This window comes from Juglans microcarpa x Juglans regia, chromosome 1D (genome assembly GCF_004785595.1).
Source record: "Juglans microcarpa x Juglans regia isolate MS1-56 chromosome 1D, Jm3101_v1.0, whole genome shotgun sequence".
In the NCBI taxonomy this organism is placed as follows: Eukaryota; Viridiplantae; Streptophyta; class Magnoliopsida; order Fagales; family Juglandaceae; genus Juglans; species Juglans microcarpa x Juglans regia.
The window spans coordinates 3,982,735-4,038,922 of record NC_054594.1 but is presented as its reverse complement, the minus strand read 5'-3'; the positions used below and the strand labels follow the sequence as shown (position 1 = coordinate 4,038,922).

Below are 56,188 nucleotides of genomic sequence, written 5' to 3'. Positions count from 1 at the left end.
GGTTGAAGGAATTTTATGTAATACTGAAAACCTAACTAAAGAAAAAATGGATGAGGTATTGAAAGAGTTTCTAAAAGATTTTAAAGAAGGTTCTCTAATCCAAAGACTGGCCAACTTTTCTATCTGCCTATACAGTCTCAAAAGAAGCCATGAATGCTTACACAAGAATCCTGGCAAAAAAATATCCAAGTTTCTGCATCAACTGTGTCTACCCTGGCTTTGTCAAGATAGAAGGTGTAGCTATTTATGGACATAAATATTGACAGCTTGTGTAAATAAATATTGTAGATTGTATAGTTGTTTGTGTCCAGTTGTGTATACTGTGTTGTGGATTATGTCCAGATGTATGTGTGATTCAAGGTTTTGTCTCTAAATCGGGAATTGGGAGTACATTTTGTAAAGTTTACCATACAAAATTTGTATATGAAATCAATCATGCTTCAATGTCAGTTCAGCTAATTTGTTTTTGTGCATGCATGAGTTTAGGAAAAAAATCTATATAGCTTGTGCAGACTTTTTGTTCAGTTTTCATCTTGTGTATATAATAGATTAGGAAAAATCTATATAGTAGGTGTAGTTTTTGTTCCACTTATCATTCTGGGTATAATAGATTGGGAAAAAATGTTATCAAGAATGTTATAGATAAGCTCAAAAGTGATCAAAACAAAAGAAAAAACCTGTATAGCCCAGCATATTTAGTAAAGTGACAAAAAACAGTAGATTTTTCATAGCCTTCACGATACCTCTCCCCTATACAAAAAATGTATGGTTAAGTATCTAATCGGGCTTTGCCCAATTCAAGGAGAAGTACCATTTACAATTGATCCATAGAAGAAAAATAAATAAAATATCCACTTACTTACATGTGCCCTATAGTTTATCCGAACGAAGTAAAATCTATTATAATTGATACAACCTAGTGCAAATACAATAATATTCGTGCACTTTTATTCTCAACCCTTCGCAACTTTTGTTCAAGCTCAACCTTCTGAGCATTTCTCTCTCTCTCGCTCTCTTAGTTTATCCCTTTGTTGCAATGAACTTTGATGTCCATCTTATGTTGACCCTTATACACATGTCCATATCCGACTTTGCCTATTAAGTTCTCCTGTGAAAAAACATTTCTTGTAAGCTGTATTCAAGGATTGTTATTGGAAGACCTGTTCAGATTGTTTTTTGACAATTTGAGAAGCACTGGTATATCTATTTTTTTCTTTGATGTGTATTCCTAGAATTAAAAAATATATACATCATTGTAACAAGAAAACTGCTCCTAAAAGAATGAAGCTAACATCTCTTACTCTATGAGAATTAAAACCATGAAAAAATTAAAGCGCTCTAACACCAAGACTATAACCATACCATCTTTATTCGTGAGCAAGTGTTAACTAGAACGATTATAGCAGCTTCATACTCCAACAATTACCAAGGTTCTTAGCCTAAGATGGCAACAATAAAATTAAAAAATCTATGATTGAACAATCTATGATTAGCACGTGGCAACATATATGATTCGATTGGTTATTTGATTTCTTGAGTTGACAAGGCATAGAACCAAATGAAGAATCTACCTTTTTTGGTTTTTGAGTTAAAAGACATGAATTCCATTTGGTGAAGTAAGCATTCCGTCAATAAAGTCTACAACCATTTTTAAAAGCCTTAGTGGGGTTTATTGATATAAATTATAATGACTTCACAATACTTAAACACACACAAAAAAGTCCAATAAAGTTTATAACCATTTTTAGAAGCCTTAGTGGGGTTTATTGATAACAATTATAATGACTTCACAATATTTTTTTTTTTATAAGTAAATAATGACTTCACAATACTTAGGATCATCATCTTGAAAGTACTTTGAATGTTCTGTAAAACACTATATAGTTCCAAAACCCATTACTCTACTACTTCAATAAAACCAGATTATACATACATTATACAGAAAACCAGATACATGAAAATCCATTACTCTACTACTTGCTTTCAAATATACATACATTATACAGAAAACCAGATTCATGAAAACCAGATAAGAAAGGCACGAAACAACGTCATCCTAATCACAAGCTCTTATATATATAATCAGAATGAAGCAAAAAATCCATTGATCATTAAAAGAGTTGCAGAAGAATTAGCTCCTCTCAATTTACCAAACAAAAATTCAAATATGTCATTTCCTTTTTCCTAGACTGGCATCCAATAACTCCATTAGACTTTTCATTCATACTCTTAAATATATAAAACAGAGCCTAAAAGTTGTGGCATATGCTCATCTCTAAACAAATATCCTGAGTATAAATAAGCAAGGCTTTGGCTTTTCCCAACCCAACCCACAAAATCCACGAAAACATCAACCAAAATTTACGGAAATCAACAACCAAGACCCACAAAAATCAGCAACCAAACACACATCTAAAGATCAGGAAAATCAGCAACCAAAAATAAATCTTCAAAACAACAGAAACACAAAAACTTACAACAAACAAAAACAAAAAAGATATAAAAATAGCAAAAGGAATATATAGAATATATTCATAGAACTTAGCTCATAGAAGAAAAAAGGGGCTTCATCGATTCGTGGGTGTGGCTCTGTGGCTTCATGGATATGATGACAAGAAGAGACCCATCGTGGGTTCGGCCGTGTTTGTGGCTGTTTCGTGAAACAGAGCGATGAAAGTATCGTGTGTTCGTGGGTGGATCTGTGGCTTTCTCGAAGACGAAGGGAGAAGAAGAAGATGTCAAGAGTTCGTGGGTGTCACTGCGGCTTTCTCAAAGATGAAGATGGACTGCTTTGAGTTAGATTTACGACTTTCTCGAGGGTAATCGTGACAGAAGGGAGAAGAAGAAGATGGAAGAGAGAGAGAGAGAGAATGTGGGGCGAAATGGAGAGTGAAAGAACCTTCTGAACGGAGGGATGTAGTGTGTTAAAAATGACGTTGTTTTTAATTTTTGCCACGTCGGATGGGATGCCGCAACAGGGACGCAGGGCGGTTGTATATAGAATTTTTCTTCATTATATACACAAGATAAAAGTACATAAGCCAAACAAAAATTATAAATAAAGTCAAAAGATTAAAAAATAAGATTATATTATGAAAATATTCTTAATAGATTCTTGGATACATGATGAGAAACTAGTCTATGAAGTAAAAATATGAGAGAGCATAGGGAAATAAGAATACGAGGGAACATAGGGAAATAAGGATGGAAAGAGAAATTAAAAAAAAAAAATTAGATGATGAACTGTAACCGCTACATGTAGCAGATTTACTGTAGACAAATGGAAAATACATATAGGATACATAATCCATGTGGCATCAGTCTGGGACAAATATTTACACTTTTGGAAGAAAACGTGTATTTTACATAACCAATTAATGAAATAAGAACAAACGTCTCCTTAAGTTGTCAATAGTAAAAATCATATATTTTTTAATATCATTATGATCAACAACAGAAAATATATAGTATGCGACGTAATACTAGTCAAACATAATACTTAATAGTAATAGTTAGATCTTCTATCCAGGGTGTAAATTACAAAAATTTGGCAAACTGAAGGTTTTAAAATTGTGATGCAAAATTTTAATAATAAAAAAAAGAATTTAAGGAGCTATTTAGGCATGTTTGGATTGAGAGATGGGATAAGATGAGTTGAAATTCATGTTTGTGAATAGTAGTAAAATTTGTGGGTTGATATGAGTTGACATGATTTTAGAAAATTTTGTGTTTAGATTGGAAATGAGATAAGATAGTTTTAAGTTGTTGAAGATGAGATAGATGTGAGTTTCATAAATGATTGTATAGTATTTTTAATGATTTTGTTTTATTTATAAACATATTTATAAATAAGTGATAATAATTTTTTAAATTACATACCAAAATTTTTTTTATAATATAATTTATAACAATATTATAAGATGACAATATTTTTGTAAAATAAAATTCTATAAAAAAAAACATATCAAATAAAGATATATTTTATCTACAACATTCTTAAATAATTATGAAATATTTATAAAATCAATTTATTTTATATATTTTTTTATTATAAAAATTATGAACAGTTGCACGACGTTATGGGTGCCACGACATTGGGAAGTAGTAAAATAAATTGAGTAATACTATACATTACACTCTCATCTTATTTTGATCATACTAAGTAGTATGTGGCACATTTATCATGACCATTAGATGATAAAAAAGTATGCAATAAATGATCATTTAATGGTGATAAATATATCACATTATACTTAATGAAATGGTAATACAGTGTATATAATTTTCCAAATAAACTACTTATTTTACTAAATGACGTTATGGGTGCTACGGCGTTGGGAAGCCCCCTTGCCCATGCCGTTCAATTGGTTTTTTTCATATTTGAGAAGTAATAAAATTATCTCAATGCCTATTTGACGATCCGTTTGGATTAGAGATCTCTCAATCCAAACTGGGGCTTAGGCTTGTTTGGATAGAGAAAACGATCTAAGCTAATCTCATTTAATCATTACAATTTTTTTAAATTTTCACACAATATATAATAAATAATTTAACTTTTTCAAATTTCAAAATAATAATAATATTAAAAAATAATATTCTAATAATATTTTATCCAATTTATCTAAAATCATCTCATCTTATTTCACCATCCAAAGGAGCCCATTAGGATTAGATGATTTAGGATTTTTTCATGCATTGCAGTCACTTGCTAATGCTCTCTTTCACTAGTTGTCCGATATTATATTGAATAACTAAATTTATTCTTTTATATTAATTTAAAATTTTGAGATAATTACTAATTTTACTTGGTATCAAAAATAATATTCTTGTTTCAAACCCTAATGGATAACTTCACCTCTTTAAATTAAATATTTCATATGTTAAACTTATTTATTAAAAAATATTTTGGACAAAAAAAATATTAAAATATAAGTAAAATAATTAAATATATAATTTGGTTTTGTTTGGATGTTGAGATGAGATGAAAACTATGTGAATACTAGTGAAATGGTTTATGAATAGTGGTAAAATAGTTTGAATTAAAATATTTTATGAGATTTTGGGAAATGAGGGAGAAAAACTTGAAAAAAAAATGTTATAAAGTTAAAATATTTTTATAATATTATTTTTGTTTAGGAACTTGAAAAAATTGAATTTTTTTTTTTTTGCGTTTTATTTGAAAATTTAATAAAATTGTAATGATTATGTAATGATTAAATGAAAAAATTAAAAATTAAAAATTAAAAAGTGTTTGTGTTTGAATGATATTTGGATGTTAAGATGAGATGAAATGATAAACATCCAAACGGGGCCTAAAGCTACGTTTAGGTGCGTATGTGATTTCAGATGATCTGTGTTAATATGGGAATAGTAGTATTTTGTAGATTCTATTGAGAATTGTATAAATGTATGAAACAGGTTGATATATGTGTTTGAATGTATAAACTATGTTGAAATATGTTTAATTTTTATGAAAAGTTAAAAAAAATTATAGATCTCATCAATAATTGATTTGAAATAAGTTGAGATAGGTTTGAGATCCATATATAAATGAAAACTAACAGGCATACAAAATAATCTAACACAGAAGTTACACAAACTGAAGTGTACATCCATTTTTTTTCCCTTTTATTACTCCGAACCTTGAGTACCTCTCTCTCTCTCTCTCTCTCTCTCTCTCTCTCTCTCTCTTTTCGACCAGAAACAGCAAAGCCACAGAGAAATAGATCTATAACTTCCTTCTGTATACCGGCAAGCGAGGAGGGCTCCAACATCGGAGACTATAGCTTCCGATGACAACTACAAACCGTAAAGAAAAAAGAACAAAGAACAAATGCTAAGTCTAGGAAACGGGAAATGCAGGAGATGAAAGAGGAAAGGCAAAGAGAGAGAGAGAGAGAGTGAGAGAGTGAGTGATTTATTGGTGGTGTGCGGAAGCTCAAATGAACGGGGCAAGAAAGCAAAAGGAGATGACGAAGAGGTTGGGACAGTTTTGGAACGAGGGAGGGGAGAGGCACGGGGGAGAGGCAAGAAAATGAAAAAGAAAAAAAACTTAAGGGGCACACTATACTGTGCCACGTCAATTTGTAGGATCTCGTTATCAAATCCTTTTGTGTCTCTAGTAGCCTTCTTCCTCAAATTTGACAAACACACATAGACCAATGAAACAATTTCAAGGCCTCAAAGACTATACTTCTAGTTTGAGATAAGTTCGGTAAAAGAGCCAATAAATGCCTTAAAACTCATGTTTTTAAGTATCCAATGACTACGAAAAATACTATGTTGAGAAAACTTAATACTTTCATATTATAAATATAAAATAAGTTAAAGCATAAAACAAACATTTTGAAAGTAAAAAGTATAAATTAGATTTATAATAAGTACTAAAATTACGTTTATGAATGTGTGAAAATAAAAAATAAGTGTAAAGGGTTGAAAAACCAAGCTATTGGTACAGTTTTGGTCCAAAATCAACTGCGACCAACCGCTCATTTTGAGTAGTTCAAAGTTCAAACCGACTGAATGGAATGAGTAGTTCAAAGTTCAAACCGATTGAATGGAAGGTGGAGAACCAATCGATCCGACATTGTCCGAGCTATGGTCGCTCGTCAATTCATCAGTGATGGCTAATAGGGACAATTTGGGAGCTAAAAAATATTAAGCTTTAATACTCAAACTTATCGAGACGGCAACAGGGACGAGGAGACGTGAGGAGCAACTTGTGGGCCCGTCGGTTTGTGATTCTAGGCCACCAATGAAATGTTGATATGCATAAGAAGAGAAGAAAGCAAGGCGAGCTCGAAAAAGGGAGAATGAAGGAGGTTAGGGTTGAAGTTATAACCCAAATTACGCCGTTTGGGTAAGTTATAGGGGTTAGGGCTAAAGTCCTAACCGAGCTGACCGATATTGATTTCTACCTTGTTGGATCACTGACCAATTGATTCTCCATCTGTTACAGGATTTTATCAGTTTCTATCCACCCTAGGAGCATCAGTAGTGATCTAACTATTCTTTAATCAAAATTTGACTAGAAAATTCACTTTTTTTTTAATAATACCAAATAACAAAATCTTTAAATTTACCATTATTCTATTAAAATATTTATTTTAGCTTTTTCATTTATTTTAGTTATAGATAAAAAATTCATTATCAACTCCAAGCAAACTTTTGTCTTGCCAGTCTACACAAAGTTAAGCACCTTGAAGTTAAGAAGTAAAGAAAAGGTGAAATGCAATTCGTGTAAATGAGAATACAAATAAAAATCCAACATGGACCTGGTGGTTTAGTGGTTTCACATAACGTGAATGGTTGCTTCTTTTTTGCCAGAGCTCGTGTTCGTGGAGATGTGTATGAGGACCTCTTGTTCTTGGAGATGTGTACGAGAGAAATGTATCAGAAAGAATATATTATTATGAAAAAAATTATATGGAATTTTGGTCGAGTAAAAAATCTTAAAATTAGTGTTCATTTGGTGAGTTGGATGTATGTGTATTTTGAGCTAGCTAGCTAGCTAGACTTTAACTAAATTTTAACTATATCTAGTTCACTACAAGTGCTCTTAAGCGTATATATTCTCAAATATGATTACTATATCACATTTTAAATATTAATTAGTAAAAACTTAACAGTCGTGTATCTTAAATTTTAAGACAAAGAAATCAAACATAAGTATTCACTTAGTAATGATATGCTTACAATTATTTTATAATTCATTTCAAATCAACTATTATAGCACTTCATTATAAATAACTTCAATTTTACATAACTATCAACTATCATTCATTTTAAATAGATTGGTAAAATAGTTGCTCGGTTGCATTTAGATGTTGAACTAAACTGAATTGAGTTGATAAAATATTATTAGAATATTATTTTTTAATATTATTATTATTTTAAAATTTAAAAAGTTGAATTGTTTATTATATTTTATGTTAAAATTTAAAAAAATTATAATGATAAATTGAGATAAATTGAAAAGAGTTAAGGATACAAACGTATCCAAATGTTGGAATTTATCATTTTTCTGCTTCGACCTAATTCTATCAAAGCAAGAAAACGCTTTAGAAAATTAGATAATATCAACCAGGATTTAACTCATAGAAAGAGGAATTTATTATGAAAAAAAAAAAAAAAAAAACGAGAGAAAGAAAAAAGTGTTCCCATGGAACATTAATCAATACATAGAAGGTTTTCGGAAGAAACATAAGCTCTAACAGCTCCACTACATGAAACATAAAAGATTAAGAAAATACTTAATATTACAAGTAAATTACTAATTACGTAGATCTACGTTATATTATAAAGTTATTTTTATTATAAAATACATCTAATCAATCTCATAAATCCAAGAAAGTTTTAGCAGTTATCGAAAGAGTAATCATATTTTCCAATCTACGACTTTGCGCTCGTCTGGTGCCGTGCCTTTTCCTTCTCCTTCACTTCGCTCCCCTGCGTCTTGTCATAAGCTTCATCCACATATATATTCAAAATTATATGCCCAATGTTAATTCCATTATGATCACATGAGAATAAGCTGTGAAAAACTAAAATCGTATACGCATATTTATTTACGAACTAAGCTAAAGTTGATGCAAGTTACCAGGGTGATTTTCATGGATACTACTCTCTTTTTGCCCAGTCTTTGGAAGAGACTGGTTCTCTCCATATACCCCACCAAATCCTTCCTCATCCGATCTGGTGGCGTACCCTTCCCCGAACGAATCAGACATCGTGTCCCTTCCCAAACACAACCCACCAGATTTCAGTTAAACACGGTAAAACCTCAAAACATATTACTTAATTAAAACACAGCAGAACTTACCCATTTTTCTCATTTGGGTTCTTGCTGTCAGATTGGCTGCTAGCCATAGTTGTGACCTTCCTCAACACTCCGATTACAGAATTTCCAGTCGCTTTTCTGCTTGCGTTATAAGGCAGAGCAGCTCCAGCCGATCTGATTGCGTGATTCATCTTTTGCGTATTTTGGTCTTCTAATGGTATACCCGCTTAAATAATATACCCAACACTGAAAGAATTGCAGAAAACACAGAATCAGCAACGATGATGTCCGATTCTAAGGGACCTATCCGGGTCGTACCTTAATGTACCAGAAAACCTGATTTCTACGCAGTGACACGTGGAATGCGATAGATAGCACATGAGTCATGGTATTGAGAGTGTTGAGGGTTACGTGGGGCTTGCACATACGACCTGGTATTTTGTGGGTGTAAAGCCACCCAAATGTCACGTTTAGGCTACCTTTTGTCGGCAGATATCTGAATATTTAAGTTTATAAGCTTTATAGATGATGTTTTTGCTGCAGAAGCGATACAAGCTGATGCGCACTTGCGCAGCGTAGGTAGGCCATTGCGATTTTTGCATCTGTTACCGCCGCATCGGCTCGTGGTATTGACATCTTTCTCCGTTTTATAATCTTTAATTGGATCGTGGCCCAGAATATTAGATAGATATGAAGACAGATTTAGACCCGACAAGGGCCATACGGGGCCTAGGATTCATTGCATGTTCTGCCCAAAAGCTTTGACCGGGCTGGTAACTTATTCACATATAAAGTTCGAGTTTTTTGTCTGCAGTAAAATGCTGTCGGTTCAGCTCTTCCACCGTTAAATATCCTAATCCAGCGAAAATAACCGGTAAGCATTTAATCCGATGAGAAAAATGGAAAGTTAGCGAAGAGAGTAATCATACTCACTCGACATTTCAATTTTTATTATTTTTTTATAATTTTATAATGTGACATTAGATTATTATAGATTATTTATTATATTTTATTTATAAATTATTATCTAATATCACATCATGAGATGATGAAATGATGATAAGAAAAATGATGGTGAATATATCTTGAAGAAGCACTGCATCTCAAATAAAGAGTAATGATATCTACACAATATATTTCATATCATATTTTACAATACATATTTTAAAATGAGAATATTTTTATGAAGTAATGTTATTTTTATAGTATTTTATTAAATTATCCTTTATTTTAAAATATGATTATATAATATATTGTGACCTGTGATTATTTTTCTTATGACAAAATTTCAAATTTTAACGGCTACATTCTAAAGTACGTGAAAATGACGAGAAAAAAAAAAAAACAGACTAGTCTACAGCTGAGTCTACCGCTGTTTTGGTGTAGCAACTAACGAGTGGTGTAAAAGTAAAAACATCAGTGCAGGCCCCACTGTCTCTCCTAAAAAGGGGACCACCCGACCGTTGCTGCAATAATAGACGTAATCAAACACGTTCTAAAACGTCGTCGAGGGCACTGATAGAATCACCCCGTACAGATGTCGCATTCATTCGTCAATAGCCAGACTTCACTCTGTCTTAATTATGCACACGCATACCAATACAATCCCTTTAAGGTGACTCCATGATTACCCCTGCGGAGGCTACCTACCGGAGTGGTCAGAGTCCGAAGCTGTCGAGCTTCGACACACAAAAATCTGAAAAACTGATACCGCGCGCAGAGGCAGAGGGTGGTCGTACTGATCAGTTAAACTGCCCCTTTGATCTTACTTTAAATGACTATGCAGTTTTTGCGCAGAATCGCAGGCCGATGCTTTGAATTTGGTCACAGCTCTGCTTAAGGTGGCTGGCTCTGTCTGAATCCCAGTCTTTGAATGCGGAACACCTGGGCCCCTCCAAAAGTTGAACGCTTTCACTAGAAAATTTTTCTACTGGCTCGGCCAACACAATCAACATTATCATCATTCGACTGCATGCAATCAAAATCGGTGAAAACCTTTTTCTCTTTTCCTCTTCTTTTTTTTTTTTTTTTTTTTTTTTCCTCAGTTCAACTTCAACCCCGGTGGAAATTTTGGTGACGGTGGAATTCGTCTCTTCTGACGCATTTTGTAATTTGGATTTGACTTCCATTTCACAAAAACCGTTTTATGTTAATCCCTACTTGTAAACAAAAGGGCGCAACCTTGAGCATCTTTAAATCACGTTTTGGGAAATGAAATGAAATAAATTTATTTTAATGAATAATAGTGAAATAATTTATTAATAATAATAAAATTGTTTGATTTAAATATTTTTTATTAAATTTTTTATAAAATTAAAAAATTGTTTGAATATAATTTTTTTAATATAATTTTTATTTTAAAATTTAAAAAAATTATATTACTTTTTTTTTATTTAAAATTTAGAAAAGTTATAGTGATTAGCTAAAAATTAGATAAAAAAAAGCCAAATTTTGAAATTAAAAAATGTTTTATATTTGAGAATAAAATTCTGAGAACTTTTGTGATTGGATGATAATTTCTAATCCCATCTAACTTCTCAAATTCTACCCCCAACGCCCAAATTCGGGCTATCATAATTCATCCATTGAATCAAGAAAGCTATAGAAATTGAGGAAATTGTCCAGTTTGAAGAAGAAATTACATTACTAGCTAGCTAGGTTCACCAGCAAGGTATTCCCCATCTTGACACGTTTATATGAATAAAGAATAATGTACATCCTATGCTATCAATAGGTATCAGTTCATACCCTCATTGAAATCTGATTGCTGAGATTTTGTTGTATTACTAATTTTTGTTCGTCTTAGCTGATGGTATAATTTTACAAATATAGATAATTAAGGGTGTCCATTGAAAATTCTTTAAAGTATAGAACAAATAATGGCGGAATAGCATATATAGTTACCCATATTGCCCATATTCTTCCTACCAAATCCTCCAATTCCACACCTCACATCTCTTCTGATGGTGTTTTATCCCAATAATGTGCATCTTTATCTTTTAAAGAGTAATGCTATTTTTAATTCTAAGTTTTTTTTATTCCTAATCAAACAAACTGAAATTAATGGTGCATTTTAGGTTGTTTCCTACATTAAACATTAAATGGATATATAATATAATATAAAATATTTGATAAATGGATATATAATATAAAATATTTGATAAAATCTAAAAATATTTAAAAATAGTTGTGTTGCGAAACCAAAAACAAGCAGAGAGTTAAAGCCTACGTTCCCATATTTTATGACGTTTTTTTTTTTAAATTTCTTTGTTACTTTTATTTAAACGTTTTCTCCTGCTCTATCAAAACAAAGTTCTTCCATTGACGTGTCTTCGTTTGGTTGTCTTATTATTTTCGACACTTTTTACCTTTCCTTTTTTGCTATCTTAAACATTTACTATAACGACTTTTTGCAAGGGTTTACTTCTACTATTTTAAACGTTTTTAATAGGAGTGAAAATTGACGGCATCGGTTCAATTTTTGGAGAAAATAGGCGTCGACCAACGTTTGCAAAAATAGAGGAGTCATCGACCGTAATTGATCGATGAGGAGGAGAAAACCGATCGAGGTGGTTCTCGATCGGCGTCGATTCCCCTAACAACGATTATCTACTGAGAGAGTAATGTGAAAGAGAGAGAGAGAGAGTTGCAGAATAAATCAGATTTGAGAAAAAGAAGACGCATTTCAAAACGACGTCTTTTCATTTAAATTTAAGTGAAACGGCGTCGTTTCAGACTTATTTTTTTCTTACGTTTTTCAAATTGTCACCACACGCCAACCGATTCTGTGTATCAATTCCAGCTGGTCGGTTTTTGTCAATAGTGGCCTGTGGCGTCAATTTTTGTATAACCATAATTTTTAGCATGAGAAATTATATATAAAAATTTTAAATATTCAAGTATGTCACATGTTTTTATATAAAAATATATTCTACCATAAAAAGTGTGAAAATTTCATTTTTTCTTTTATAAAATTCACATTTTTACAAAAGACGATGTCCTAGTTTAGCTTCCTGAGAAAACTTTGGGCCTTCAGAAAGCAACCGCTTTATAAAATTGGAACAATAGTAGCCTTTAATCCCCACAGCCCACTTAAAAGTCTTAGGGCAGTTATGGTAGTATTATTTATTATTTTGTTATGAATTTTTATTATTATTTAATATTCTATTATTTTTATTTTTTTATTAATATTTATAGAATATATGAGATTATCTAACTACCCAAACACAACCTTAAACTAATAGTGGTAAGAGTTCATTCATGAAATCAAAAAAAGAGAGCACTGCAGGAGCAATTTCATTTCTCAAGCGGCAAAAATGATCGATGTTGGTGGTATCACCAGCTTTCTCCATAGCTTTTTCTTCCAGCAGTTTTGTCCTCATCAGTACTCTTTATACCCACAACCTAAAGAAAAATGATTTGTATAAATCTCAAATAGATAAACCTCATACAAGCCTTTATAAAAAAGTGGACCTCACTTTAAAAAAATATAAAAAAAACTATTATTTATTAGTGAGACCTATTATTTTATAAAAAACTTGTATAAGACTTATCTATTTGAAAATTGTATCTAACATTACTTCAACCTAAATGTAACTTTGACCGAGAGAACAAAAAACATAGAGAAGTGCTCATGTCTGATGGTCATTACACCACCACCTTAATTGTCCTGTCCACGCACAATGTCTTGTTTTAAAGCCAGGCAGGCAAAGCTAACGGTAGTAGGCAGCTCTTCTCTTTATTACAAAAAGGAATGGAAAGTTCGTTGAAAAGCAAAAAAGAAAACTCTTCATGTAGTGCTACGATGATAGGGAATTTGAGAGATCCTTGCTCTCCCATTTTGGAAGAATGCTTTTTTTTTATTTATGTTTAGATGTTAAAGTGAATTAAGTTGAGTTAAGATGATAAAATATTGTTAAAATATTATTTTTTAATATTATTATTGTTTTGAGATTTTAAAAAGTTGAATTATTTATTATATTTTATATTGAAATTTAAAAAAATTATAATAATGAATTGAGATGAGTTGATAATCCAAATGAAGTCTTAATGTCTTCAACAGCAAATATCTTGCTCCCTGTAAAGAGGCTATAAAATAGAGATAAAAAAACAAATAGGACTCATAAACATCAAACCATTGTGCCCTAAAGACGCTACTCAAACTTCCACAACCTCAATGCTAATCCGAAAATCGAAGATACACAATCGTAGATAAGTCTTTCGGGATACGATGGAGGCGGATGCATAGCTACAGGTGACAGCAATACCCCACGGACACCAAAGCAAATTAAGGCTGATTTTCAGAATATTGACCAACGCCGTCCTACTCATCGCCACTTAGATTGACTGGAACATCCCTGCCAAACTCGCAGAAATGATCGTGATTCTCTCTAGGTTCTGCTTTGGACAAGACAATGAACTTTGTTGAGGTAGGGGTGGGCTACAACTTGAGACTCCGATTGATGGAGAATCGGAACAATCAGGGGAAGAGCGACAAGGTTGAGAGGTAACGGAAACTGACCTTTTAGTCCTCAACATGTAATCCTAGTTGTTAATGTTTTTCTTTTCATGTCAGTAGCAACTTGAGAAAAGTTGTGGCAAAATAAAAGCCTACCGTTCAGGTACTCTGTACTTGGGGGTAGGTGGTCGCTGTGACCAAACACAACAGACATCCAAAACCACTACGAAGTTAATTGGACCTGCTCACTTTAAAGTCAAATAAATGCAAAATTTGTGATTTCACAGTGTTGGAGAAGAAATCAGGGTGGAATATTACAATGAATAATAAGAGTGTCGAAGCACCATTCGGCGTTAATTTAAATTATTGTCACGGGCTCTTATGCAATAACTTCATCGATTTTAAAGTCTAAAAGGGGTTCGACATCTGCAGAGTTTAGGGTAGGGGAAATAGGTTAAGCGTAGGTAGGATATCAGGGATGGGACTTGATGGGTTGAAACGTAATAATCTACAAGAGGTTGAAGTTTGAGGACTCGTACCAAACCTAAGAAAGTGCATTCTTTAATTATATGGGACCCTCTGCAAAATAAGATTTCAAAGTACTCAAAAAAAAAAATGTGAAGTTTTACAATGACCACGAGGTGTCACAATCACTAGGACCATACACGGCAAATGGACTGCCTTCCTTGTCATGCACTGGCCCATTGATTCATAGAGGCCTGAAAATAGCCTGGTTTCTGTCCCTAATTAGCTCTCACAGAGAGAGAGAGAGAGACAAGTACAGGCATTAAGGCCATAAAAATTGACCAATAGGCTGAGAAAAACAAATACGATTGGAAGGAAAGGCAGCAGGGCCCTCACAAAGGACGACAGAAAATAGTGGCAATGGGGGGTTGGAAAACAAGGACAGCCTAGAAGATTGAGAGAAACTACTACATAATAATACAGACTACTCAACCAAATTAATGTGTTCTTGGAGGCTTCAAAGTTTATTTATCTATCACACAGTAATTACATCCATGGAAAAACCTCTTTATATACGTCAGAATCAAACACCAATTCAAGAAACGAAAATGCTTTTGCCCTTTGTTCTTTCTTCCATGCACTTTTTGTCCGAGCACTAGCATGTAGCACGTTTCTTCAAGAAATCACACTCCTGCATTAGCTTATATTTAAGTTAAGTAAATACTGTGCACAGCCCTGAGAGATAATGACAGACGGCCATTAAACTACCTTCAGTAAAGGTTTATAGTGACAAATCTTATAAACGGCATTAACATTGACCCAAAATCTCGCAGAACCTCCCACGCCCTCAACTCCAGAACAGGTCGTCCAAAACATGAAAATCAAGAGCGCAAAAATAAAAAAAGCAGAGAGAGAGAGAGAGAGAGAGAGAGAGAGAGAGCCTCTCCCTTGATCACAAAATCTAGTATCACAGTCTATAGGGCCGTTGGAATCGAATTAAAATAACATGAAAGGTTTAAATTTACATACAGAAACACGGACACTGGGGAAAAGAAACATTTTTCCTTTTTTCCCCTTGATTTTCAATTCCCTTTTTTACAATTTGGCAGACTCAAGCCCCAAACATGTTACAAAAAGCCCAACCAGAAAAGCATAAAAGAACATTATGACGTTAACGAAGTCCCAAAAAAGAAAAGAAGACATTAAAACTAAGCAAGAAGTACAAGCTTCAATGGTTCTGGAAATGCAGTATTTTAATGCTATAGATTGTGATGAATACTACCTGTAATTTCACTAAGCATGACTAAGTTCCATAAATCTGTTCGTCAGTGGCGTATAGAAATTCTAAGATGTTCCACATCGGAGAAAAAAAGACCTGGTGGAAACTATTACCGAGCTGAGGCCAGTACCCATCATCAACGCCACGACGAAACAGTCAGAAGTGGGACTTCGTTCCATGCCAGAGTGAAAAACCCAGGTGAAGATTCAACTAGAGAATACTTGGAGCTGTAGTTGTAGTTCCATAGGAGGATCTTAGCCTGACTCACTGCATAATGGCTAAGGGCTACGGTCTCAAAACCAGCACTTTCCATCAAAACCCTCCAGTGCTCTTTGTCCTCCATGCGTTCCCTCTTAGTTCTCGATTCCTCAGGCCCGATCACTCCGGCAATTCGACGGCCCAGCAATAGTCTCTCCACTTTGAACCTCTCCGCTGAGTCTCGGCTCAAGTTTGGCTCGAGCGATTCGAACACGGCCGAGTAATACCTCAACGCGTTCTTGAACCGCTGCAAAAACCCGACCCGGTTTAAGCTAACTTCGTATTCCCCCAAAGTAAGAATCTTTGGATTCAGGGACTTGGCCAACCGGAGAGCCGCTTCGACGGCGACTGGGATCTCGTCTAATAGATTGTACAGCTGAAGCATGAAGTTCACGGCCAAGACCTCGTCCGGCTCAAATCGGAAACTCGACTCGTTTAGCTCCTCAATTGGAGTCAGGATAGGTTCGAAAACGAAGTTCATGTCAAGAATATCGGCAAACTCGCGCAGCCGATTTCCGGTTGCCAATAGAGATGCCGCCGGAGAATTCCCGAGCGCTGGGGCCGGTATGCCCGAGATTCGAATCATAGTGGGCTTTCCAGTGGACCGGGTCGCCAGAGCTTGTAGAAGCGCGGCCCATTGAACCCCTTGAACGATGCCGAAATCCACTATGTGAATCTTGGTTGCCCTCTCTGTAGCTTCTAGGATTGCTTGGTTCGCTGTTAAATGTGCAAACTTCGAATACGGGCACGCATCGTTCAGAGCTTTGTAAGTCAGTGTGAAATCCTCGGAAGCGCTCCCTTCTTCACTCACAATCAAGCTTTTGTCTGCTTGAACAGACAGTCTGCTGTAGAGTGCCTGAGAGAAGTGATAGGCAACCCTCTCAGTTGGATCACCGCGCTCCGACACGAATTTCCCGAGTGCAATCAGGGATTTCACGGCACGATCTGGTTCGGACTCCGTAAGTCGAGCACAGTCAAGGAGCTTTCTCAAAAGTGGCGGCGCAGACTCGACTTCCAGTGAGCAGCTAGATACGGAGACCCCAACGACGTCGTTCTTGTGCGGGCTCGGCAGTGATGTGTTCGTTGGCTTCGCGTCCTTAATTACCGCAGGTGATGGCTGTGGTTGTGGCTGAGGTGGGGTCCACGAGGGTACCTGCGGTTGAATAGATGGGCTTGGAGTCGGACTTTTCTGAGTATCCGAGAAGATAACGCGGTTGAGATCCGAGCACGGGACACTGAGTCGATTCGGGCAGGCGGTAAATGGATCTGTACCGTAGAGTCCGAAATCAGCATTGTTCGGCCAGGCGTCGTATCCCGTGGGCAGATTGGAACTATCCGTTGAATCTCCACCGCCCATTAAGCTATCCATCCACTCGTCAGAGTCGAACTCGCCACAAGGACCGCCACCAAACTCCGTAAATCTGAACCCGGTAGAGTGGTGCTCCAGGTTCGGAAACTGAAAGCCCGGTTCTCCGGCATCTGCCCCGCCGCCGACTTGAAAAGGGTCGGAGAACCCCGTACCCGTGAGCCCGAATCCCGAATTTGGAGACCCGGACAAAGTGTGGTGAGTATTGTTCCAGGGATTCAGGGAGAGAGGATTGATCCCCACGAGATGTTGTTGCTGGTGATGGTGTTGCTGCTGCTGTTCCTCTCGCTGTTGTTTCTGCTTGATGACCTGCTGAGCAATCGCCATGAGGTTGCCACTGTCCGCACACATATATGCCATTATCCGGCCAAATCCCGCCGGGAAAACTGCACTCACATTACCACCAAACAAAAAGATCAGCAAGAGAGCGAGTGTTGCGTGAGCATTTTTCACAAATTATATTTATAGCCAAGGAAGAAAGACACAGAAAAACAAGATTGAGAAAGAAAGAGGAGAGATTTGGGACGTACTGTAGTTTTACAGAACGAAAGCTCAACCCCAGAAGGAGGACGAGCGGTGATTAAAGTTGCTCAAAAAGAAAAGAGAGCTCCACACCTTTTACGCTCAGATTAGAAAAACAGTGAAGATAGAAAACTAGAAAAGAAATGATGAGAAGCTGAAAACCCCTAGCCCCCACAGCTCTTTCTCAGCTCCTACTCCCGGAGACCCCCTCACTATTTGTATGACGTGGCTCCAAACGACAGCGGGCCCCGAACTCCTCGATATGACAACACCAGGTCATCTATGCCACGTGTACCACCACTTTTCTCCCCTCCCGCTCTGTTCGGGGTCCTTGATGTATAGGTACCCGACCCCACTTCCCTACCTCAGTCATGACACGTCCATATACGGCGCGTCGTTGTCGCCGTCTCCATGACGTCATCTCTCGTGATCTTCTCGGGAAGCGCTAGATAATCCTCACCGCCCATTCTGACGATCTACCCAAATTCTCTGTCAAACGGACCACGCCGCTCCCGTTAACGGACTAAAATATATATTTTTGGGTACCGTAGGTACGCTATTATTACCAAATTTAATTAGTATAATTTAATATTTCTAGTAAATATTTAAATAAGGCATTACATTATTTTAGGTATTACATTATTTTAAATAAGGCATTACATTTAAAGAAGGCATTAAATATTTATAATTTAACATTATTTTAGGTAGCGGATATATTCCTGACAATTTTAGATTTAAAAAATTAAAATCTTAAAATTTAAGTTATAGATAGTTGATTATTCTAACTTATAAATAAAAGAGTTCTGATTTTATATATTTGGGGTTTTAAATTAGTTTATTATATATACTCAGGCCACGTTTGAATTTAAAAAGTGTTTCATTTCCTTTCGTTTCATTTTATCATTTTAATTTTATTAAATTTTTACATAAAATATAATAAACAATTTAATTTTTTTAAATCTAAATTTAATTTTTTTAAATTTCAAAATAATAATAATATATTTTTTTAACTTTTATTTTTTATTTAAAATTATCTCATCTCTAAATCTAAATTAGTCTTTATAGGTAAGCTTCGCTATTCATCTAAGAAGGATAAGTGGAAAATCAGTCTTATGAGATGAGACGTATATTAATTAGTAAAGATAAATAAAATATGATTATATTGAGGTGAAAGGTGGGGGATAAAAAAGGGAGAAGGGGGAAAAGGTGAAAAAAACGCCGTAGTGAGTGGTCTATATTTTTGAAGAAAGTGGATGGCTTTTGGCAATTGGGGGTGTCCCTTCTTTTTGGGCGGCGAGTCGGCCAGTCGGACCAGCTGGGGCCCATATGCTATGGGGACGAATGGGGGAAAGATGGGGATGGGGCCCGCATGGGTAGTGTTTTGGGCCAACGGGAATGCAACAGGTGAGAAAAGCAACGGTGGAGGAGATTTTGACGGGAATAGATTACAACCCCGCGAAAGCAACCGCGCACGAGTCACGGCTTCTTTGTGGTGGTCTCTACCATGGCCAAGACCCCCGAGTCAACTCGCAACCTCTAGATGATGAGACCCTACCATGATATTTTCTAGTTATTCTTTTCTTCTTTACTTATTTATATAATATACTATTGACTAATATTATATATAAATTTAAGATATGTAAATCAGTTAGATTGTTTGAATGAAAGTGGAATTCATCATGAAAAATTGAATTTTTTATGTGCACTATACTTTTTTTTTCAAATAGTTTTCACAGGATTTACATACTCTAAATTTATAAAAATTATTTTCTTAATGCCTTTTATAATATGTAAAATACTTACTCCATTATTTCCAATAAAGAATTACATATTAAATTGTACTTCATATCATTAACGCTATGTTTTGTGATCTCAATCTATCTTAAACTAATTATTGATAGTACCAATTATTTTTTTAACTTTCTATAAAAAAGTTCAACTTATCTCAACATATTTCATATATTTAAACACATATCTCATCCTATTTACATTTAAACACATTTCAATTAGACTAATAAACTACTATTATTTACAAATCAACTCAAATCATCTGAGATCACGCTCAACATTCAACACAATCTAAGGGTTTTTATTTTTTGGGTAGAAAATAATGTTGTAAAATATGAGTTCTTTTTGGTCTCTTAGCATTAGTATTGGCTTCATCAAAATTTTAGCCAAATGTAATATATGATGAATTTCATCAAAAGAGAGCTGCATTGAATTAGTCAAAGATAAAAGTGAGAAGCTTTGAACTACAGTAAATTGATGTATTTTTTCAACTTTGAAGGGCTACTATTCACCTATTAAATCTATTTTTTATTCACTTTTAATCTCTAACAGTATTTTTTATTCACGTTTAATCTCCAACCGTTTTGTAATAATAATATAAGAATCAAATTAAATTATTAATTAACATATTGTTAGTATAATTATAAAATATGAAAAAATAAAAATATTATTATTAAAAAAATAAAAATATTATTATTTTGATGAATTTAATTACTAATATAATATGAAGTTATGGATAAAGAAGTTTTAGATATATGAAAAATATATATTTTTCATCAAAATTTAAAGATAAATTTGATAAGTCCAATACTAGTACAAGACAGAAATGAACAGGTTCTATCTAGAAATCAGTGTATTAATATAATAAGCACACAATTTATTGTAAAATCAATTCAATAAAAAAATTATATTAATTAATTTGAAAAATCTTTACATCACTAATATGTTTAACATGCAAATAAATAATTTTTTTTCATTAAATTTGTCCAGAGAAAAAAATATATATAAAAAGATAATTGGAGGCTGAATTATGTTGAAAAAAAAAAAAAAAAAAAAAAAACCTTTGGCTAATAAGTAGTAGTAGTAGTACTGCATGCATTATTCCATTAAGAGCTAAGAGTTTTGCAAAAGCAGACGTCTTAATCCGCCGTCACTGGTTGGATGATAAGACACGAAATCAAAGCAATCCATTCGTAGCTTATCTTCTACATATTGAAAGCCCCACCACTGGACCAAATCCTTACCCCTTTTCTTTTTTTTTTTTTCCCCTTCCTCAATCTTCTTTCCACACTTCTTTAGCAAGCATGGTTCATATTTATTGGCATCCGAAAACCCCTCCATCTCTACTGCTAAACGAAAAGAAACCCTCCCTCATGCAATTCCCTTTTGTTCAAGGGCCACTGTTTCTTTAATCCCTGCCTCTTTTTGTTTAGTTCTTGAAGGTGATCATCAGCCATCAGCTATGAGTTCCGCGGGGCATCAACTAACTAAACTTGTTCAATTATAGGCCAAAAGGTAGGGTTTAAAGCGTATGCAGTACAAGAAAAGTGATTATTAGTAATTAATTATTTCTAACGAAAATGATTATTTCCTATCAAAATAAGTATGTTTCAATCATAAATAGTTGTTCTCGTCACAAATAATCTGTCAAAAATACTTATTTTTCTTATAGTGACACGCGCTATAGAATTCTCAAAACTACGATGAAACAAAACAATAGAAGTTCTAAAGTTTTGTAAAAAATAATGTTAAATACTATATTTTCATTTCAATTGGTAAAACGTGAAATTCTTATTACTATTCACTCATTTTTATTTAAAAAAATTAAAGGTAGATGAGTAATATTATGCAATCATAATAAGATGAGAACGTAGTGTATAAAATTCTCCTTATCTTGTACTTTAGTATAAAGGATATCAAAAATTAAATAACTGAAAAAACTACATTTTAAAAAGAGATTTTAGTCTTGATCAATTCACGAATCTTACCACTATTGGCCAGATATTTATGATTATCCAACACAGTTTTGTTAAAAATTATGAGCAGCTTGTATATTTACATCACCGATCTAATTTAGGGCCAAAACTAAAAAGTAAAAACCCACCTGGAGGAAAAGATGCACATATATTCATGCATGTATGGTATGGTATGGTATGGTATGCATGGAAGACATGGACGGTACCTGAGATCAGAGAAGTAATGAAATTCAGTTGAACATTAAAGCATTAATGACAATGACCATTAATATAATGTTACATAGTCGATCCTTTGAAATGGAGAGAGAAACATGTTTTCAATGTTTTCTTGAACATGGGAAAAAACTCGTTTTCTAATTAATATAGATCATATTACTATGCTAACATGTATTTTTTGTTCACCTATTAGGTTGGTTTGGGATTTGGATTAAATTGAGATCAACTCAATTCGGTCTAATTTTAAATTAAGTATAACATTTAAATATTCAATTATTAAATCACTAAACTCATTCCAACTTAAAAATTATTTACACACGAGACCTAAAACTTTTTTCAACTTCTCATAAATACATTTAAACTCATCTGAACATCTAAACATATCTAAACTCATCTTAGGTAGATTCTACAAAACCACTCCATCATCTCAACTTATTACTATTCATAAAAAACTCAACTCAGCTCAACATGCAAACGGGACCTATATTTCTTTTTGTGTCTTTCTTCCATTTGGATATGGGATTTTTATTTTTATTTTTGAGTATAAAATGATATATATTGCATACTAAAAAACACATGATAATTTAATATATTGAATTGGAAAAATCTTGAGCTTTAAAATTTGTGTGCATTCTAATATTTTTTCGATAAGTAATATTTGTTAAATACAGTTTTAAAATATATAAATTTTACATATTTAAAAAAAAAAAAAAATAGAATCCCTTTTAAAAGAAATACACGAGATTCACAATTTATATTTCTCGATGGATGTAATGAGGCAAGTAGATTTTAGAGGTGGGATAAAAGTTGGTTTGGGCCACCAAAAATAATAAGAAATTAATTGAATAAGGGGTCTGTATACACGTACGGAACCCTTAATGTGAACAGTATTTAATTTAGTGTTCAAATAAAGACTAATTTTATATTGTCGATGTGAGGGGTCCATCTACATGACTTGCATTGCCCAAAAACAATTCATCCTGGAACCCATAATTAGATTTGGAGTATAGAGTTTGAGATAAGGCATTGTTATGAACTAATTACACTCCCAACGTATCTTAACAAATCTATTGTCATATCTGTACAGCAGCTGCGTATCATTTTATAGGAGTAATATTCTTGATTTAACTTGCTGTGTCTTCTGGCTGTTGTCAATATTCTTGATTTTCATGTCTTATCCACTAATAATATATTCACACAAAATAAATAAATAAATAAATAATGCAACTTGTTTTGGATAACATAGAAATATGAAACCAGTCTTTGAATCAATAACCATTATTATTAAATTATCAATATTTTTACATGATTTTAAACTGCAAAATGTCAAAGTTGATAAATTTTAATTTATATAATCTATTAAAATTGTCCGACACCACTTTTTTTTTTTTTTTTTTTTTTATCCACCTAAATTACTAGAATTGGAGGAAAAGCTTTATTTGTTAATTTCTTATTGTTAGTTGGTATTAAATGTCCATTTTCATATTTTAGAGTGGAAAGTGTTAAAATGATGATACCCTTATTACCTCACTATCACTACTGCTTGTTTACTGCCTAAGCTTATGTGGTTTTATTTTTTCTTCTTATGTTCTGTCTTTTGCCCTTCTGCTTTGCCTTCTGTCATAAGTTTTATGTCTGACTATCAGAAATTCAAATTTCTTAGCTTTAAGAACATGCCTCTCAGTCCCTCCATCCCATCTGAGACTCAAATCTCTCTGTTAGTTTCGTTTTTCTTTTAAAATTTAAAACTACAATCTTAGACCCTATATTTTCACACCTCTCCTCTCCATCATAGAAGGACAGAAGGAAGAGCTGAAGAAAAAAAAAAAAATCACGTAGGTTTAGATAATAAATAGGTAGTAATAGAGTAGTAAGAGTATTATTACCCTAAAATCTTATACTTAGATGGCAAAGTAGATAACTATTTGATAATGGAAAGTAAATACTTTTCCAATAATTTTGAATTTTTTGGGAGTCCTGTATTGTATTTAGAGGAATAATTTACCTTTCAAACCTAATATTATTTATAAAATCTAGTTGCAACTGACATATAACATCAGAGAAAGACAAAGTAATTAGATTAATGATAATAAATTATTTGTCACAATTTGAGGAATTACTAAGTATATTTACCTAAGAAAAAATATTATATTTCATTTTGCATTTTATCATTTTTAATTATATTTGTTGGGCCTCGTTTGGATACAGAAACTATCTTACCTCATTTCATCTTATCTAATTATTATAACTTTCTCAAATTTTCACACAAAATATAATAAACAATTTAACTTTTTCAATCTCAAAATAATAATAATATTAAAAAATAATATTCTAATAATATTTTATTCAACTCATCTAAAACCATTTGATCTCATTTCATCTCACTATCCGAACTAGCGTTTAGTATAATATATTTTAAGTAACTTTCCAGAAACATATAAACTACTTAAAATCTCAAAAGATTAGGGATGAAAAACTTTAAAATGAAGAAAGAGAATAATCAATCCAAATATGATCAAAGCCATTATAATATTTTCAAGTTAAAACAAAAGAATTTTACTATGTATAAGTAAGTTTGTGTACCAATCTGTGTATTAATATTGTTGTCTTTATATTTTAAATTTAAATTAGTACTGTTTTTAATAAAATCTACTTTCTGACCAATCATATGAATGCGTGCGCGTATTTGTGCACAGAATTGCTTATAAATTAGATTTTTTCAAAACAAAATGTTAAGCAATTGAGTTTTGCGATGTACAAGTAAGTTTGTATACCAAACTGCGTACTAGTGTTATTTTATTTATATTTTAAATTCAAATTAATATTATTTTCAATAAAATCTACTTTCTGATTAATTATATTAAATAGATGCACGTATTAGTACACAAAATTATTTATAATTAAATTTTTCTTGAGCAATTATTTAAATCTTCTTTTGTAAAAATGATGACGCAATGGTTATCTTTTCTTTTTCTTTTTTTTTTTTCTTTTTTTTTTTTAATTCATTCAAACTTGCAATGAAGTGGTGGCTTGATTGATCGAAAGACTGCTTTTTTGAAAAAATAAAAAAAAATAAAAGAACAAAGGTAGCGTAGTATACAGAAGGGCAGAAGCAAGTAGGCGACACAAGTGGCTTTTAATTGGAGTGAGGATAGAGAAACACGTTGGGTACATGTTAGTGGAGGGCACTGTACCTTTGACAATCTGAATAAGCTACTCATGACTTCCTCTCTATAATTCTACCATTTCCATATATTTTACACCAAAGATTGTACTCACCAATTAGTCACTCATCCACGACCATAATTTGCACTTTAAATCATACAACATTAATTTTTTCAAACATACCTAGGCCCCACTTTGCCATTGGTGATTGGTATTTGTCTGCCCCATGATTGTGATGTTTGTAATTTTGTTAAGAGAATTACTTCATCCTCACCAATTCTATAAAAGTGATTTTACATATTCACGTGCCAATCAGTATAATTTTAAATTTAATTTTTGGGCAAGGTAATACTAGGGGTGTAAATCAATCTGGTCCGAACCGAACCGATCACTTCTAAATGATCGGATTGGACCGTTAGCTATCAGTCTAGGCCAATTTCAAATGGAGACCCAATCATACAAAAAAATCCATCATTCTTAAAGTATACAAAAAAAGTCTATAATGTGTATTTTTGGCCTATTAGTATATAAAAAAGTACACAATATTTATAATTTTAAATAATACAACTATTTAACTTTATTTGCACATTTTTTTACTTAAAAATAGCTTAAAAAAAGTTGTTCAAATTATCAAAATTGATAATTATATATTAGTTAATTGATATTAGTTAATTAATAATTATATATTTAACATTTTATATTGTCAATAGTCATAGGTTATATGAAAATTACATAATTCACTTATATAACTACTATATAAAAAAATATATATTTTATAAAAAAAATATTTAAAAATACATATTTGTAGTGATCGATTTGGAGTGAAAAAGCCCCATCCTGGGACCAGATTGAAACCCATTTGTCCCACAAATGGAGAACCGAAATTGACCAAACAAATTTTCGATCTGGTCCGGTCCGAACCGAACCATTCTAGATTTAATTCGATGAAATTTGCAAGCAATAAATTCTTGATTTAACTCTTTTTAACTTTTCTTGTTGTGGATAGTTTTTAGATTGATAAGTGACAACTTCTTCAAAAATGTGTTGCACTCTTATCGTCTTTTTTTCCTGGACGATTGATCTTCCATCCATCCCTTCTTTATGTTGCAAAAGGTTTTTCTATTTTCCGGTTGTTGGGTGTGCGTGGGGCCTAAAAAGCGGCCCATCTGTTTGCTAACGCCACATTGACTATACATCCATTACAAAGCACTACCCTGTTTGGTAACGATAAGGTACTTCTTCCACGTTATATTATGTTACATACGAATTAAAATTAAAATTGATTCTTATATTTATCGAAACAAACAAAAACTATGTAATAACTAAGTCTTGGGAGGGACCTACTATTGATCCCAGGGAGTGTACATACATAATTAGAACCCTGATTCATAATACAGATTATTGAGTCAAGGGATTGAATATATGATGTCCAACATCATTCACAAGTTGAACCATCTTAACCATACCTCCAAGACAAATCAGAGAGAGAGGATGACACGACATCGTTTCCTTCAAGATATTAGACAAATCATAGGTAGTAATAAGACATGAAGTAATGTTATATATTACGCTTACATCTCACTGTATAAAATGCAACACTTTGAACATTCTTGGATCATCTTTTATTTTTTATTTTTATTTTTTTAAATTGAAACGTTGATAGATAATACCACCTCATCATAGTGAGATGAAAGCATGATGAGAATATATTATATAAAAAGCAATACTACGTACAGTCTCCACAATAAGTCTAGATAATTTTATTTTTAAAATTTTTTAAAATTACAAAAATATCCCTCATAAAATAATGTTTTATCTCATTTAATAAAAGACATGCGCATATAGTCTTCAAGTGGGGACTGCAAATAGAATTTCTCTTCTATAAAATTATTCAAAGATGATATAAATAAAAACAAAATTATATATAGAATAATAGAAAGATTTATTTATCACTCGAAGCCCAAGACGGCTCTTAAAAGTCCAAATGGCGAAAACATGTTGTAGGCTCTCAGCAAAATAAACATCCCAAGTTATAAACCAGCTTGTCACATCTATGAATCCAGCGTTGCTCTTCAAAGCATTCAATTAATTATTCAACTTACAATAAATAAATACATAACCAACCATCATTCTCTGATGCAGATGCAAATCGGATTCTGCTTGAGATGGATCATATGCTGTTACCACCTACAACAATTTTATTCCTCCACTCTTATCTTGGGGGAGTTATGCATATGCTTGTAAAGAAAGACCATCCTTGCAGATTTTTAGAGCCAATGTATCAATATACACGAGCTTTAGGCGGGAATGACTCGATCTCATCATCTAATGTGTTAAGGTGAACTGGCCTGTACTCTAGCCGGACCTTCTCATTCTCCCAATACCTGCAAACCAAAATATATACAATTCAGATGACAGAAAAATTCGAAGCAGACTGAATAAATACAAGTTATTGTCGCCTAAATAGTAATGATAATTATATTCTCAATAAATAGTAATTTGATATTATTCTCAAATACATAATTCAAAAATATTTGATCATTGTTTCAGTTGTTTTTGTAAAAGGAAATAATGTGATGCATGACCAGTGAGAATATTGACGCGGAATGATTCGATGAATCCAAATCATTTGAGGCTTTCTTTGTTTGGCTTTGTCATTCCCGTAACAGAAGTTTGGAAGTTCACAGCGGGAAAGGGTATATAATATCTCTCCTCATGTTTAGATGTTTAAAAGGGAAGAGACGAGAGGCTAATTACAATCACTATTATTGATTGACCATCAGTTGAGGGCACTCTAGGTACTGCAAGAAGTTCAATTTAGGCATTCTCCCTTCCCGTCAAATCATCCCAATTTTGGGAGGATAAAGATGCCAAAAGGTGGGATATTATCCCTCCACTATAAGAATAAACCACCAAATCACGTTTCACACCAAGTATACATGTGTTCGTTATTCAACGGAACTCTGTCCAAGAGACTGAACTGTGACACCACACCACATGACAACACTCTTATGTCCAATTCTACTGCAACAATAACAACCAACATCCTCGATCTCAAATCAACAACATTCTTTCAGGATTGATAACTTACCCCATCGTGTGTTTCATCCAACTCTCGTCATCTCGTTTCTGCACAAGAAGAGGAACATAATTCATTATACATAAAATTAACACTAAATAAAAACAATTAAGTTGAGAAGAAAAGTGAAAAACCGGAAAATCTTCACGAGCGTGTGCTCCTCTGCTCTCTTTCCTGGCTTCAGCAGAATGCATTGTGATACAAGCATTTATCAAAAGGTTTTCCAACTCAATAGTCTCTATCAAGTCAGAGTTCCTGCCAAAATTTTAGAATAAGCTTACAAATAAATGATTAAATTTGCATGCAAAATGTTGATCATGAAGATCCTTATCCCCACAAATTACCATATCAAACTCCGATCCTTCAATTTAACATCATGAAAGCTCCCCCATGCCTTGTCAATCAATTGGCAGCCTACAGAGACAACAGAGACAGAGAAGGCAATGGTAAAGATACTCATTATTAGCCGATTCAAAGGTTTAATAGTATTATTGGTTTCCGAATCCGTGTAAATATCTGTGCAAGGAAAACTCACTTCCTGTTGGATTGGGTTCCAAGTCCAGACTTCCAGTTAAGAAGCATAAAAAAACTGAAACTGCAACTTGCAAAAAATACCTTCTTCTAATGTTTCCTGTGTGCGAAACACAGCTGCATTACTTTGCATTATCCGTTGCATATTCAACCGAATTTGTGAAGTTGGTATTGAGCCATTTGAATTCCTTATTTTGTCCAGCCATGCAATAGTCTTCTCACCAGCATCCTTCTCCAAAGGTTTTTGTTTCTCCCCTATAAGATTTTAAGTGGAGGCATCTTTAGTTTCTTGTGCTAATTTTACTTACTAAAAAAAGGTTCCTCATGCTTATGTCATAATTAACTCTACAAAGTAACATAAAAACAAACTAGCCTGGTCTCTGAATCTCCGCAACTCTATTTGCACATGCTCGTCCAAAAACAACAATGTCAAGAAGAGAATTTGCACCAAGTCGATTGGCACCATGAACTGATGCACACGCTGCCTCTCCAGCAGCCATCAATCCAGGAACTACTGCATCTGGGTCATCACCTTTAATAGTAACTACCTGAGAAAAGGCATACCAATAAGAAACAATAAGATATTCATAGAAGAACTAGGCTCTAGGACAATTTATAATTGAAGAGGAACCACAAATATCATCAAGCAATAGACACTGTGTATTAGTAACAGATTTTAAGCATTAAAATTAACCTCTTAAATAGCTAGATTTAAATTTCATATGATCCATTTTATTTATATATTTTTTACACTTAACAAAAAAAACCTATTTATTCTTTGTAAGCAAAGAAATGTAAAGGTGAAAGTGGAAAGGATTGGAGCCTTGAAATAATTTGTTACACCAGTGTTTGTTTTGTTTGTTATGGCTTGGGTTGTGCTTGGGATAGAGAAATACACAGCTTTTAAGGAGGGTAGGCTCCTTATTATAAGATCTTAAGATGGTGTTCTTGATCTAAATTATACCTCGCCATGGTGATTAGTGGGAACTCCTCCCATGTTATAGTGCACCGTAGGTAAAACAGGAATGGGTTCCTTTGTTACATCAACGCCAGCAAATATGGCAGCAGTTTCAGAGATACCAGGAAGTCTCTCCTTAAGTACTTCAGGGGGCAAGTGATTCAAATGGAGATAGATATGGTCCTTCAAAGGTCCTGTAGAAATTCAGAATAACAGTTACAAGGAAACACGAAACAACTTGTAGACATTTTAGAACTGAGCTGGTACTTATTCCTTATCAGAGTTAGGTTTCCTTCAAAACCTAAACCATTGCATAAAAATTGAATTTTGCTACTCATCATCCCCACACACATCACACACCACACTTATTTTTTTATTTTATTTTTTTTCAAAATTAGTTTTATTCTTCCTAAACTAATTGAGTTATTCTACTCATCATCCATACACCACATATTTGGTAAGAGAAAAGAATAAAAAAACTATGTATGGTGTGTGGTGGGAGGATGATTAGTAGAATTTTTCTAAAAATTATGACTGAGTGCACAGTGTATACACAGCACACATGCACACACACTTGGACATTATGTATATATCCTACATGGAGAAAAAATGGCACAAGGATAAAAAAACATAAATCTAGGAGCCTGTCATACCTACACCACGACCCTCCCGAATTTCCATAGTCATGGACCTGGAAACAACATCTCTTGATGCAAGATCTTTTGCTGTAGGGGCATAACGTTCCATAAAACGCTCGCCTTCACTGTTCCTAAGAATACCACCTTCACCACGAGATCCTACAATTTGCAAATAAAAATGCAAAAAATATTTTAAGAAAGATCATTTGATTACATTTAACCAAGAATACTGTAGTTAAAATCATAACTGACAAGAAAACTACACAGCATGCAACCAAAAGCAATCCTGGATCTCCAGAATAACTTGATAATTACCAACCTTCGGTGATAAGGCAACCGGCACCATATATACCCGTCGGGTGAAACTGTACAAACTCTAAATCCTGTAGGAGGAATATAATCAACAGAGGAAAAATGGATACATATAAGGAATAAGAAGACAAGTAAACAAAGAGGTTGAAGATTGAGGAGTAACAACAAACCTCAAGTGGAAGCCCAGCACGTGCAACCATGGCATTGCCATCTCCGGTACATGTATGAGCTGAGGTTGCAGAAAAGTATGTTCTACCATAACCCTGAGAAAAGCATGACGTATAAAAATATTTTTGCTTAACTGAAATAAACATTTCATTAACAAATACACAGGAAAGAAAATCTAACAATGATTATAGTACCCCTGTAGCCAGAATTGTAGAAGCAGCTTGGAATCGATGCAATGTTCCATCCTCCATATTTAAGGCGATTACTCCTTGGCAGCTACCTGGATATCCAACATCAACAATCAAGAATCAAACAAACCTCCCCATACAATGAACAAAGCTCCTCTATCATCTGAGTTCCTATGAGTGCATTGCCCTTCTTTTCCCTTTTCTTTTTTAAGAAGGGGGGGGGGGAGTAATTCCTGACAGTATATGCAGCTGAACATATCACCTCGAGGCAAAGACAGTGACAACATCTTAAGACCCATTGGCATGCAAAGATCAAACAAAGTACTGATGCAATGTCATCCTCAGGCAATATCAAATAATCTTGACTAACGAATCTTCCCTAAACTAGAGCATGGGTATGTTACAAGAAAACGTATGTATACTGTGACTATAGGAATGAGAACGGTTTGCAGTAGATGCAGCTACAAGGAATGGGACAGTGGCAACACTTTTGAAACCACAAGACATGAAGATATTAGAAGAAATGACATAAAAGCTAGCTAGATGATTATGCTGCATTATCAACCAGTCAACCACGAAGCAAAAAACCAAAATTATTATGCTGCAACTTACCATCACTGTTCATTAATAGATCCAAAGCAAAATATTCCACAAAAAATTGGGTATTATGTTTCATAGCCTGGCCATATAGAGTATGTAATAAAGCATGTCCAGTCCGGTCAGCAGCACATGCACAACGATATGCCTGTCCACCTATAATGATATAAAAACAAAAGAACCCAAATTTAGCCAATCTTAAACACACTCCATGAGAAAGACATTCAAAAAAAAAAGATGGCTGCATCAACATACCTTTTCCAAAATCAAGGCTTTGACCACCAAATGCTCGCTGATATATTTTTCCATCTTCAGTTCGAGAAAATGGTAATCCATAATTCTCCAGCTCAATTACCGCTTTCGGTGCCTCCCTACACATGTATTGAATTGCATCCTGATCACCTACATGATACACAACGCCTTTCATGTTAAAAATACAACAAACAAGGATGGACAAATAGTTGATATAAGTATTGCAATGGCCGTGTCAGTGCAAGAGACCATGTGTCACCATTAGCGGCTTCCTTACATAAAAAATTTTGGGTTCTTCAAGGTAAACACCCCATTACATAGAGCAAGCACCATAACACTAACAGGAAAATACAACCATGGCACTTGGAATTTATATTACTGAAAAGGGTACCTAGACGTGGAAAGACACTCCAAACAAAATATGAAAGAAATCAATACAAGCACAACAGGCTTCTGTTCGTCATTGTGATTCATAAAAAGACAGTAATTTGCTTGATCTAAGAACACTGCAAATAAAATGAATGACTGTCTGTACAACCAGAAACATACCAAGCCAATCGCTTCCCTTGACAGTGTCATACATGTGCCACCTCCAGTCATCTTCGGTCATGTTGCCCAATGCAGCATTTATACCGCCCTATACAGAATTGAACGATTATAGTTAAGCAAAGGATCCAAGCGATTCACTTACATTAAAAATAATAATAATAATAAAATAATAAAAAAGAAAAGATCCATTCACAGCCATAATTGGTGAAGAAGAATGAAGAATTCATAACCGTCAGACGTCAGTCTAGAGAGCCCCAAATATAGGAAAGGAAACCAAAGAATTGAATTATAGTGGCCCAAACCAATTACATGAACAAAAGTTATCAATTAGTTTATCCCAACAAGTGCATAAGATCAACTGCAAACTAACCCCAAGGGGTTGGCCCAAGTGGTGAAGGCCTTGGTCTTAGGGTATCACTCCCTTCAAGGTCTAAGGTTCAACACCTCATGGGTGCAAACAATTCTTTGGGGCCACACCTCCTGGTGAAAAGCCAGTGATTTAACTAGGGGTGAGTTCAGTCCAGTCCGGTCCCGGGAGGTTTTGTGGACTAGACCGGACCTATTCGGTCCAAGGTTTTCCCACCCTAAACCGGACTGAACAGCCTAAGGACCGGTCTGGTCTGGTCCAACCTCCTTTTTTTTTTTTTCAATTGATTAATAAAAAAAATTTATTTAAAATACTAAATTAGAATTAAGTGACTTATTAAATGAAAATTACATAATAAATTGTACAATTATTAATATATACTAGTATTATATATTATAGTTATACATTAAAGAATATAATAATACATTGATCTAAATAAATATAGTTATAGACTTAGTACCAATACTATAACTAATAACTATACTAGTAGTATTACTAATATACTATATGTTAGTGATAAATTGGTAATACAATACTAATACTATATTAAATAATACTCTATGTAATTATAGTGATTTAATACTAACATATTAAGTTAACTATACTAATACTATTATAAATTTATACATAAACTATAATTTATACTATAACTCCTATAATATGTTAATATATTAATATATACTAGTACTATATATTATAGTTATACATTAAAGAATATAATACTTATGTAATATTGTGATATATTAATAATTAATTATATACAATTATTTATATAAATAATAAAATATATTTATTTTTTTTTATTTTTTATTCGGTCCGGCTGGGGTGAAAAACCCTTGGACCAGGGACCGGACTGAATTCATTCGGTCTTATATAATTTGGACGGGACGGGACTGGACCAATTCGGTCCGGTCCAAAAATGGCCGGTCCGGACCGTCTGAATCTCACCCATAGATTTAACCAGTTTCGTGTAGGGAAACTTCTGAGGATGCGGTGCATGGGACCGGGGTTTACTGGATCCGAAGGGCCCTGCCTTGGAGAAATTCCCCGACATAAAAAAAAAAAAAAATCAACTGCAAACTAAGCACTCCATACTTCCAATAGGGATATAAAAATCAGTGTGAAAGCAGAATCATTGAAAAGGCTTTTGGTTGACCAGTACAGGCTACGACTTGGTTTACACATGACCTGAAGTAAGAATTTATAATCATCAGCGGGTCATTTAAAAATCACAGTCACGATCATATTGGCAAGAATGCGCTATTTATTATTTACAAGAACAATGCAAACAACCTCCCAGTGCATACATGCCAATGAAAATATTCCTACAACAGCTCTACTGAGAATGACAACCTCACGCTGAAAATCATATATAAAGCAAAGACAGAGCAAATATCATTATACCATGAATAAATTTAGAACATCAAAAGAACTGGAAGAAACTAGCAGCATAATACAGGATCACATACACAAATCTTAGTTCTAGTATCTCATACCTGCGCAGCAACAGTGTGCGAACGAGTAGGGAAGAGCTTTGTAATGCAGGCGGTATTGAATCCATGCTCCGAAAGCCCTATTGCTGCTCTAAGCCCAGCACCACCAGCTCCTACAACAATCGCGTCATATGTATGATCAACCACAGTGTATGCGGAGCGTCCCCCCGTCTGCCACAAGCAAAAGGGATGTGTTAAAACCACTTGCAACCGCATTATAGCCAAAAAAGCAAAAGTGAACCCCCGCATTGAAAAACATATAAAAAAAATGCACCAATAGAATGTTCAAACAACTAAAATAATTATAAAATAAATACACTAAATTATAAAAAAAGAAAAATCGCAGATGCGTCAGCTTAAAGCAGTGGAGAGGGATTAGATAACGATAACTCAAAAGAGAAAAATTCAACCGAGTCAGCTAGCTGTGTTGGACTCGTTTCAATAAATATTGATGCTGCTTGGAGCTCCTAACAGTGGAGCATCAGAGATGAATAAGCTTAGATTCTCTCATTTCCTACAAGTGCTCGGCAACCACTCGGAGAAAAAATTAGACAAAAACAAAAATCCATGCGTGAGCAAGAGACAGATGGGTAAATGCTTTTTGAAAAAAATAAAGTACAACGACGCCATCACGAAACTAATCACAAGTATCGATCAGAATCCAAACAAATTCCAAGTGTGTCCATGAGAAGGGAAAATCAATCAGGTAAAGAACGTAAAACATAGCTCAAGTATCGCAAAAGGCTATGAAAGGGGAATCGGAGATCGAGAAGAGCATTAACCCTAAGATTAATCATTCGACGTGCAAGAGGGGGAGAGATATCGCACCGATTCAGTGGAGAAAAAGCGTGAAATGTGAGATCTGAGAGAATCATTGGGGAGAGATCTCTTGGAAGAGGCCGAAGAAGGGAAGCGAAGCCCTCGAGAAACGCACCGCCACATCTCGTTTTAGCTAAAGCTATCTCCGGCTGTTTTCTTGGCTTTGGACGTGTTGATGCTTTGTACAGCTTTTATCGGTCTCTGTAGCTCTCTCCGTTGTGTGGGATGCGGTGCTGTGGAGGCGCAAGGAAATGGGAAGGAATAAAATTACTGGTTGAAGCCTTTTTTTTTTTTTTTTTAAGCTACTGGTTGAAGTCCTGAACATGCAGCAGCCCACCTTATTATTTTTCTTTAGTTATTCTATTTTTTAAGCCCATTCTAATATTTAAATTTTAAAAGAACAATTAAATTAAATTATGTCATATTAATAATTTATTAAATATATTATTTATCTCTCTCTCTCGTAAAGGCAAATTCTCTCTCTCTTAAAAAGCTTCCATTCCTAATTTTCGAGGCCTCCTTCTGCCCCCCTTTTCTCATCTATTTACTTTGTCTATCAAAATAATTTCTCTTTTCTTAATTTATTTTATTTTTTTAAAGTCAAAAAATGCATATTTACACTTTTTCGAAAACTTTCAAAATATACATACAATACAACACAAGAATACTCTCAAATCACAAATTATTTAAAAGATAGTAGTGATTTTACAAAAATCACAGACCACGCACTGTTCACAACTATACGTGGTCTTCAAGTGCCACCTTTTTTGACAACTTTTCTCACTACACGCGTCGAATTACTGGATTTGTCATCATCAGATCTTTCAGATATGACTTTTGTAGCTGAAAAGAGACAAACGTTTTGCCTTCAAGCGCCGTCACAAATTTTGAAATCTACTGGAATTGGTCTAAACTGTAATTCGTCATTTTTCACATCTATCTTACTGTTTTCCTTATAGTTTAGTAAAAAAAAAAAAAAATTCGTTTCTTAGACATTTGTTTATAGAGGTTGAGTCATTTCTTTTTATGAAGAGTGAGGTTGAGTCTCTACTTAGGCAGAGTGCTGTCTCTTAGACGCTTGTTTGTAGAAAATATCAACAGTTGTGAAAACCATACTAGTCGCAAAAGAAAATAGTCTACTAGTGGAGCTCTAAATGTACTAATTGGTTTATGAGGTAGTGGTTGATATGAGGATATCCATGCATGTATCTGGTCATGGATATAAATTTATCTGATAAATAAATGATGACACTTTACCTTATATATATATATATATATATTATTTATCGATTTGTAAATAAAATTTTTCTTTCTTTTATATAAACTTATTTTCTTAAAAGACTTTTCGATAACAATATAAAAAGTAACAGTTATTCTATTATCAAGCTGGTGTGTAAAACTCATTATCTATAGAGAAATATTCTAGCCATAAAATTATTACTCATAAGTAATCCAACAAATTGATATGGTTTAATTTGATTTATCAAATTGTAAAATTATTTTTATTGTAAAATAGAGCTGACGGATCATATGAAAATCACGTCAAGTCATGGATAAAATGAGTAATGCTATTTATAATTTTAGGATTAGAAGCCATGCGCACTCTTTGAAAAAAGATTAGGTCTACTATTAGAAAAATAATTTTTTCATGTAGATTCCATAATTTTTTTTTTTTAAAAAAAAGAAATATGTGATACTTGCATATCCTAACACTGCAAATATTATTTCTCATATGTTTTTCCCTCAAATAGATTTGGTTATTGCATTTGATGCCAATATAATTTAAACCCAATAAAATTATAACACGCAAATAATTAGATGCAATGAAATGTTATTCGTATACGTGGCATAAAAGATGACCAATTAGCATTATACCATATCATGATTAGGAAAAAAAAAAAGAAGAAGCATATACCATATCATAAAAGACGAATAATTATAATTACCAAGTCCTAAATAGACACACCCTTCACACCGATTCTTAAATAGACATGACCTAAAAAAATTTAATAGAATAAGTATTTTTCATTAATTGTTGATGCGTCCATATGTGGTTATTTTAGATGCCACATATACTGTCATCGTCACCTTTTATTTTTTTACTGCATCCATATTTTCTGCTACTTTATCCTTCGGGCTTCTTTTTGGATTTGATGACTAATATATTTTATTTATTTATTTTTATTATTTAAAAAATTATCACTAATGAATATGTGTATTTTTTTAAATGCTTAAAATATTTAAAAAATATTATTTTTTAAAAATTGACTAACGAGCAAGCCAAGCAGTAAAAATTAGATGGCACAATAGCACTGCACATTTCTAGAACTCATGCATGCCATCATGAAATATGCAAATTTGTAACGATCAAGTATATAACTTGGGATCGTTTGTATTGTGAAAACATTTCAACTCATCTCATACTATCTCATTTAATTATTATAATTCTTTTAAACTCATATATAAAATATAATAAGAATTTAATTTTTTTAAATATCAAAATAAAATTAATATTAAAAAATAATATTATAATAATATTTATTCAATTTTTAATTTTTATTTATTCTCATTTTATTTTAACTTAATATCCAAGAGAGTCGCTAATTGTTTATAATCTATTTTTTATTTTTCTCTCTTTAAGCTTTTGGGTAGATGTTTTCGTCCTCAATGACGCTACGTATCATGTTGGTCACCACGAATGAAAAAACTGCCTTCGTCAAGCCGTGGACTGATCATTGATACTACCAACTACCTAGGGCGAACGCGCTGGCGCATTTTTAGTCATCAAAGGGTGCGATGGAGAGGTAGCCACACGGCCATTGATCTCGCCACTAACCTCTAAAGAAAAGTCCTATTTAATTTCTTTGCGAAAGACGTGAGTATATTTATGTCATTTACTATACTCTTACTAAAATTTTATTTTTATTACTTTTCTGGTGCTATTTATTCAATATTATCTTTATAATGAAAATAAGGTTATCATCCGTAATCACATTTGCACACTTGCTAATGTGACATTTTAAATGGCCTTAAGGTGTTGTATTTAAAACAAAGAATGTCATTTCTCTTGTCTCATTAACCTTTATATATAGAGATAAATAATGTTTACAATCATATAATACGTAAGTCTTGCGCACTCATTTTGAAAAGAATTAGTCTACATATAATTCCCGAATAGGAACTGCTCATGCAAACTTAAACCTTTTGTCTTTAAAAACTTTTTAAAATTACAATAATATCCCTCAAAAATAGTAATTTTTCCCATTTAATGAAACATATCAATGGGTTTGCACATACAATCCTCACTTGAGAACTGCAAATAGAATTTCTCTTCTAAAAAATTGAGTAAATATGATATTGACATAAAAAATTAATTTTTTAATAGTAGATCCTACTTTTTTTTAAAAAAGATTGCGCAGCATTTACATAACTCATAATTATATTTAACATTACTCTTATATATATATATATATATATATATATATATATATATATATTAAACTTAAGACTTATAAACAATATCCTATAAACGCGACACAATGTAGTATATACCATTCTCCATTTTGAAATTCACAATGGTTTGGCAAACAAAATTTGGGATATAAAAATCCTACGCCTCCGTATATCAATGTTTTGAATACCGTACCGGACGCCGTACCGGTCAAGGCACTGGAACGAAATATTTCGGTACCGGTATCGTTTCGGGATAACGTTTCGGGATAGTCGATATATGAATAAATTATATATAAAAATATATATATAAATTATATTCCAAAATAATAGTCTATGTATAAATAAATTATATATAAATCCATATATATAAAAATTATAAATAGTCTAGTCTAAATTGGGGGTTAAAAAATAAGCTTGTGGTTTGAAAAAAAAAAAAAAAACACAATCCGAAATATCGGCCGGTACCGGCCGAAATATAGGCCGGTACAGGCCGAAATTCAGGCCGGTACGGAACAGGTATAGTACCTGTACTGGCCGGATGGCCGAAACGAAAAATTTCGGCCATACCAGCCGGTACGGTACGAAATTTAAAACACTACCGTATATAGCGGCATATTCTTTTAAAAACAAAATAAATGAGATTTTTTAAGGAAAATAGAATTGTTGATATATTTACAGTTTTTACTGCTATTTTTCAATTAACCAATATAATCACTACATTTCATTAAAAATAGATTTTAATTTTACAAGACTACCCTTTATTGCTATAAAGTTGTAAAAGAGTTGTAACTTAATCATTTTTCATTTTTTTAACTGTATATATGTTGTAAACTGTAATTGAGGATAATGATAGGCTTACTACCTTCTACCACCCATTAACTACTCCATAGTGTATTTGAAACTTTTATTTTTTTATTATTTTATTTTAAGTATTTTTTTAACATCCTTAATCATTAAGAAAAAAATTAAAAAAAATATACAACTTCACTAATAGTCACTTCCTTAACCATTAAGTAAAAATAATAATAAAAAAAATCTTAAAAAATGAAGTAGTAAGTAGATAGTAAAAGGTAGTAAGTCTATCATTATCCTACCATTTTTTTAATATTCTATTTAAATTTTAAGTAGAGTATAATTATATAAAAACATGAACTCTGTGAAACTTCACCCCAATTTCTGCAAATGAAGTTGATCACCAAGTTATACCTTTATTCTCTCTCCCTTAAAAAATCAAGGGTTCTAGATCTGATTTTCACCGGAGGAGGAGGAGGAGCTCATTCTCCCTCTCATTTCCCTCATTTCTCCATACACCCACCTTGACTATCAAGCTAGTTCTTTTTGGTTAGTTTTATTTTACTTCCTTTAAGGCTCAAAAAGACATATCTATAGCTTTCTAGCAACTTTCGAGAGACATGCGCAGCACAAGCAGACTCCTGACTGCAAATCGTTTGGAGGAAACTGATGATTTTGCAAAAATCGCTACTTGTGGTCCTAGCGCGCCTACGACATCTGCGCGTTGTCCTCACGCCCCTCTCACATCTACGCATGGCCTTCACATACCACCCATTACAGCAGCTCTTCTCGCCACACTCACCAAATTACTAGACTTTCCATCACCAGATCTTTCAGATTTGACATTTGTGGCTGAAAAAGGATAAGCGCGTTGCCTTCACGTGCCATCACAGTTTTTGAAGTCTACCAGAGTTGGTCCAAACTATAATCTATCATTTTTCGCATTTATCTTACTGTTTTCTTTTTTGATTTCCTTATTGTAAATTAAAATAAAAAAGAGCTCGTCTCTCGGACTTTTGTCTGTGAGGTTAAGTCTTCTCCTTCTATGAAATGTGAGATTGAGTCTTTGTTTAGGCAGAGAGTCCTGTCTCTTTGATGTTTGTTTGTAGAGAGCAGTAGTAAAGACCAAATTAATCACAAAAAGAAATAGTGTACTGGTGAAACTCCAAATGCATTATTTTGGTTTATGATGTTATGTTTGATATGGGGATATCCCATAATGTATCCAGTCATGAATGTAAGTTTTTTGATAAATAAATTATGACAATTTCCCTTCAAAAAATAGAAAAATATGAACTTTTACCTACATTTTTACTAAATATTTAGAATGCTCTTATCCATGATCTAACTCCGTAATAAGTACTCCTCCCTTCATCCTAAATTAGAAATAAATAAATGGCTCTTATTTTGGACTATGTGAGGCTCTCGCAATCACTTTGCTCCAAAGCCCATGTTTAAACGTCCAAAAGGTTCGTCAGTTTTAGTCCACAACAGGGTTCATTTGGTGGCTACTGGACTGGACTTATACGGAGCAGTTAGGGGAAAATGATAAAGATTTGACACTGTTATCCCATCATACAGCGAGAAATCTTATAAATTACATATCATATTTTCATCAAATCTTATAAAATGATTTTTACACTGCAGAAAAAAAAACAGTTGTTGGAATGATAAATAGATTTTTTTTTCTTATAAAATATGACATTTTTCAAAAATTAATGGATAATATCACCTCATCATAATGAAATAAAAGTAGGATAAAAGTACAACTTATAAAATTTTTCATAGTTAATGGTATGGTATGGAAAAGATTTTCTTCGTGCCTTGTTTATTAATATATCTAGAATAAAGATTAAGTGTAGATTATGTTGTTTACACTTATGCCCTTTAATACAACATTCTATTTTAGGATATTAAAAACAGATTCACATAAAATTAAATTCACAAAACTATAATTTGGTGGTTGTCTCAGTGTTTTAAATTTCATACCGTACCGGCCGGTACATCCGAAATTTTTCGTTTCGGCCGTCCGGCCGGTACAGGTACTATATCTGTTCCGTACCGGCCAAAATACCGGCCGGTACCGGTCGTACCGGCCTGAATTTCGGCCGGTACCGGCCGATATTTCGGCCTGCATTTTTTTTTTCATTTTTTCAAACTACAAGTTTATTTTTTAACTCCCAATTCAGATTAGACTATTTATAATTTATATATATATGTATTTATATATAATTTATTTATATATAGACTATTATTTTAGAATATAATTTTTATATATATTTATATATATAATTTATTCATATATTGACTATCCCGAAACGCTATCCCGAAACGGTACCGGTACCGAAATATTTCGTTCCAGTGCCTTGACCGGTACGGCGTCCGGTACGGTATTCAAAACATTGGGTTGTCTACCTTGAAAGGGTGATCCAACTACTCAAATTTGGGGTGGCGGGATACATCCCAAATGTAGTGTTTGGGGGCACCGCGGAGCCAAGGTGGCAAGATCCTTTCCAATCGTGGTGTTCTATTATCATGGACCACCCTTTGGATAATTCTAAAATTTTCATTTTCTTTAAAATTTTATTTACTTTTGGAAAAATGTTGTGGTATATTGTTTAAAAAAATTTGTAGTCTTTAGTTATCAATTTGTGATTAAAGGGTGTATAAGTACAAAACTAAGTTTTACACCACATTTTAACAATAGGGGGAGATTTGGATTCCATAAAGTTCATTAGGATAAAGTGAGAGAGAAAGAGATAGACGCGTTAAGTGTGTCATACAATATTTATTTAATATTTAATATTATTCAAGAAATTCATTGTGACAATTATAAATGATTTCAGGTCCATATTATGTGTATTTCTCTCGAACACTTACATCCTAAGAGTTCGAGTAAAAATTCTAGATTATTTGAAACTTAGGAGTGGCTCTCTTTATTCATTCCGGATAATTAAGTCAACTAAGTACCAGAATGGTTAATACAATTTAAACAATCAGTAAAAAAGTTTAAAAATTATACAGTCATCCAAAATAAATATTTTACAAGTCTCAAACCAAAACGAGTGATCCCAGATCACTCATCGGGTGGAGCCGAATCCTCAGGCTCACCCTCAGCCTCATCTGCATCGAAATCTGCGTTACCACAAAATGGTACTGCAGGTAAGTATAGACCAAACAACTACGAGATAAAAATACATTAATGCGACCAACATGCATGCATATGATGAAATGTGCATTAGATCCAAAAATACTATTTTTTCCAAAAATAGATATTTTCAACACATGCCAAAATCCCATTTTGGACAAAAAATAATACTCCATCATTTTCCCAGAAAATGACCCAAATCAATAAAACATCATTTTCTCAGAAAATGAATCACATAAAATCTTTTTAATCAACACATGCTATTTTCTTAGAAAACAGCCCATTATTCCATTAACCAATGCACCATGATCTCTCCTAGGGATCATCCGTACGTCCTGACTTCGTAGCGATGCTCAGTTCCGCGCTCAGCGCGTTCGTGGCCAAGCACCCATTACGCAACGAGCGATGCCCAGTTCCGCGCCCAGCGCGTTCATGGCCAAGCATCCTCTAGCCCCCGCCAACAGAGGGGCCACAGAGTCGGCACGAGACCATCTCATTCGATCCCATCGTCGCCCAGCGACAATCCAGGGGACGTCACTCAGTATATTCCGCTCCCGAGTGACCAGAGGAGCTCCACCGAGATAATGCCCCATCTCGGCTTGGGGTCGTGATACACACATACCCAAAATCCTTTAACACATGAAAATTCAGTTTTCATGAAACACATGAACATGAATGCATGTACACGAAAACTCAGTTTCCTTTACAAACATGATCATGCGTGCAATATGCCATGTACATGAACAACACCATACCAACAACCAACATTTCACAATACTAACCAAATACACAACTCCGTCCACAATCCATCCGACCCTCGAACTCCTCGGACTCAGTCCGGCATGTCCAACCAGTTCACAATAATATGGGTTAATGCAAAAATATATTTAAATCACGATAGTTATTTGGAAAAATACTTACATTGCTATAATATGATTTCCGAAGGATTACGGAGGTGCAAGAAGTGGCGGCTCAGCAACGAAACAGTGTAAAATACACTGTGGCCGTGGGTCTCAAATACCCACTTTTCAACGGAGACAATCCAAGACTCGAAATTGATAGGGTAGGGCTTAGAGAGGTCGGTGAAGCCAATCGTGGTGGTGGTTTGCCGTGGGTGGGGGCGCAAATGGTGGTTTTAGCGCAAAAATATCCAAATCAGAAATGGGGTTGGATGTGCTTCACCGGTGATGGATCGGAGCTGGGGTTGGGTCCATTAGGTTGCTATGAGGTCGATGATGAAGTGGTGAATAAATGGTGGCCGGTGGTGGCGCGACGACGGCGCTGGAATGAAGAGAGCGCCGTGGCTTGGTGTGGTGCGTGAGGGCTATCGGCAGCGATGGAGGAGCTGGAAACGGAGGGAGATGGTCGCCGGCCGATGGGGAAGCTGATGGGAGGGGCGGTGTCGCACACGGCGGCGCGACGGAGATGGGTTGGGTGAGGGAGACACGGACGCACGGGAAGAGAGGGAGAGAAGGGTGTCGCGCGGGGGGAAAGGGAATGCAGCAAAAAGAAAAGAAAAAAGGAAAGAAAAAGAGAAAAATAAAAGTGGGGAAAAGAAATGAGGTCCAATCCTCACATCTTGGGTCACAAAAAATAATCCAACGAAGATGATTTTAAAACAGCAAATAAATTAAAATAATTTAAACGTAATGATATAATAAAAATAAAATAATTAAATCCCACAATCAATTAATTTAAAAGAAAAATAATTTAAATGTACAACAATAAATAAATATTAAGAAAACATAACAATTTAATTTTCACAATTCAAATATCATAAAATAACCCATTTAAAATATCTGATAATTATAAAATAAGAGAATAAATTTTTGAATTATTAAAAATAATCTTTCAGTGAAAATACACTAAAATACGGGGTGTTACAGCATGTGTGATGTGTGTATTTTGGCTGTATGTATGCCGTATTTGATGCATCATTGATTTTTTTGACATGCTTCATTGATTTTTTTTCTTTGCAAGGTTATTATTATTGTTATTATTTTAATCTTTGTTTGTTATGTTATGTTTATGTAGGGATGAAATTAAATGTTGGAGCTAAGGATGTTGTTGAAGAGCCAAATGAGGAAATGACATTTTCTCGGTTGAGGAAGTAAGGGTGTACTATATGAGGTATGCAAAGCAAGTTGGAGTGACAAAGCGAAATTCTAAAATTGGAACCAATGGGAAAATAAGGTATGTCACCATTTCTTGTATCTGTCAAGGCATGTTTGTGATTGTGAGCACATTCTCGAATATTCTTAAACCAAGATTGATAGAACATAATGGATGCAAGGTAAAAATCAATATCATATTAGGTTCTAAAGGAGAGTTTCTCTTGACCCATGTTGTTCTTGAGCACACTCATTGCTCTATATCCTAGAAATGCAAGCTACATTAAATGTCATAAGAGGTTGGATGAGCCAAGCAAGAGAAGACTAGAATACAATGATATGACCTACATTTAATTAAGCAAGAATTCCAATTCTTACGTTGCTGAGGTAGGAGGGTATGAGAATCTCACATTTGGAGAGAGAGAACTTAATTACATACGTGAGGTTAGATTACTTTGGCTTGGGTTAGGAGGTGCTGAAGCATTACAAAACTACTTTACTCGTATATGAGTGCAAAATGATAGTTTTTATTATGTCATGTATGTTGATGATGAAACCAGATTACGAAATGTGTTTTGGGCGGATGCCCGTAGTAGAGATGCGTATGAATCATTTGGTGATGTTAAAATTTTTAACATGATGTACTTGACCAATGCATACAAAATCTCATTTGCTCCTTTTGTAGGAATTAATCATCATGGTCAATCGATTTTGTTTAGATGTGGCTTTATTTCTGGGAAGGATATGGATACGTTCTTATGGTTATTTGAGTCATGGCTTAAGTGCATGAATGGCCGCACACCATAAGCCATAATAATAGACCAAAATAAAACTATACAAAATGCAATTACAAATGTGTTTTCGAAATCTTGACATCGATTTTTCTTGTGGCATGTAATGAGAAAAGTTTCCGAGAAATTTAGTGTGTACACTCAATACGATAGCATCAAAAGTCAGCTGCATAAGTATTTGTTTTCCTTAATTATTTCTTGAATGCTGAGTTATCTTCTTATGGCATATTATGGATAATTCAACCACCGATTTTGGTGTGTTCAAACATGTGTCTTTATGACACATTTTGTCGTTATGAATTCGACAAGTTTTGGTTGCAACTTCTTGACAGTTTTAATCTGCGTGACCATTCATGGCTTGAATGGTTACATTCTAAGCGTTATTTATGGGTGCCAGTGTACGTTAAAAATGACTTTTGGGCATGAATATCAACTACTTAGAGAAGTAAGGGTAGGAGTGCGTTCTTTAATAATTACGTAAATTCAAAGAAAACATTAAAGCAGTTTGTAGATCAATATGATCATGCACTAAGGCGCAATATTGAGAATGAAATTGAAGCTGACTTTAGTTCATTCCACACACAAATTTCATGCATAACTTTTTATGACATTAAGAGACAGTTCCAAGCAGCTTATACAAATACTAAATTTAAAGAAATTCAAGAAGAGTTAAGAATGTTGATTTATTGTTGCGAATCGATAGTTTAGAGTGAATGAGGAATTTTTACATATCATATGGCTCATCAGGTCCAAGTTATGGATGGATTTGGAAAAATTGTAAATTATGTTGTTGACTTTAATGATGAAGAGTTTGAAGCAAGCTGCACATGCCAGTTGTTTTCTTTTAAAGACAATTTGTGTAGGCATATCATTAGTATGTTGACACTCCATGACAAGAAAAAGTTGCATTTCAAATACATTCTTGATAGGTGGAGGAAAGACTTGAAACGAGATTACATGCTTTGATTTGAGTTGTAGTCCAAACATACATCGAATGAATAAATTGAACATTTTCTAATTGTATGAATGTCAAATAAAGATTGCGTGAAGTTAATAACTCAATTGGGTAAGTTGAAGCTAGAGTGGGTTGAGGTGCAGTCAATTTGTGATAGCCGTTCTATTGAGTTATTAGAGGTGACAAAGGGGTCTAATAAATTAAGTCTTGTTGCTGCTTACAGTAAAGGTAGGCCAATTTCTAAGAGGAAACAATCATCGACTGAAAAGGCAATGAATCAGTTGAAAAAAAGAAAGACTCAAAGGGCTTAGGTAAGTCTAGTAGTTTTTGTATTTTGTGTTTATAATCATATTTTATAACCTATCGGCATTAACTATACGTCTTAAAATTTTAAACAGAAGAATAGGCCACGCCTAGATAGAACTGTTGTCGCAAATGTTGGCTCACCTAGATTGCTTAAGCGTGATTTTCATATAGCTTCTACTGCTCGATCAACTGTGGTATTATTCATTTGTATTGTTTATAAGATATGATTCTTTGAGGATATTAATTGTGGGTATCTTTTCTTCTCTTGATATGTACAACCGTCTTTCCAACTCTTGGACAAGCATAACTCTTGTGCTACTCCTACATATTAAGATGTAGATGTCGATATCTGTATGTATATTAGATTAACACTTATGCTGAAATTGTATTTTACTCAAAATAGTACAATCATTGGTATAACAATATAATGCAAGTTTGGAATTTTAAATCTATTCTTAGCGCTATTTTGCAAGGAAGCTGTTAAGTTAAAGTAGCCAACCTATTGGCATTGTTTAAGATGTAAGGTATATATATTAAGATGTTTGATATCTTAATTAAGATGAGCAATCCTTAAAGTTTACTGTATTGCTGAGTGTGTTGATGTCTACGTGCAGGCTTATGTTATTTATGCTCATTTGGCTGATTTTGGTGTAAAGGTTGGTGGTACTATTTGTGCTATGGCAGTTTTGTGCTCACCCTAGAAGACAGTTTTTGTGCTCTGCCTTGTGTTCATTTTCAACAACTGATTTTTGTGCTCATATTCATGCTGCTGTTGGAACAATATTTTATTGCTTACGCTGTGAAAGTTTGGGTTTTACTTTGTGCCACCAAATTAAAGTAACCACATTCTGCAAAAGGTTGAGTTATACCTTGTGAGTTATATTATACTGTAACTAGCTTTGGAAGAGCATTTCTTGCTAGAAAATATAATGATATTTTGACGGTTCTTTGATATATGCACAAATGAGAGAGTCAGGTGGCTCAAATGCTATAGAGTTGTCAATTTGTCGTTCACTTCGTAAAAAAGCAACTAGGGAAGACCAACATTCATATTTGTTCATAATGTTATTTACTTGTACCAAGTGGTTTTCTAAAATTTTTGTAGCTTGAGATGCTAACTCTACAATTGAGCAAAAATTAATTGTGCAATGTCTAGCAAAATATCCAAAGTAGGTGGTAATTGAAATCTCTTCATAGTTTTTATATAGTCTTAATAGTTTTTGTGAACAACATCGTGTGTATATATAGTTCTTATATATTAAAATGGCATGTTCAATAAGTTAGACGGTCTTTGAAATTTACTGATGTTTATATTGCGATTTTTTTAGATAAACCTCTTTAAAATACAAGTCTTTAATAGCTGAAAGGATGTCAACTAGTCTAACCACATCCAAGACATGTCAGTACATGAATTTATATAACAGCAATGACAAGTCACTACAAATATCAACTGGTTTAATGACTTAAAGATGTACTTATATTTTGATGCAGTTGACTACATATGTCACTTAGAATGCAAATATACTATGCGGATAAAGGTTCTACAACTGGAGCTACTAGTATAGGCTAGTGACATCGTTCAACATCACTACTTCTAGACACGTTGCTACTCCCTATAAGACCCTGACATGCAACACAACAAGCATTAAAACTAAGCATGTAAAGGAAATTAGATAACAAAGGCATATAGCCATCAGTAATGAAAGAAAAAATGCATGTTCCTAGATAACAAGACCATATAGCCGTCAGTAAAGAAATTGGATAACAAGGTAAAATAGCCATCAGTATTCAGACTCCAACATCATATACAATATGTTCGACAAAAAACCAACAAAATATCCCAAATGGTTCAGACTGGTTAAACTAAAATAGCAGCCATATTAATACAAATAAGAAAAACATCAACGACACTATAAATGCGGCCCTATATCATGCATGAGAATCTTGATTTTCCGTATTTTGTTTTAAATTTATACTTGATGTTGGGTAGCAGTTCTATTTCCATTGACCTTCACTTATATGTTGTTATGTCAACTGATAAATCTTGTTGAGCAATATTTGCCACCAATTGTCTGTTTATTGTTTGGAAATGTTTTATTATAGCTCTACCGTATTCAGGAATTTCAAGATCTACCCAAGTGAAAAACTTGCATAACTGGCCATACTGCCAAACAACTGGCCATACTGCCAAACAAAATAGCAACCATGTAGGTCAGACTTGCTTTCCAACCACAACGACATGGTTAAAATATCGCATCTAATCTGTCAATTTTTACGAGTAAAAAATCATTTGCCATAATTTTCACGCTTACAACAAATCTTTAGGCTTGCTTTTACACCACACCGACATATTGCATATTGGATCGTCAGATGTTGATCTAGAAGCTGAGCTTAACACAGAATTTGTGGACATTTTACACTAACAAAGGGGTCACACAGAAAACAATGCACAAGTCAAATTAAACTAAAATGAAGAATAGACTAAATTATAAGCATAGTGCAGTGGTGTAAAAAAACTCCAAAAAGAGTTGGAGCTAGTTTTGTAGCTATGTAATTTGTTATCTTTCCAAAGTTTTATTGGTTGTTTTTCTTTCTATAGTTATATGCCGCTTTTCATATATTTTGAATTTTTTTTGTAGTTATGTACTTTATTTTTTTTGTGGGAGGGGGTGTTAAAAGAAAATAAATAAAAGATAAAAATTTCTTATGAATCATGATAAGTGGTTGTTATACAGAGGGAGACAATGAGAAAGTTTATGAAGTACATGTAACTTGCGAGTACTTAGTTCTTAATTGTCTGTCAACATCCAAACCATCATATTTTTCTCACTTCTTTGAAAAGCTTGAGAGAATCCCGCCGAAAAGTTGCATTCTATAGTTACATGTCGCTTTTCATATATTCTAATTATTAATATGATCCATAACATTTATTTGGTTATAACAATTATGGTTCTGGAGGTTTATTAAGGTTTTACTCTATGGATGACGTTGTTCATGTCAAATAATGGCATGCCTCATGGTGAGATTTACAGCTTTAGTGTGACAACCTCATGATACACACATCTCCATAAAGGGTGGACAATGGTCAAAGTTCCTTCATTTTGCTACATTTCAATCAAAGGGTTGAAAGGAGATGGTGCATCAAGTTGTTCGCAAGGGCCAACTTAATCCTCTTCCCTTGGGATCCCTGATGAGGGATCCCTAGGAGAGCCGCTGACTCCAACTATCATCCATGTACAATCCATACTAGATCTGACTAACTGTCCATCCTACCTCCCCTACGTTCTTGACAGCCTATTGTTGTTCTTAATAGAGTCTTTCAATGGCATGTTTCAGTCCTCTTTTCCATTACTAAAAAAGGTGAGCCACCGATTCAGGTACAAGATACTATCATTATCATCTGGACAATTAGACATATAATCCAATTGCAAGAGCAAAGCTTTATCAACTGAGCTATATCCCCCCAAGCCCAATGGAACATGCATGAAGGAGTTAGATGCTTTTTCTATTCTTTTACTGGGTGCAGCTGGGCCATCCTGGACTTGAACCAGAGACCTCACCCGTGAAGTAAATCATTGCACCTACGGTCCAACCAATTGGGAGAGAATCAGGAGATTCCTTTTCGGGAGCGATTCATCCTTCTCGAACGTAGCGTACAACTCTCTGGTGCACTACGCTCTCCAAGTGTGCTTAAAACTATAAATTATGCAGTTTTAACAAAAAAAGAGTTTCCCTAAGCTTACTAGGTACCATGACATCATAATTAAGATGTTTGAGCATATCTTTTTTGTTCATTCAATCATCATGTATATGTAGGCCAAACCTCTTATTTGACTCATTCATTCAAGGTTATGACTATACAAGCTGGATGTAGCTTCTTTGAAATACAAAAAATGCAGCTTCTCTAAAACACTTGACTCAGATTCATTCAAGCTGCATGTAGCTCCTTTAAAATACAAAAATGCTTACGAAAAAAGGATGGACAATGGCTAAAGCCAAATTTTAGAAAAAAAATTAAGTATGCACTTTTAGCAAAAATGGAGATTGGAAAAGTTGTAAGCAAAACTTGTTCATGCCTTTTCATAATTGCTAGCGAAAAAAAAAATTTAAGGGTTTGTGATTATAATTCTCGATGTTGACTAACAAATGAACAAAGTGCATGTGTTTTAAAAGAAAATACACATTGGACTGACTTTTAATCATCTTTTACACATTGCATGATTTGTTTTCCAAAATATTAATAATCAGATAATAAAACACCCAAATTGCAGATTGTGGTATATATATGGGGTCTCGAGTTAGGAGTTACAACACCAACATTCATTTCCTTCTATCATGAACAATAGTGGATTTCCCTAAACTTACCAAGTGATTGTTTCAAAAACTTTGTTGATAAAGCACGGTGTACAACAATCCAACTAATCATCCTAGAAAAGAAAATCACAGAGTGATGGAATGACTTTTGTGGGGTTACCTAGCAGCTCCGGAGGGTCAGTCGGATGTGCGTGGCAGCAGCAAACCCTAGTGTGATTTCACCTAAATCATCCAAACCCGAGAGAGAGAGAGAGAGAGAGAGAGAGAGAGAGGTACCCTTACCTTCGAAGGCGCCGTTGTACGGTGGCCACACTGCAAAAGGTGTGACTCGATGGGGAGAGGAGGCTCAGATAGAGACAGAGACAGAGATAGAGACAAAGAGAGACATAGTTAGTGTGGGAGAGAGGTTCGGGAATGAGTATGGTGTTTATCTCACATTCGATGGTGCCGTTGTTCCCACATTAGGAGTGGAGGAGTTCGTTCTGCCTATTTGGTGCCTTTGACTTCACCCTTCGACGACGTTGGGAGAGGTTTGCTCTCACTTCAACAACACCGGGAGAGTTTCGTTCTCAGCCTGAGACAATGAGGCTCATTCGGCCTGGGATTGAGAGGAGGAGCCCAGCGAAAATGAAAGCAACCTGAGTCTAGGGTCTAAGATTTGAATTTCAAAATGAAAACGCATTCTTACACGAGAAGGTATAGCAGACTGACACGCAATAGGCAAATCACATCACCTCCTAAAGCGTCCAACAATTGCAGAAAGTAGAGAGAAGCGCAGAGAAGAAAACAAAAAATAATGACATGTAGGATGCATAGTAAAGCAGTGGTAGAAGGTCGTAAGGGTATCATTATCCTTAAAAAATATATTATTAATTTCTTTCGAGCTTGTTCCAAAATCTAAAGTTCCATTAGCATAAATATGAATTTCCTTTTTTATTTGACTTTTTCTTCCTTTTAAGAGATTGATATGGGATATATAGAGTGACTAGCGTTGGAATATGTTTTGAGACCGTTTGATAAAAGATTATCGTGACTATAAATAATCGATTTTATTGAAATGAGTAATGCTAGATACTATCTTAATTAAGGTATGCAAGCTTTGTGCCTTAGAAATAAAGATTTTGTTTTAAAAGAAGTGCGCGAAACTTGCACGCCTTAGAATTATAAATATCATTTCTCTATCGAGATTATAAATCCCTAGCAAATTTATCTACAAAGAGTACTTATATGGTACATTTCTTTTGAATATCAAGAACATATGTACACAAAAAATAGTACAAATCTATGCTCATTATTTGGGAAATGCAAAGGGACCCCCCCACCTTAGAAAAGAGATATGGCTTCCACCTCTCTTCTTAGCTTGTGGATAACCACCAGAAGGGAAAATGAAAGGGAACTATACTGTCCGTCCATGATCCTTTTTGGTCCGTAACTCTCTAACGGTGTTCTTTGAGATCCCACATGATTTATATCTACGACGTGCAGCTTCCCATACCACATAGGAGGAGGGAGACCATCTATCCATGCATGATAGCAACAATAACAGAAACTCATAAATCATTGAGGAGCTACGAGCATGACAAAAGAACATCGAAAGCGAAATAAAACCTAACAATTTAAGGAGAAAACGCTACTTCCTTTAGCTGAGGATCACTTGTTTGAATTTTTCTAGATCTACCTTTTCAAATTATCATTATTTTCAGGATATATGGTACTGTTATGATCTTCTACAAAAAAGTTAGATACCATGAAAAATTGTATATTCTTTAGCAAAATATGAGGGTCTATTAAATAAAATTTGGATACTTTCTTCTTCTAAAAAAATTATTAATTTTGCACTATAATAAAATTGTTTATTTGTTGCTAGTTATTTTTTGTCAAAATGACTATTTCTTGAAAAAATAAGTCTAATCTCATCACAAATAATCATTTTCGTCACAAATAATTCGTTATAAATGATGATATTTCTTGTATTATTGGGACGATGGTCTTATAAATATATAGGGATATATATAATTTTCTCACGTACAAAATAAGCATTACTACAAGATGCATGCACTTGATCTTTTCTGTATTCAGCATTAATGACCTTGGATTTCTTTTGTCGTAAATATGATAAACATAAGCAAATGAAACAATGATTAGCCGAGAAAAAAAAGGAAAGAAACAATGATTATGTCTCGAATAGCATGATCTAATCCTCACATCCAAACACTACTTAATTCCTAGTCTTAACATATAGGCACAAAATGTAATTAATTGTAGAACATGATGATAATCATGCATCGTCGTTAGTTTGTAGATCATTGTCTACGTACGTACGTACAACGTGCAGCTTTCCATACCACAAAGGAGGAGGGAGATCAATATCCATGATAGCATGACAATAACAGAAACTCATAAATCACTGAGGAGCCAGGAGCATGACAAATCAAGAACAGTGAAAGCGAAAGGAAACCTAACAAGGAGGCTACCATCGCCTCTGGAAGAAGAATATAACACTTCCTAATTTAGCTGAGGACTTAGTACTTTAATAATTATTAAGTTTCTCACAATCGAGCTTTCCAAATTATTATATATAGCTGATCGTGACTTAGTCGTGCATCATGATTTGATTGTGGACTTTTCTAAATGTAGCATTAATTTGTAGATTTCAAACGCGTAAAAAATTAGATATATATATATCTATACACACACAAACACACACACACACATGTATATATATATATATATATATATATATATATATATAAAAGAAGGAAAACAGAAAAAAAGAAAAAGACAAAGCGTGGGAAAGAAAACAATGTTCTAGATTCTTAAAATTCTAAATTATCTATCGATATGACTTCAACTTATAATCCAATTCATGAGCATTTAATGTATATACGATTGAATGATATATATGGCTTAAAAGGAAAACATTATTATCTCGAAAATTATATAGTTGTAGATATTCAAGTCGATGGCCTCGTTATTATTATATTCTATGATGAATACTACTATTCTAAAACCTTTATACCACACACTGCTTATATAGCATAATTCAAATTTTAAATTTTTTAAATTTATCTCAAATTAAATTATGTCATGTAAGCAGTTTGTGGTATAGAGGCTTGAGAATAAAATAACTCTTTTATGATTAGTTACAGAAAGTTGTAAATATGATCAACATGCACACAATGCAAATGAAAATGCTGATTATGTCAAGAATTAATAGCATCAAATAATCCCCACATCCAAACACTGAAATTAATTGTAGAACATAATAGGAAGTCGTTGAAAGGGAAAATAGTTCTGTGGTAGGAGACATGGGGCTGGTGATGAGGATTGGAATTGAAAGAGGCATGAAAAAATTAAGGTGCAAAACTGCAATCTAATTCATGTATAAAAAAAAGGGGTCTGAGGGTGGCCGACATTCCTGTTGTCAATCGACAAAATAGAGGCCCCTTGCCTGCAGCACCTTATTCAATTCCTCTTGCCTGCCTTCTTCCTTCACGGACCCATTACAATAATGAATTCCAATTAATTAGACCTTCCTCTTGGTCTTCTTGCCGTTCCGATCCACTACTACTGTTTTCCCAATTGTCCCCTATTGATTTAATGCTTGGTTGAATATTAATCAGTACGGTCGGTAAGCTAGAATTTATATCGATTGAGATGAACATGAGACCATGCAGGAAATCTCATCTGTTCTTTCTTGCTTACAATTACTATTGTGGACATGATCAATCAAGTTGCAGATGCTTTTCTTTTTCTGCTTTTTATTGTCAAAAAACAAAAAGAGCTACGTGAGTATGAAAAGTAGAGTCGGAGAAGAAGGTGAGCAGATGGAAAAGGGTCCCAAAAGCAACCAAACATAGGGTACCAACACCCAGGAACGGGCCCAAAATGCTTTGAACTTTCTCTCAAGCTGGGGGAAGAAGAGAATTGGGACACGGCCACCTGAAAAGACAAACTAACCTTTATTTTCCTCTGGGTTTCCTTTCCTTCCATTTTGCTTTGGCGAGACTAGGAGAAAGTATCCAAACTTTTCCTAGATAGTTACAGCACACTAACTATGCTCATTATTTCATGGTAGTTAGACAACATGAATGGTTTTTTTTCTTCTTTTCTCCGTAGTGAATAGACTTATCACTATGCCATATCTTCTTTTGTAGATTTTTTAGAATGCACTCTACTCTCTTCACTCTGAATGAATCACAAAAAGACACAAATGATATTTGGATGATAGAGAAATAAATTACCATGCATTATGGAAAGAGTAATTCTACATACAACCATGAAGTACGTAAACGTCGCGTAATCGCATAATTCTACATATCGCTTCATGTATATAAATGAATATACATATATATTAATAATTGCTCCCAAGTTCCAAAATGATAGATCAGGGACTATACAGGAAAATAAAATTTACAATTTGGGGACGTGGTCCTAGCATCTTTAATTTGTACTTCATCATCAGTTCTTTGTCTTCCCTTTGCTCATGTGAACTATGATCTATTGATAAAGCCAAAAGAGATCTTATACTAAGCCGTTGGAAAATCCAAAGAATTCGATCTTGATCACCAACAAATGAGCAATTTGTTTTGTTTTGTGTCCAGACGAGAGAGGCTGATCAGGCTGAGGCTGAGGATTCTTTTCATAAAGTTTTCATGCATCTATGAGCTGTTTGTTGTACTCTTGGAAAAACTATATGAAGCTGTGATGCTGCACCCTGATTGGTAGGCCTTTCGGGAAATCGACAAAGGGGAAGGCATAAGCTTGATCCGTATCGGCTAACTCCCAGTGGTAGTTGAGGACTAGATGGTGGATGAAGACAGCCATTTCAAGCTTGGCGAACTCTGAGCCGGCGCAGAGTCTTGGTCCTCCACCAAATGGCATGAAGCTGTTATTGCTTGCTGTCATGCTCGGGCTACTAGATGAAGACCCAACCATTCCTTTGTTCTGCTCCAATCATCACCACCATTACAAGGAGGCCGATCGAAAAAAACAGCAAAATATCTCAGTTTTTTGTCTAGAATATTCGTATTATATATAGGTCCAACATCTCTAACAAAGATTAAAGATCATGTTGTGAGTGAGAGAAAGAGAA

At 34.0% G+C, this 56,188-nt stretch overlaps 4 protein-coding genes across 4 annotated transcripts in view; all 4 read right to left on the bottom strand.

The window, feature by feature from the left end:
- Positions 1-8,146: 8,146 nt before the first annotated feature.
- On the bottom strand, positions 8,147-9,187 carry LOC121253157. The gene is made up of 3 exons (XM_041153102.1): positions 8,822-9,187; positions 8,600-8,736; positions 8,147-8,465 (listed from the first exon to the last, which is right to left on the bottom strand). The coding sequence occupies exons 1-3, from the start codon at positions 8,968-8,970 to the stop codon at positions 8,392-8,394; spliced, it is 360 nt and encodes a 119-aa protein (XP_041009036.1). The 5' UTR covers positions 8,971-9,187; the 3' UTR covers positions 8,147-8,391.
- A 6,490-nt stretch (positions 9,188-15,677) lies between these two features.
- LOC121253149 (SCARECROW-LIKE protein 7) lies at positions 15,678-18,313 on the bottom strand. Its single transcript, XM_041153089.1, has 2 exons — positions 18,136-18,313; positions 15,678-17,991 (listed from the first exon to the last, which is right to left on the bottom strand). The coding sequence occupies exon 2, from the start codon at positions 17,963-17,965 to the stop codon at positions 16,118-16,120; it is 1,848 nt and encodes a 615-aa protein (XP_041009023.1). The 5' UTR covers positions 17,966-17,991; positions 18,136-18,313; the 3' UTR covers positions 15,678-16,117.
- An 8,884-nt stretch (positions 18,314-27,197) lies between these two features.
- LOC121253140 (succinate dehydrogenase [ubiquinone] flavoprotein subunit 1, mitochondrial) lies at positions 27,198-35,507 on the bottom strand. The gene is made up of 16 exons (XM_041153077.1): positions 35,233-35,507; positions 34,408-34,575; positions 32,545-32,632; positions 31,999-32,145; positions 31,759-31,899; positions 31,153-31,238; positions 30,961-31,053; positions 30,798-30,861; positions 30,494-30,637; positions 29,847-30,034; positions 29,256-29,430; positions 28,967-29,137; positions 28,696-28,765; positions 28,486-28,606; positions 28,364-28,401; positions 27,198-27,656 (listed from the first exon to the last, which is right to left on the bottom strand). The coding sequence occupies exons 1-16, from the start codon at positions 35,344-35,346 to the stop codon at positions 27,554-27,556; spliced, it is 1,911 nt and encodes a 636-aa protein (XP_041009011.1). The 5' UTR covers positions 35,347-35,507; the 3' UTR covers positions 27,198-27,553.
- A 19,819-nt stretch (positions 35,508-55,326) lies between these two features.
- Positions 55,327-56,188, bottom strand: part of LOC121253131 (cytochrome P450 90B1-like) — a 5,053-nt gene continuing 4,191 nt past the window's right edge. The window contains exon 8 of the mRNA XM_041153066.1: positions 55,327-56,040. Coding sequence (XP_041009000.1) covers positions 55,786-56,040 — 255 coding nt within the window. The 3' untranslated portion in view covers positions 55,327-55,785. The remainder of the gene's footprint in view (positions 56,041-56,188) is intronic.

Excerpts from the sequence above, each read along its gene's own strand:
- LOC121253157 (XM_041153102.1), bottom strand. The coding sequence starts at position 8,970 with ATGAATCACGCAATCAGATCGGCTGGAGCTGCTCTGCCTTATAACGCA. Across the intron at positions 8,737-8,821 it reads AACCCAAATGAGAAAAATGG|GGACACGATGTCTGATTCGT; the intron begins GTAAGTTCTGCT and ends GTGTTTGGGAAG. Across the intron at positions 8,466-8,599 it reads TATCCATGAAAATCACCCTG|CTTATGACAAGACGCAGGGG; the intron begins GTAACTTGCATC and ends ATGTGGATGAAG.
- LOC121253149 (XM_041153089.1), bottom strand. The coding sequence starts at position 17,965 with ATGGCATATATGTGTGCGGACAGTGGCAACCTCATGGCGATTGCTCAG.
- LOC121253140 (XM_041153077.1), bottom strand. The coding sequence starts at position 35,346 with ATGTGGCGGTGCGTTTCTCGAGGGCTTCGCTTCCCTTCTTCGGCCTCT. Across the intron at positions 32,633-34,407 it reads CGCACACTGTTGCTGCGCAG|GGCGGTATAAATGCTGCATT; the intron begins GTATGAGATACT and ends AATTCTGTATAG. Across the intron at positions 31,239-31,758 it reads TCTATTAATGAACAGTGATG|GTAGCTGCCAAGGAGTAATC; the intron begins GTAAGTTGCAGC and ends TTGGATATCCAG.